Source organism: Scyliorhinus torazame, chromosome 13 (genome assembly GCF_047496885.1).
Source record: "Scyliorhinus torazame isolate Kashiwa2021f chromosome 13, sScyTor2.1, whole genome shotgun sequence".
NCBI lineage: Eukaryota > Metazoa > Chordata > Chondrichthyes > Carcharhiniformes > Scyliorhinidae > Scyliorhinus > Scyliorhinus torazame.
The window spans coordinates 151986061-152058149 of record NC_092719.1 but is presented as its reverse complement, the minus strand read 5'-3'; positions in this window follow the sequence as shown (position 1 = coordinate 152058149).

The following is a 72089-nucleotide window of genomic DNA, read 5'->3' as shown; positions in this document are numbered from 1 at the left end:
CAGGTTCAATTCCCGGCTTGGGTCATTGTCTTGTTTCCTCCAACAGTCCAAAGATGAGCAGGTGATGTGGATTGGCCATACTAAATTGCCCTTAGTGTCCAAAAAGGTTAGATGGGGTTACTGGGTTACAAGGATAGGGTGGAAGTGTGGGTTTGAGTGGACTGCTCTACCTATCATTTTTAAAAATTATTTTATTACAAACATGTATCAAAACAGGTTACAGCAAATAGACACCCCAGGAAACATACTTCCCAACAATCAACTATACAGTCTGTACAGAATTTTCCCCTTTTTCACCCCCCCCTCCCCCCGCCCCCCGCGACGAACAGCCCCTCACACGAACAGCCCCTCACACATGGTCATAACCATCCCCCACCTTTCCTCAAACCCTCCTGAAGAGCCCCTTAACTCATACTTTATCTTCTTTAATCGCAGGAATTCGAACAGGTCACCCAACCAAGCCGCTACCCCCGGTGGCGATGCCAAACGCCACTCCAGCAAAATTCAGCATCGCACTAGGTTTTTCTGTAGCACCAGCAAAACCACCTTGCTCATCTTGGCCAAAAAAGGATAGTTTTTCATATCTCTTCTGAACCACCTTATCAACCTGTCCTGCTGACAGTAGATATCTGAAAGTAGCTGATGATCCCTTTGAATAATGCTGGTGGTGGAGTCCTTCCTGCTGCTGAGTGCAACTGTGCACGTTTCAGACATGGCATTTGCTGGAGAGTAGGTGTCAATTCAGTATTAGATGCTGATTGTCACAATCTGCCCATTCTTTTCACTTCCAATGGATACTCCCTGCACTTGTTGATGCCCTCAACAAAAAGGCATTCTGGTGGCTCGCAAAAAGCCATCGTCAGTGCCAAAAAACAGGCTCCACGCAACCAAATTTTGCAATCTTAGATTTTAACATATATTATTCCAGATGATTTAACTTTAATAGTGAAAAGAAGAAGCTCACTTCAAGATAAAATGCCTGCCCTGGAAAGTTTATCACTTGTTTACATTATCACCCGTCAATGCCCAATTGTGTGACCCAGTCATGATGGTCTATATTTCCAGGTCTAAGATCCTGTATATTGTTTGCAAGAACAGCAGTTCTCTCTGTTGAACAATACTAAAAATTGACTCCAGTGGTGAAGCATTTCAGCTCATACATAGTTATAATTAGGGCTCAGCTTTCCTTTGAGACATACTCACCAATTTTCATGTGGACTTCCAATTAACGTGGGTTTCAATGGAAAACAACTGGAGTAAACCCTCTTAATTAAATTTTATGGAGTCATTAATTAGTGCATTTACCACTAGATTTCAAAGTGAAAAAAACCTTTCATTAAATAAATCATTTTGTATCAACTTACAAAAATATCCGACAAAGGCAACCATTTCTTTCTGAACCATCTCATTAACACTAGTGTGATAACAAATATTAATTAATAATACTTTTTAAATTGAAACATTTGTATTTGTATTTGACAACCATAAATATAAGATGAATGCATTAGTTATTAAAACTAATATTCTATTAAATGAGCAGCATATTATACCTACAGTGGCATCTTCAATTTTGAATATAATCAATTTTGAAATATAGAATTAAATATATCCATCATTGCCATTCAAAATAACTGCTCCAGCTAAACGTTAACTTGTCTTATCCCATTTCGGTATTTTCAAATTCATTCACGAGATATGGGTGTCACTGGCAAGGCCAACATATATTGCCCCAACAAGGTGATGGAAAGTCACTTTTTGAAGCACTGCAGACAATGGAGTGAAGGTTCTTGCACTGACGGTGCAAGAATGGTAAAATCCATCATGATCTATTCTATCATAATCATTTGAAATTAGTGTCCAGTATTAATGCCAAATTGTATTTATTGCTGTTAGGAAATTTATATTCCCAGATTGTTTCTGTGTGTTTTTGACATGGCCCTATCCTAATTAAAGGACTGCAACTGCTTACATGATTGGAGTTTCATTTGAAGCACAGAGTGGCAGGGGGACAGACTGCATATGCTTGGTTGCCAGATTTTTTGACAGGCTACTCAGAGAGGGCGTGAAAATCGAACAATGGGACCAGGGGTTTTGGGCACGAAAAAGAAGCAATGGCACAAGATTAGTCCGGAGCTGAAGGGGTGGCAGCTGAGTTGCTGGCAGTATCTCGGTGCAGCTGGTGCAGAGAAGCCAGGAAGCAATGGTGGCTCCATGCTGCTGAGAGGTTTAGGGCTCAGAGAAGCCAGGGAGCAATGGTAGCTCCATGCTGCTGAGAGGTTTGGGGCTCAGGCAAGCCTTGGTACAGTTGAAAGCCCAGCGAAGCTGAAGTGCACTGTCTGCTCCGTGAAGCTGGCGGTTGGGACAACGAGAAACCCATGGTGAGAATGGTGGCCTGCTCAATGCAACTAGATTGTTGGGCTTGTGCAGCTGGTTAGAAGCTGGTGTGAAGCCTGGCCATGTCAGTGGGACACAGATTCAGATGAAGTGATCGAACGGCTAGGAGGTGAGCAGTCATTGGAGCAGTCTGAGCTGACTCATTTGTAGGGAGAAAAACAAGGAGGCATCTAGGCTCAGTTTGAGCTGCTGTTAAGGGAAATCAGAGGTGGTAACCTTAAAAGAGAGGAGCTGAAATAATTTGTGCGGAAGACAGAGATTTTCAGATTTTTGAGACTGATGTTTGAGTGCGTTTCTGAGAGAATTCAGAGAAACTATTTTGGTTGTGTCTGCCACTTAACACTTCCTATTAATCCTGGATTTTAGAGTAAAAGGTAGATAATATTGACTGTTTGTTTTCTTGACTCTTGTATCGTAAAAATGTTTGTTTAAAAACATGGAATCTTGTAGCGTCATCAGTTGGGAGAGAAAAGAGCTAACGTTTTGAGTCCAGGTGACCCTTGGGGTCATCTGGACTCAAAACATTAGCTCTTTTCTCTCCCTACAGATGCTGCCAGACCTGCTGAGGTTTTCAAACATTTTCTCTTTGGTTTCAGATTCCAGCATCCGCAGTAATTTGCTTTTAATCTTGTAGCATTATTCTCTTAGTAAGTAGCTAGGACTTCAATTTTCAGCTACTGTAAACAGAAGGTTATTGGCCCCCAACCAGATTGTATCATTACTGATCTAATGTATGAAATATATAGTCATGACATCACCCGAGAAAAATGTGAAAATACAACATTAGGCTCAGTGTAGACTTTTTGTAGGTGGCGGAAAACTGGCAGCATCCAATTACCCGGTCATTATATACCCTACCTACTTTTCATCTTCATTTGCTTTAACAACAAAAAAGAAGATAAAAGTTGGAATTAGGTGACTTTTTTATGGCTGTATGGTCACCACAATAGGATATTCTGTGGGAAAAAAGGATGTACTATTTATGATAGGATTTGGCCACAACTCGGGAGACAAAATTGACTTTGGAGTTGCAAGTGTAAATCAATTATATTCAACATTTTGCACCAACAACTTTCAGCTTACTCATGTAATCATATTTTATTTTAAATTCTGAGCATCATATCTATTAGAATGAATAGCAAAGGCGTTTTATTTGGAAAAAAACATGTTAACTATATTTTTGCATCAATGTTCATTCTGCTTCTGTATTACAACATTCAATTACAACAGAATGAGAGAAATATTACAATAAAAATGGAAATGCTGAAAAGACTTGTATGGGTTGTACTTTATGTTTTGCAGTTACCCAGTTCGTATTTTCTTCAAGCTTCACAGGTGACCAACTTTCTCCAATAGGCTTTGTATCCAGCATGATCAATTCAATACTTTTTTTATTTTCATTCATTTTAACAAGGGCAATGGAACAATTTATCAATTCCCTTGTCCAATTAATTCAATAACCTTTTCTCATGATGAAATGCCTGCCTGCCTGCATATGTCTGAGTTTAACAGTTTTTGTCTGTTGTAGGAGAGGACTAATACCAGAATTGTGGAGACTTAGTCACACTTCAATGAATAATTCTAATGCTTTATTGAAAGTTCACGTAGCCATCTTCAGCATCAGTCCACTGATTAATTGGTCTTGCACTATGCATCTGGGAGGATTCGCACTCTGCTGTTTCTCATGTCATAGCACAACAGTGATACAGTTGTGGTACAAAAGGATGTAAAGGTGGTTTGAGTTGTGTCCTATTACGTGACAGAGACTTCAGTATAAAATGCAACTCATATAAACTTAAGATGTAAGATGGCAAGTTCAATCATGATTCGAGTTAAAATAACTTGACATCAAAGTGTTCAATAATAAGACTTAACTGTTATTTGGTACCAATAAGATTGTTGTACAACAGTTTAACGAAGACCAAGACCATGGGCGTCATTCTCCGACCCTCCCGCCGGGTCGGAGAATCGCCGGGGGCTGGCGTGAATCCCGCCCCCGCCGGTTGCCGAAGTCTCCGGCCGGATATTCGGCGGGGGCGGGAATCGGGCCGCGCCAGTTGGCGGGCCCCCCCGCTGGATTCTCCGGCCCGGATGGGCCGAAGTCCCGCTGATAAATTGCCTGTCCCGCCGGCGTGGATTAAACCACCTTTTGAACGGCGGGACAAGGTGGCGTGGGCGGGCTCCGGGGTCCTGGGGGGGCGCGGGGTGATCTGGCCCCGGGGGGTGCCCCCACGATGGCCTGGCCCGCGATCGGGGCCCACCGATCCGCGGGAGGGCCTGTGCCATGGGGGCACTCTTTCCCTTCCACCTCCGCCACGGTCTCCACCATGGCGGAGGTGGAAGAGACTCCCTCCACTGCGCATGCGTGGGAAACTGTCAGCGGCTGCTGACGCTCCCGCGCATGCGCCGCCCGGAGATGTCATTTCCGTGCCAGCTGGCGGGGCAACAAAGGCCGTTTCCGCCAGCTGGCAGGGCGGAAATTCCTCCGGCGCCGGCCTAGCCCCTCAAGGTTGGGGCTCGGCCCCCAAAGATGCGGAGCATTCCGCACCTTTGGGGCGGCGCGATGCCCGTCTGATTGGCGCCGCTTTGGGTGCCAGTTGGCGGACATTGCGCCGTTTCGGGAGAATTTCGCCCATGTTTCTTGAAAACCTGCATTTAAAGACAAAGACTGTAAGTAAAATTGTGTCAAATACCTCGAGCTCTGTCTCAATTATTTTGTTCCTTTATCTAGAAAATGATTCCAGAAAATATTGACCATTCTACAAAGGTCAGCCCCTGCTCTCGCTGACATTTAGAAAAGTCTTGCAGCAGAGGGATGTAAAACACGGCTCAAGCATGGATAATATTCACTTGGACAAAGCATCAAAGGGTGCATGATGCCCAAGGCACCATATTCCAACAGTGTTGGTGTTTTCAGAAGGAGAAAACTAGAGATTATGAAAAGCTAACCAAAGCTGTTAATGTCAATGTCCAAAACTGCTGGGAGGGGAAACTATGAAATATCATTACATTTTCTTTTTAAACCTTCCTGGATTTTACTTTCTGTATTTTGTTGGAAAGTTGGTAATAATTATTGAAATTTATTGGCTTTTTTATTCATGCATATTCACCATAATAGGTTGATCTAAAAAGAGAAAAATATTCCTATCTCAGCTACCATTAACCCCATTGAGTTACTTTTAAATAGCATCCTAATGGTAATGAAGAAATTGGGTTACTTTAGTTGATCTGCTCGACACAAACTAAGACCTCGTAGGTTAATTTGTAGCCTAAGATAACAAATTTAAATCACTGTGGTTTGAGATTGATGCTATGTTAAACGGTTGCAGTATCTTTGTATTAATTTTTACCACCTAAATGTTAAGATTTATTCATAAATAAATCACCAGCATATACATCAGTGTTAATGAAACACCTACAGTCTGATTTATCACACAATTAATTTCTTCACTACTTTTGCAAGAAGGCATGATTTTTTACTTTCATGAATCACATACTGAAGTGTTTGGATTTCTTCTCAATTGTTTTTTTTTTACAAGAGAACAAAATGTTTAACAATTTAAGAAGGTCTTTCGACCATCTCAATTCATCAAGTTGGAATAACCCACATTGCCCCATCTAAGTTATTCAAAGGTATCTAGAACTCTATCTAGAAGTCCAAAAGTATAGGTCATTCTTTCTCTTTGAGGAACTTCTTAATATATAATCCCAAATTTTTATTTTGCTCGTTTAGATTTGTGTCTTGTTGCCTTACTCACATAGTTCAATTTAAAATAATAGCCTAAATCAGTCATTTGCACACACTTCTATCTTAAGAATCTTTATAAAATCACCCCTCAGAAGCCTCCTTTCTGTGCTGTAAAAACATGTCTCTCTAATCTTTACTCAAAAGTCAAAACCGGACACTATACATCAGGATTATTGGCCTCCTCTGCACAGCCTTCAGATCTTAAATATCACAATTGTTCCCCAACAACCACATGCAGGCTGTATTGAACGTATGATCTGACCACAGCATTCCACTGTTTTGGCTGTATAGTTCAATATTTAATTATCGTTGTTGATTGCTGTTCTGCATTGGCTCAGGATGCTGAGCATTAAGCCTATTCTTTCAACCTCATCCAAAACTATATAAATACTATCCATTAAATAAAAATGTTGTCTATTATTCTTTCCTATATCCGATACTTTGGGCGCGATCGAATGGTCTCGTCGCGCTTGATTCAGTGACGAGACGAGGCCATTAAATCTCACGAGAAAAAATTTGTGATGTTCAGAATGCCTCGCGATCTAGATCTGATCCTTGCGGTGTGGGCAGTTAGGCTCAGACATAAAGGCACCGTGGGGGGGGGGGGTCTCCCAGGCCTCCTGAAATGTATCAAATTTGAATTTACTTTCAGAACACCTTGAATGGATGGAAAGGAATGTCAGGTGTTGTGTATAACGGGCAACCAATTAGCTACCACACAGCTTACATCACCACCAAGTAAAAAAATTAGTCCTCAGGTCTTTGATTTATATCCGCAACAGTATTGGTCTTGAACTCAAGGTTGTTAGTCAGTCAGGATCTTCTTCATTGCAATCCATGTCGACCACTGTTTACTAGGTTGTTATTGCAAAGTTAATCATAATTGTACCATTACCTTCAACGGAATTGAAGATCATTAGGTTTGTAGTTACCTGTGTCACTTCCTCCTATCTGCTGGTATTTCCTTAGCATCTATTGATTCCCCTCTAATGGTTATCAGTGCCTCACAAATGTTCTCACAAGTCTCTCTCACCAATGTGGAGTAAGCACCATCTATGTATTCGTCTGGGGCTCAGCTTGTTTCACACTTAATTCTAATTTATATTGACCCCATGAACAATGTCCTTGTTACATATTTTCATCATGGGGTGTGTTGTTCATGTCTTTCTCTGTGAATACTTTGAGGAAGTAATCATTCACAATATTTCATTTCTAATGCTCATCATCCGTTTCAAGCCCATTTGTATTTTGTGATGTTCTCAACTCTTTCCTGATACTTCACTCCCAGTGAAGGAGTTTTTCTTGTTCCTGCAGATATGCTTTATCTAGTTCACTCCTAGCCTCCCCAATCATCCTTTTAACTTGTATCAATAATGCTCCTTTCTTACTGCAGGATTTGCAAAGAGCATTGTTTTTCATTATTTAACTTAACATCCATGCCTTAGATGTCGCACATTATTTTTTTTAAGTGTTCCATTTGCCATCTACTGAAATGTTGGCAAATATTCTCCACCCATTTGTTTCAATTCTCAGCCCTTTAGAAGTTATAAACCTGGCTTTGTTCGGTTTGATGTAGGATCATGTTAAGCTTCATCATCCTGTGGTCACTGTCCCCCAGGAGTACTACCAGTTCTATTTTCTGTACATTGTCTGAGTCATTTATGAATATCTATGAGCACTACCTCATGTGGCTTCCCTTCAGTACTTAGTCAGAACGCAGTCATGCATTATATCTATCAAAGTCCAAAGATGTGCAGGTTAAGTGGATTGGCCAAGCTAAATTGCCCCTTAGTTTTCAACGGTGTGCAGGTTAGGTGGAGTTATGGGGATACAGGGATAGGGTGGGAGAGTGGGCATAGAAGGTCTGTGATGACTCAATGGGCCAAATGGTCTCCTTCTGCACTATAGGAATTCTAGGGTTCTATTCCACCTCTGACAGGTTTTCCCAGTATATATGATTTGATTGAACTGTATTAGAATAACAGTCCTAACTCCATGCACTTTTTAAATCTCTTGATAGAGTAAATTTTCTTTTCCATGTTGACCTGGTGGACTATCTCGAACTCGTGATGCTCATTTGCATAAATTTACATTAAAGATTACTAAACAGAGGATAAAAGCAAATTACTGCAGATGCTGGAATCTGAAACCAAAGTAGAAAATGCTGGAAAATCTCAACAGGTCTGGCAGCATCTGTAGGGAGAGAAAAGAGCTAATGTTTCGAGTCCAGCTCTGACAAAGCTTTGACAAAGGGTCATCAGGACTCGAAACATGAGCTCTTTTCTCTCCCTACAGATGCTGCCAGACCTGCCGAGATTTTACAACATTTTCTCTTTTGGTTACTAAACAGATGATTTTTTTCAGTGGCTTACCACTCCCACAGGATCAATTTTATAACCGCTCAATTGTCCTTAATTGACACATCTAATTACACCGCCTTCTTACCATTCTGGTAATCCTACATCCCTGAATATTACATTTGCTTCTATATTTTGGCATTACCCATGGGCAGGATTTAACTAAATGGGAACAAAGTTCCATAGTGTTTAGCCATGTGTTTCCCGGTACTCGCAACGGCAAGAAACACAACGCTATAAAAGGACTCCCCAGGTAGATAGGGGGCCTCCTCTGGGAATGTTTGGCCAAGGCTGCACACAGCCCGGTTTTTTGCACTGAGGAGCCCCACTTGCTGGAACTCCTCAGTGTAGCAAGAGATAGCTATTTTTAAAGGTGTCCTGATCTCTGGATCCCTCAATGCGATCCCATGCAAGCCCAAATGCACAATGGGAGGGTCCCAAAGACTCCCTCCCCCAACATTCCTGCAGGGCACCTCCAGTCCAATCACCACTGTGCAAAAAATGCCAGTTTGACACCTTGACAGTGCCCCTGACAGTGCTACCTGGGCAACTTGGCACTGCCAGGGGACACCAGTACTGTAAGGGTATCACCCTGTCCATAGGGCATACAACTGGAGACCCCCACATGTGCCATTCCATCTGGTCCCCGTTTGTGGAGATCAATACTGATTGGCACTCGCCCAAGGTCTCCAAGGTGAAGGAGGTACCTCGGGAAACTGCACATTAAAATGAGACTAACTAGGCAGATTTGCCTAAAAGTGGCAACGTGTCATGAGATCGCATTAGATCTTGCAAGGCATTGCGAACCGGGTAGATCCTGGGAGCGGGGTCTCCCAGCTTCTATTGGCCATGCTGTGCCATGTCGCACTGTTTCTCAGGTGCAGCATGGCAGTTCGAACACGCCCCATCTTTTTGAACAGTAGAACAGAAAGCAAGTAAATATGATAATTGAGAAAATATTATGATAAATAATTCATATCTTCTTTATCTAGGCTTTCTGACCATATCAATATTCTGACCCTGCATGCCTGGCATTCTAAAGTTGACAAATACTCTCCTCCAATCCATTGTTTTGATTCTTTGTTATTTCCCTTTTATTGCTTTCCTCTGTGTAACGTTTCAAATTACCGCTAGTCACCTTTCTAGCTTTCTTCAAGTGGCAATATGTTCTGCCGCACACTCGGCAGTCACTGACGCAGCTACTGGGCTATGCATTGACGAGCATGAAATACACATAAATTGGATAACCAGACAGAACACAATGTTTTCTCCATGTGAGGCACCAGAACAAAGCTAATAACTCAACTGAGAATTTTTAAACTCACATGAATAAAAAAGTGGCAGATTTTCTGCCCCCCCCCCCCCTGCCAGGAAATGTACAAGGCTGAACATTAAAGCTGAAAAAAATCTGTGAGGTGTGATCCAAGGGACTACTGGGGTCTGCACCAAGCCGTGCATTCCAGTGCAACCAACCAGAAGTTTGTGAAGCCAGCAGGAAGGCACTCTTTGGCATAGCACTTAGCACTGCCACAAGTGTACCTTTAGCATTAATCTGCCCAATGCAATCATAAAATATGCTATCTGCTCACCATGAGGGGAGGGGTCCCAAAGGCTTCCCCAAAGACCCATCGTATCTCCTTTCCATTTCCTGTGCAAAGAGTTTCTTTTCCCAGATGTTTAAGTTAACTTTTTCTTCAGCATGGTTCCCACTTCTGCCATCTGCAGACTGGGAATGCTTCATCTCACTTGGCATACCAGCCAACAATAATACAGCCTGACAAATGTTGGGGAAGCAGGAGCCCACAGTATAGAGGTATATGTTTCCAGGACTGTCCCCCAACATCATTAGCCTGGTAAAGGGTGACCAGAGGTTACAACGCCTTATAAGAGTGATTGGAAAAACAGATCCCTCTCGTTTTCTGATGAGCTTTCACGTGGTCACAGTAGAGCCCTGCGGAATTTTAACTGGGACACAATAAGACTCCCCAACCCCCCTCCATCCCCCCAGACTTCAAAATCATGACTCACATAATGAGTACAATTAACATCCAAATAGCTTGAGATCACTCACTTCCTAAGTTGATAAATGAGAAATGGGGGGAAGTGACTTGGAGAGGGAAGAATATTAACACACAAACACAATTTTAAAAATCAGCTTCAAAGAAAGAGCAAATTCTTTTTTAAAAAAGAGTAGCAGCATTCATGCTAAGGGTTTTTGTCTCTTTCTGTTTAGAGCTGTTGTTTAGCACTGTTAGTCAATCCACGGTTTAATCATACCATCAGACTGGAAACAATATTGTGCCTGGATTTACTGATGTACCCATGAACAACGAAAATCAAGTCTGCCAATAAAGAATAGGCTTTTCAATTTGGTAGCCATCGATCATTTTTTTATCCTTACATACTTATAAATATGTCAGAAGGTTCCACAACTGAATGAACACCATCACTATTTACTTTTCTGGTCTCTATTTAAGGAAACACTCTTTAACATCTGCTACAACCAAGACCACTGGGACTGCAAAACCAGGATTGCATATCTTTCCCAAGTTAAACAATACTTCAACTCTAATAAATCTGTGCATCAATCAAACAGTCTTCTGACAAAAGGTACCATGAAACCAATTTATAAAATGCTTGAATGTATGTGCATGTAAGTGATTGCAAATATACTTCTGTGGTACCTAAAGTTAAAATCTCATAATTTAGCCACATATAAATTCAGGGCAATGATTTTAAGCTCACATTGGCCATTTGCATAAATGGTGGCGCCGATCCAAAATCTCACAAGAGTTGAGAAACGAGGTTCTCGCTGGTGAGACCTCCTTTCCCATGATGTAACAAGATTAGGGTGGTGTTATATTCTTTGTTGTAGCTGCAAAGAGAAAGAATCAGAGGCGGCACATGTCAGGCTTATTTTACAAGATGCTGCTCAAACAGGGAAACACGGTGAACTCCACAAAAGCCTGCAAAATGCTCCGAAGATGTCATTGAGTAACTCGTGCCGTTACACCAGCAAATGGCGTTACTCTGATCCATAACATTCCTCCCTTTTCACTTCTTTAGTATCCCTGGCATTTTTACTTAATCAAATGCTTCAAAGCAGATCCAACACATTATGCCACAACTAACATTGTTATGTTATGGAATAATATGTACAGTAAGATAGTCTCTTGGGTGGACATCTGCCTCATTTCATTTCCTGTTCAGGAACTTGGCTCTTAGGGGTACGAGATGTACCTTCCTGTACACTGCTCGTTGCTACATCTGGCGAAGCCAAATCAGGCACTGTCTCTGGTTGTGTGGATGATTCTGTCATAAAAGATTTTGTAATTTCGTCAATTGTAGTCCCCAGTCGGTATGTCACCGTCCATACTCTCTGTGGTGAAAATATCTGCTACAGATTCTGTATTCTCACTACGTGCAGACAATAATTGATCTGCCAAATTAATTCATCGTCAGATGGTACAGTCGATGAAATTGTACCCACTTTGGATAATGCAATTGCAGGAGTCCATTTTTCTCCTGAGGTGTTATTTCTCACAAGAACATGTTCCCCACAATCAAAGACTCTACTTTTGGAATGTTGTTCCTTCTAGCCACTTGCATCTGATGTTGTTGCCTGACTACCTCTGAAGTTGAAAGGGGAGTCAAAAGGTCGAACTGTGTGCATAGTTTCTTTTTCAACATCAATATAGCCGGTGAGCTTTGTGTTGCTGAATGCACAGTGTTTTTGTATGTGTTTAGAAAGCCATTTACATGTCTCGGTAGAGAACCTTCATCCCTTGAGCATGCTTGAGCTAAGCCATTGGTGGTTGGATGGTAGAGGGTAGACTTGATTTGGCGGATGCTGCAGCCCTTCAGGTGGTCCTCAAATCTGTCTCAGGTGAACAGAGTAACATTTTCGTTCCCGAGTTGCTCAGGACGCACAAATCTTGAAAATACCTCATGAAGCCTTTCTATGGTCTGTTCTGCAGATGTCAATTTCATGATTCGGACATGAGGGAGGTGCTGGCCAGAGTTGATTGGAAAAGGAGCCTCGCAGGGAAGACAGTGGAACAGCAATGGCAGGAGTTTTGGGGGGTTATTCGGGAGGCACAACAGAAATTCATCCCAAAAAGGAGGAAACATGCTAAGGGGAGGACAAGGCATTCATGGCTGACGAGGGAAGTCAAGGAAAGCATAAAAGCTAAAGAAAAAGCATACAAAGTGGCGAGTATTAGTGGGAAGAAAGAGGATTGGGAAGCCTTTAAAGCGAGCAGAGGACAACTAAAAAATCAATAAGGGGGGAGAAGAATAAATATGAGCGCAAGATAGCTAGGAATATAAAGGAAGATAGGAAGAGGTTTTTTTAATATATAAAAGGTAAGAGAGAGGTAAAAATAGACATTGGGCCACTGGAAAATGTGGCTGGAGAAGTAATAACGGGAAACAAAGAAATGGCAGATGAACTGAATAGTTACTTTGCATCAGTCTTCACGGTGAAAGACACCAGTGAGATGCCAGAGCTCCAGGAGAACCAGGGAGCAGAGGTGAGTGCAGTGGCCATCACTAAGGAGAAGGTTCTGGAGAAACTGAAAGGTCTGAAGGTGGATAAATCCCCTGGACTGGATGGACTACACCCCAGGGTTCTAAAAGAGATAGCTGAGGAAATTGTGGAGGCATTGGTGGTGATCTTTCAGGAATCACTGGAGGCAGGAATGGATCCAGAGGACAGGAAAGTGGCTAATGTAACACCCCTGTTTGAAAAGGGAGGGAGGCAGAAGATGGGAAATTATAGGCCGGTTAGCCCGACTTCGGTCATTGTTAATATTTTAGAATCCATTATTAAAGATCAGGGGCAAAATTCTCCGTTATCGGCGCAAAGTTCGCCGGCCGGCGGCAAAAACGGCGGAAATCCCACCTGCATCACGCCGCCAAAAACGTCGCAAAGTCTCCGGCCCGGAATGGGCTAGCAGCGACGTGACGCTATCCGCGCTGGCTCACGTGGTTCACGGCGTGATGGCTCATTAAGGACGCACTGCTCCCCCACCCGACCAGAACACCCGACCGGATGGCCGCCCGCCGCTCAGCCCCGAGGTTCCAGTCTTGTGACATTGAGGCGCTCCTGGATGCAGTGGAGCAGAGGAGGGAGGCCCTGTATCCCGGGCACGGCCACAGAGTTGCCCCACGCCACAGCCGGCGTCTGTGGAGGGAGGTGGCAGAGGCCGTCACCTCTGTGGCCCTGACACCACGGACAGGCACCCAGTGCCACAACAAGGTGAACGACCTCGTCAGAGCAGCCAGGGTGAGCCTCCCCCCCTGCCCGATATCCATATCCCCATATCCCCCCTCCCCCATATGCCCCCTCCCCCATATCCCCCACATCCCCCTCACCCATATCCCCCATATCCGCCATCCCCCATATCCCCCTCCCCAATATCCCCCCTCTCCCATATCCCCCCTCCCCCATATCCCCCCTCCCCCATATCCCCCATATCCCCCCTCCCCCATATCCCCCATATCCCCCCTCCCCCATATCCCCCATATCCCCCCTCCCCCATATCCCCCATATCCTCCCTCCTCCATATCCCCCATATCCCCCTCTCCCATATTCCCCCCTCCCCACATCTCCCCTCCCCCATATCCCCCATATCCCCCCTCCCCCATATCCCCCCTCCCCATATCCGCCTTCCCCCATTTCCCCAAGTGAACCCAGCCCTAAACTTAACCTCTGCAATACACGCGCAACCGATGGCGTGCATTCATATACCTGTCTAACACTGTTGCCTTTTACCCCTGCCACCACCCCCCACAGGAGAAGCGTGCACACAACACCAGGGAGCATGTGAGGACTGGAGGAGGACCCAGCTGATGAGAGGCCACTGACCGAACATGAGGGAAGGGCCCTGGAACTGGCTGGCGGACCTGGGGACCGGGAGGTTGCTGATGCAGAGGTCGGGGGCCCACCAGCAAGTGAGCCACCGACAGCCCGTCCCCATATCCCCCCCATCCCCATATCCCCCCCTCCCCCATATCCCCCCTCTCCCATATCACCTGATCACTGCCTGCGTGTCTAACCATGCATGCTTCATTGTGAATCGCAGGAGCAAACGTCGAGGCACCCATCCCCCCAGATGCAGACCGCCCGCATGATGTCCCTCGGAGACCACGGGGGACGGAGAGACCCGGACCCTCTGGCATGCGACGCCCGCAGGATGCCCCTCGGAGACCACGGGGGACGGAGAGACCCGGACCCTCTGGCATGCGACGCCCGCAGGATGACCCTTGGAGACCACTGGAGATGGAGAGACCTCCGGACCCTCTGGCATGCGACGCCCGCAGGATGCCATTTTGGAGACCACTGGAGATGGAGAGACCCGGGCCCTCTGGCATGCAACGCCCGCAGGATGCCCCTTGGAGACCACTGGAGATGGAGAGACCCGGACCCTCTGGCATGCGACGCCCGCAGGATGCCATTTTGGAGACCACTGGAGGTGGAGAGACCCGGACCCTCTGGCATGCGACGCCCGCAGGATGCGCCATGGAGACCACTGGAGATGGAGAGACCAGGACCCTCTGGCATGCGACGCCCGCACAATGTCCCTCGGAGACCACTGGAGATGGAGAGACCTGGAGCAACAGGGAGACGACGCCCCCATCTCGTGCGGGTGCGACGACGCAGGCGTGTGCCACCCAGCGACGAGAGGGGCAGCCACAGGCCCCCGTCACAGCCGAGCCACGAAACCACTACCCAGGACACCACTACCCAGGACACCCCTACCCAGGACACCACTACACAGGAAACTGAAATACCGGACAGTGACACAGATTGGATGGGCGGAGACGAACTGCCACCCCAAAGTGCCATGGACTCAGAGTGGGACGATGCGCACGACACAACGCCACTGCTGTCACCAACACCCTCCACCATCGCAGAAACACTCACCATGGTTGGGCACTTTAGTGATGAGGCGTCTGGTACACTCACTGGTGCGCACAACACAGCTGTCCCGGTACAGCAGGTGGAGGTAGGAGCAGCAGAGGGGCCGGGCGGTCGGAGGGCAGCCCAGCCCAAGCGAACATCTGCCGCCCAGATGGATCCTGGGTTCCTGGAGTTACCACACCCACCCATAGATCCGATGCAACCACCGAAACGGAGACGAGCAAAGAGGGTGACGGCCGGCTTGCGGCGGCTGCAGTCGCAGGTGGAGGAGTCCACCCGCGCCCAGGAGCTGGGAGTGGTGCCGGTCATGGGTGCCACCCAGGCCGACACCGCACGGGTGGCGTCCGCGGTGGAGGCAATGGGTGCGACAGTGTCAGACATGGGGAACGGTTTGCGAGGCCTGGGGCTTTCCGTGCAGGCGGCGTCTGTGGCCCAGAACATGGCTGCCCTCTCACAGGAGGCCATGAGCCAGCGCCAGCGGCAGATGGCAGAGGCGCTCAATGCCATGGCCCAGTCTCAACAGTCCATAGCCCAGTCTCTGCAGTCCATAGCCCAGTCTCTGCAGGCCATGGCCCAGTCTCAGCAGGCCATGGCCCACTCTCAGCAGGCCATGGCCCAGTCTCAGCAGGCCATCGCTGAGGGCATCGGCGGCATTGCCCATGTGCGAGCCGGCGTCGCGCAGTCACAGACAGGGTTTGCCAATCCCCTGAGCTCCATGGCTGCAAACCTGCAGACCCCTGTCGATACCAGCACGGGCCTCCAGGACTGGCAGCGCCAGATGTTGGGGGGGCATCGGATGGCCAGTCCGTTCGCATCCCCCACCCATGTAGAGGCCTGGGGGCCATCGGGCACCCCGAGTGAGGAGGAGGTGCTGTGGTCCGTCCCGGGTCCCCCAGTAGGGGAGGTCCCGGAACACCGCGACACCTCGGACTCCCCCCCTTCCGTCCCAGGTGCATTGGGTGGGCAACGGGCAGGACAGGCTGGCAGCTCGCCATCCCAGTCGCCCGGGCCGCAGCCTGGCCCATCTAGGCCAGGACGCCCCAAGAAACGGCCGCCAAAGGGATCCCGTGTTAGAGGGCAGGAATCACAGGAGTCCACCTCCAGTTCTGCTGTACCATCTGGGGAACCGTAAGGCCAAACAATTAGACACTGAGTAAGTTGGCACGGGTGCAGGGCACAGATGAGTTTTAGGGGCTAGGGCACGTGCATGAACTCCTTTCATTATTAAAGTCAATGTTACACCTACAGAAGCTGCCTTTGTGCTCAGTCCAAAGCGTGCGGGGGTGTCATGTACGTTGAGCGCAAGTGTGTGTGTGAGGGGTGGTCTTACCTCAGCCCCAGGTGAGTCTGCCCCCTTCCCCCTGGGCCGCCATCAACATCCCACCGGGCAGAGGACGGGACCGTGCGCTGCAGTGTCACAGCCGTATGCAGGGATGGTCCGGGTGGATGGTGGTACTGTGGCCATGGGTCAGACACAGTCCAACGATGTGGAGCCAGGAGCTCATCGGAGGGCGGGTTGTCATCATCCTCCATGGCCTGCAATAGACACGCGTCCACCGGCAACTGTGTGAGCCCGGCCGTTGTGCCGCAGGTGGATCGGCAATGGGGGGGGTGGTGTGCATGCGGGTGGGGTGGGGGAAGAGAGTGAGGGTGCTGGGTGGGTGGATGGGTGGGGGGTGTGGGTGGTCGGCTGTTGCCATGGTGTGCGGTCTGTGGCGGCTATCAGCCTGTCCCGTGCCCGCTGGCCAGCCGGTAACGGTGGACAGCCACCCGCCCATGTCTAGCCCGTCTGCCCTGACCATTGCCCCCATCCCCCTCATCTGTGGAGGACTGCGCCTCTTCCTGCTGCTCCTCCACTCCGCCCTCCTCTGCCTGCGGCACATTGCCCCTCTGCTGGGCTATATTGTGCAGGACGCAGCACACCACAATGATGCGGCTGACCCTATCTGACCGATACTGGAGGGCGCCCCCAGAGAGGTCCAGGCACCTGAAACGCATCTTCAGCACGCCAAAGCACCTCTCTATCACTCCCCTTGTCGCTACATGGGCATCATTGTAGCGGTTCTCCGCCTCATTGCGTGGCCTCCGATAGGCGTCATCAGCCACGATCGCAATGGGTAGCCCCTGTCGCCCAGCAACCAGCCCCTCAACCGGGGATGGCGTCCCTCGTACATGCCGGTGATGTATGACCGCGACAACACGTATGAGTCGTGTACACTGCCCGGGTAATGGGCGCAGACGTGCAGGATCATCATGCGGTGGTCGCAGACCACCTGTATGTTCATCGAATAGGTCCCCTTCCTATTGGTGAACACGGCCCTGTTAACTGCAGGTGGCCGCACGGCGACGTGCATCCTATCAATCGCGCCCTGGACCATGGGGAACCCGGCCACGGCAGAGAAGCCCACGGTCCGGGCATCTTGGCTGGCCCCACAGGGAAGCGGATGTAGCGGTGCGCCATGGCATATAGGGCATCTGTCACTGCCCGGATGCACCAGTGCACCGATGTCTGCGATATGCCGGACAGGTCCCCACTCGGTGCCTGGAATGACCCCGTTGCATAAAGGTTCAGGGCCACCGTAACCTTGACGGACACGGAGAGAGGATGTCCCCCGCCAGTGCCACGCGGTGACAGGTGCGCCAGCAGGTGGCAGATGTGTGCCACGGTTTCCCGGCTCATCCGGAGTCTCCTCCTGCATTCTCGGCCCGTGAGGTCCTGGTATGACTGCCGGGGCCGGTACACACGGGGCGCCCTCGGGTGCCTCCGTTGCCGTGGGGCCGCGACGTCCTCCTCCCCCTCCTCGTCCTGTCAGACAGGTGTCCCTCCAGCCTGATCGGCTGCCGCCTGCCCCTCTGCGGCAGCCTGCGCCGCCTCTCTGGCACGCTCCTCCTCCTCCTCATCCAGGGCAACATGGACATTAGCGGCTGCCGCCACGGCGGCCAACATCGCTGGCTGATCGGAAAACATGACGGCCTGGGGGGGGGGGGGAATGTCGGCATGTCATCATTGCCCATACCCCCTCCTCCCCCCAGCTAGGTGGCATGTTCCGCATGGGTCCGACTGTTGGAGGCTGGCACCTGGCCAGGTGGACCAACTCACTTGCCCCCCCCTCCCACGTCCCTCCCCGGCACGGACCTCGTCCCCCCATCCCCCTCCCCGGCATGGACCACATCCCCCTCCCCGGCACGGACCCCATCCTCCCCCCCGGCACAGTCCCCATCCCCCTCCCCGGCACAGACCCCATCCCCCTCCCCGGCACGGACCCCCCCCCCCCATCCCCCTCCCCGGCACGGACCCCCCCCCCCCATCCCCCTCCCCGGCACGGACCCCATCCCCCTCCCCGGCACGGACCCCCCCCCCCCCCATCCTCCTCCCCGGCACGGACCCCATCCTCCTCCCCGGCACTCACCCCCCCTCCCGGCACTCCGCCTGAGCCCAGCCCACTCTAACCACCACCCCCCCCCCCCCCCCCCCGCCGCACACACACACACAAAACCCTACACACACCTCTCCCCCACACATTCAGACTGCGGCCACGCCATCGTCTGTCCAGCGGCCAACCCCCCAGGCCGTCACCCACCTCCACGCTGGTCGGCGTAAACCTTGAGCACTGGTTGACGCCGATTGAAAGGTGGTTTGATTTACGCCGACGTGACCCGTCATCACGTCGGCGGGACTTCGGCCCATCCGGACGGGAGGATATCGGCAGCCCCAAAATCCATTGCCTTGCGCCCACCCGTGCCATTCTCCGAGGTGTGCGGCACCATTGACGCCCCGCCGACTTTTCTCCCTTCGGAGACTTCAGCGGGCGGCGGGGGCGGAATTCACGGCAGCCAACGGCCATTCTCCGACCCGCTGGGGGGTCGGAGAACCTCGCCCCAGATCACGGAGTACTTGGAAGTGCATGATAAAATAGGACTGAGTCAGCATGGCCTCGTCAAGGGGAGGTCATGTCTGACAAATCTGTTAGAGTTCTTTGAGGAAGTAACATGGAAGTTAGACGAAGGAGAACCAGTGGATGTGATTTATTTAGATTTCCAGAAGGCCTTTGACAAGGTGCCGCATAGGAGACTGTTAAATAAATTAAGAGCCTATGGTGTTAAGTGTAAGATCCTGGCATGGATAGAGGATTGGCTGACTGGAGAAAGGCAGAAAGTGGGGATAAAGGGGTAATTTTCAGGATGGCAGCCGGTGACTAGTGGTGTGCCTCAGGGGTCGGTGATGAGACCGTAACTTTTCACAATATACATTAATGATCTGGAAGAAAGAACTGAAGGCACTGTTGCTATGTTTGCAGATGATACAAAGATCTGTAGAGAGGCAGGTAGTATTGAGGAAGCAGGGGGCGGGGGGGGTGCTGTCGAAGGACTTGGACATGCTAGGAGAGTGGACAAAGAAGTGGCAGATGGAATACAATGTGAAAAAGTGTGTGATTATGCACTTTGGAAGGAGGAATGGAGGCATAGGCTATTTACTAAATGGGGAAATGCTTGGGAAATCAAAGGACTTGGGAGTCCTTGTTCACGATTCTCTTAAGGTTAATGTGCAGGTTCAGTCAGCAGTTAGAAAGGCACATGAAATGTTAGCATTCATGTCGAGAGGGCTAGAATACAAGACCAGGGATGTACTTCTGAGGCTATATAAGGCTCTGGTCAGACCCCATTTGGAGTATTGTTAGCAGTTTTGGGGCCCCTATCTAAGGAAGGATGTGCTGGCCTTGGAAAGGGTCCAGAGGAGATTCACAAGAATTATTCCTGGAATGAAGAGCTTGTCGTATGAGGAACGGTTGAGCAGTCTGGGTCTGTACTCGTTGGAGTTTAGAAGGTTGAGGGGGGATCTTATTGAAACTTACAGGATACTGCGCAGCCTGGATAGAGTGGACGTGGAGAAGGTGTTACCACTTGTTGAAAAAACTATAAGCAGAGAACACAATCTCAGACTAAAGGGACGATCCTTTAAAATTTCTTCAGCCAGAGAGTGGTGAATCTGTGGAACTCTTTGCTCTTTGATCAATAAGGGGATCAGGAGTTATGGGGAGAAGGCAGGAGAATGGGAAGAGAAAAATATCAGCCATGATTGAATGGCGGAACAAATTTGATGGGCCGAATGGCGTAATTCTGCTCCTTTGTCTTATGGTCTTATGATGGCAACCTCTGGCCACATCGAATGCACATCAACCATAACCAAAAACATGTGTCATTCTACTGGGCTCACATAATCAACATGGATTCTTTGCCATGGCCTGGTAGGCCATTCCCATGGATGCAAAGGTTGTGATGGAATTACATTTCTCAATGCAGCACAGGATTGGCATAACCCCACTTTCTCTTCCATTTGGGCATCCAACCCAAGCCACCAGAACTAGTTTCTTTTCAACTCTTTCATTCTAACCACCCTTGTGCAGTTGTTCCAGGATTCTACTTCGTAGACATGGTGGAATAATTACTCTATACCTTACAACAATACTGCATTTTGTGCTGTCAACTCAAGATGCCTAGTAAGTTAATTCAGTACAAAGTCTTACAACACCAGGTTAAAGTCCAACAGGTTTGTTTCGATGTCACTAGCTTTCGGAGCGCTGCTCCTTCCTCAGGCGAATGAAGTGGTATGTTCCAGAAACACATATATAGACAAATTCAAAGATGCCAGACAATGCTTGGAATGCGACCATTTGCAGGTGATTAAATCTTTACAGATCCAGAGATGGGGTAACCCCAGGTTAAAGAGGTGTGAATTGCATCAAGCCAGGACAGTTGGTAGGATTTCGCAGGCCAGATGGTGGGGGATGAATGTAGTGTGACATGAATCCCAGGTCCCGGTTGAGGCCGCACTCATGTGTGCGGAACTTGGCTATAAGTTTCTGCTCGGCGATTCTGCGTTGTTGCGCGTCCTGAAGGCTGCCTTGGCATCACCCAACGTCACCCAAGCACAACGCAATGCCATCCACGCTCTCAAGACCAACCGCAGCATCGTCATCAAACCAGCAGACAAAGGAGGGGCCACTGTCGTACTGAACAGAACGGACTACTGCAAAGAAGTATACCGACAACTGAACAACCAAACAAGGCGGCCTTCAGGACGCGCAACAACGCAGAATCAACCGCCTCATGGGGAGGTGGTGGTGTAGTGGTATTGTCACTGGACTAGTAATTCAGAAATCCAGGGTAATAGCCTGGGGTCCCAGGTTCGAAATCCACCATGGCAATTGGTGAAATTTGAATTCAACAAAAATTTGCAATAAAAATCTAATGATGTCCATGAAACCATTGATGATTGTCGCAAAAACCCTTCTGGTGAGAAACATAGAAAAAATAGGAGCAGGAGGAGGCCATTCGGCCCTTCATGCTCGCTCCACCATTCATTATGATCATGGCTGATCATCCAACTCAATAGCCTAATCCCATTTTCCCCCATACACTTTGATCCGCTTCACCCTAAGTGCGATATCTAACTGCTTCCTGAAGCCATACAATGTTTTTGACTCAACTACTTCCTGTGGTAATGAATTCCACAGGCTCACCACTCTCTGGGTGAAGAAATTTCGCATCATCTCTGTCCTAAATGGTCTACCCCATATCCTCAGACTGTGCCCCCTGGTTCTAGACACACCCACCATCGGGAATATCCTTCCTGCATCTACCCTGCCCAGTCCTGTTAGAATTTTAGAGGTTTCTGTGAGTTCCCTCCTCACTCTTTTGAACGCCAGCAAATACAATCTCGTTGTACGTCAGTCCTGCCATCCCAGGAATCAGTCTGGTAAACCTTTATTGCACTCCCTCTATCGCTAGAACATCCTTCGTCAAATAAGGAGACCAAAACTGCACACAATATTCCAGGTGTGGCCTCGCCAGGGCCCTGTATAATTGCAGCAAGACATCCCTGCTCCTGTACTCAAATCCTCTCGCAATGAAGGTCAGCATGCCATCTGCCTTCTTTACTGCCTGCTGCACCTGCATACTTACCTTTATTGACTGGTGTACGAGGACACCCAGGTCTCATTGCACATTCCCCTCTCCTAATTTATGGCCATTCAGATAATAGTCTGCCTTCTTGTTTTTGCTACCAAAGTGGATAACCTCACATTTATCCAAATTATACTACATCTGCCATTCATTTGCCCACTCACTCAAGGTGTCCATTGAAGTATCTCTGCAACGTCCTCACAGCTCAACCTCCCACACAGCTTGGTGTCATCTGCAAATTTGGAGATATGACATTTTGTTCCCTCACCTAAATCATTAATATATATTGTGAATAGCTGGGGTCCTAGCATCGATCTAGTCACTGCCGATCACTGCAGTACCCCACTAGTCACATTCATTAATGTCCTTTAGGGAAGGAAATCTGCTGTCCTTACCCCGGTCAGGCCTACATGTGACTCCAGACCCACACAGCAATATGGTTGACTCTTAACTGCCCTCCACTAAAATGGCCTAGCGAGCCACTCATTCAAAGGCAATTAAAAATGGGCAACAAATGCTGGCTCAGCCAGCAACTCCCACATCCCAAGAACGAATAAATATATATATATATTCATACCTCGCCTACTTGACATTTCGCAACAGATTTTTAAGAACTTGAAGCAGTTGAGGGGAACCCGCCAGGGCACCAAGGTAATTATAGCCCCTGGGGGGAGAGGAACATGCCTGGGGAGTGCCAGGCACTCTGAATGCACCAATCTGGCAGTGCCAATGTGGCAGTGGAAGGGGAGGGTCGTCTGGGGAGCTACATTGGGGGGTCCCCCTTATGTGTGGTGGGGTGCGGTGTGTACCCCCGTGCTTGTGGGGTTGGGAGGTGCATGCACCAATGCTTGTCAGGTGGGGGCATGACTTGATGCTTGTGTGCGGGGGAGGGGCTGCCACGATACTTGTTGGTCAGGGAGGGTGTGTATCCCCTCTGTAATGAGGGGAGGCCGAATGCTTTTGGAGGGGGGGGCATTCCCCGATGCTTGTGGGGAGACCCAATGCCTGTGGGGTGCACAATGCTCGTGGGGGTATGCCCCTAAGCCTGTGTGGTGGGGGGAAATCACCTGATGCTGTGTGAGGGTCCCTCGTGTCTGTGGGGGAGAAGGGGAAAGCTGATTTTTCTTGCAAATTGGGGAGCCCTTTAAAGACGGCGCCCCAATCTCTCCTCTCTCAAGCCCGGCCACAGTGACAATGTGGAGCGCACCCCAAGACTTTTTTTGCACAAGATTTTACTAAAACCCAAAGAGCTGCACGCCAGTTTTCTTCCCTAAGCCAGCACTCTGTGCACTGAGAAGAAAATGCCACCCATTGGACGTAGCATTATAAAAAATGATTGGTCATTTTCATATTGTACAGCAAACATTCCTAAATTCTCGTAACCTTATTGAATGTGTGACAAGCGTCTATGTTCTAACTTACACTCTTCTGTTATAATAAGAAAAGGAAAAACTATAGAAATGTACTTTTGTTATGTTATATGAGTCAGGAATTGAAGTAAATTTAAAACCAAAATCATAGAATTCCAATGAGCAAATATTGATTTAAAATGCAGTTCTGAAGATTTTGTTGTCCCCAGAGTAACGAATAGTTCAAGGTTCTGGAAACCAGAATTTGTGAAGTCTAAAGGTTTCCACGATAAAAATATTTATACCATTGTGGGAGTAAAATATTGAACTATAATTTCATACTCAATTGTCTCAAACTGGTATAATTTACTGAACCATTGAAACGGGGATACTTTGCTGAGTTGCATACAATTTCTTGCACAAGTTCACTATGTACTTCCAAATATTAATAAATTGCTATTCCAAATGTGCATCCTGGTAATTATCTAATCCCATAGCTCATAATAAAACTGTTAAGAAAATAGAGTTTGGGAAATTTCAGTTACAGGCAGTTAGTGGCAACACCATATGACAATAAATTTCCCTGTGGTAATCTGTAGGTTGATATGTGGTCATGTATAGATTTAACCTAGCTTTGTGATAAATTATTAGGCGATTAGACAGATATATGTTTATATTGTCAAGCATTTAATCCCTGTTTATGATATGTTCAAACTGGTGGACGATATTTTCTGGGAGAGGGATAACAGAAACTTTACATGTAGTTTCATTCAGTAAACAATACAGTTGTCACATCAACAGTGGGTCAAATTATTGTACGCAGATCCGAGGGCGAGTGTACGAATGACTGAAACGAGCTCGGAGTGCTTTCCACTACAGAGGGGAATGAAACAGGGTGCCCCATGTCCCTTATACTATTTACTTTAGCAATAGAGCCCTTGGCCATTGTGCTGAGGAGCTTGAATAAATGGAAGGGTAGAATGCAGGGGGGGGGGGGGTAGGGGAGAGTGGTTGAGGGGTGGGGGGAGGGCGGATTGGAACACAGGTTATCATAATACGCTAACTATTTACTTTTATATATATTTGACCCGATACCTACGATTGGAGACATTACGGGGCTACTAAAAGGTTTGGAGCCTTCTCAAGCTATAAGTTACATTTCGGAAGAAGTGAGTGCTTTTCAATCTCAACACTGAGGGAGGGACAAAACATGGGAGAGGTGCCATTTTGGGCAGTAACCAATCCCTTTCGGGACTTGGGGGTACAGGTGGCTTGAGACTGGGCTCAGATTTGTAAATTAAATTTTACAAACCTAACAGCAAGTGTTAAAGAAGACTTACACAGATGGGATAGTCTGCCCCTATCGCTTGTCGGCCGAGTGCAAGTGATAAAAATGGACATTCTGCCACGACCTTTGTTTTTATTTCAGTGTCTCCTGGTCTTTTTATCTAAAATGCTTTTTATAGGGGTGGAACAATTGATCTCTTTGTTTATATGGGCTCGGAATGTCCTTAGGATTCATAAATCATTGCTTCAAAGGAGGCGACAACTGGGCAGCCTAGCCCTGCTGAAACTTATGCACTATTATTGGATGGTGAACGCCGAGAAGGTTCAGTGCTGGGGTAGGGAACCGGACACGATGTGGGTGCAGATGGAGGAAGGGCAAGAAATGGATCGGGGCTATGGGTGCTAGCTACATCGCCAATCCTGTTGGTGCCGGTGAAATATTCAAACAGCCCAGTTGTGGTGTCAACACTGAAGATATGGAAGCTGCTTTGCAAACATTTTAAGTTGGGGACAGAATCAAAACTGATGCCAGTCCAAGAAAACCATCTGCTTGAACCTGCAAAAGTAGACGCTGGGTTTCAGGTTTGGGAGGAAAAAGGAGGGATCACATTGAAATACTTTTTTCTGGAAGGTCATTTTGCAACATTTGAAGAATTGAGGGAGAAATACGAGCTCCCAAGGAGGGAGGCTTTTATATCATATCATATAATTTACAGTGCAGATATACACAGATACGGGCTTTCGAAAAGAAGACCTTCCCTACGTTCCCAGTGTTACTCCCTTCTCCGTTGCTGGAAGAGATATTGATGGTGTTGGGGATAGAGGGGGCAGTTACCTTGGTGGTTAATGGGAAAATTATGGAAGCAGGATCAGAATCCCTGGATAGGGTGAAGGCCAAATTGGACGGGGAATTGGAGGAGACGTAGGAGGAAGGTCTTTGGTGCAAAATGTTTTGGAGGGTCAATGCATCGACCTCGTGCGCGAGGTTGGCACTATTACAATTGAAAGTAGTTCACAGAACACATTTGATGAGAGCGAAAATGAGTCGCCTGTTTGAAGGGATTGACTTCATTTGTAAAAGATGCGGGAGGGGGCCGGCCAATCATGTGCACATGTTTTGGTCATGCTTAAAACCGAGGAAGCTCTGGAGCATCTTCTTTAGCACCATATCAACAGTGTTACAGTTGGACCTAGAACCCAGTCCCCTGGGAGCCATATTCAGGTGTCGAAATTGCCAGAGCCTCCAGACAGTTGCAGGGGCAGATGTCTTAACCCTTGCCTCGCTGGTGGCGAGGAGGCGGATTCTATTGGGTTGGAGGTCAGTTTAGCCATCCTGTGCCTAAATATGGCTGGGAGCTTTAATGGAGTTTCTAAGCCCAGAGAAGGTTAAATTTAGTTTAAGAGCAAATGAGGAAGGGTTTCATAAGAGATGGTGTCAGTTCATATTTCACTTTAAGGAATTAACCTCAGTCAGCAGCTAAGAAGGGGGTGGTAGTTAGTTAGTTGATTTATTTATTTTCAGGTTGAGGGAGGGATTGTTCAGTGTTAGTTAAATATGTGTAATGTAAATTATGTTAAACATTTTTGAAAAAGCTAATAAAAATATTTATTTAAAAAAATAATGGGTAAGACATTCTCTAGCCAAGTTTGCAATTTTGTTAGAAAATTCAAAAGATACATTTTCTGCAAAAACATTTAAAATGTGAATATATTTAATGACCAGAAGAAAGAGGCATGCTTATCCCAATTCTTTCTAATATATTAATTCACAGCTCTAGTACAGCAAAATATTCAGTACCAATTCACTGTCTGCAGAATTCATCAGCAGAATCTTCTCATCTCTTTTGCCTGCAGAACTGATAGCTTATTAATTCTCCTTCTGTGAAATGAAAACTGTATTGAAGAGTTTTTCATCAAGTATACTCAAATTGCTTCAAGGTGGCATTCATTTTGTGTTTTGCTTGCAAATTATCGTCGCTCCATAAGTTTGAACATGCATGGTCCCTCAAATATTGTGCAATTGTTTCATAATTCCTCATTATGTGCAGCACGGTTAGCACTGTTGCTTCACAGCATCAGGGACCCAGGTTCAATTCCCAGCTTGGGCCATTGTCTATGTGGAGTCTACACATTCTCCCCGTGTCTGCGTGGGTTTCCTCCGGGTGCTCCGGTTTCCTCCCACAAGTCCCGAAAGACGTGCTTGTTAGGTGAGTTGGACATTCTGAATTCTCCCTCAGTGTACTCGAACAGGCGCCTTAGTGTGACGACTGGGGGATTTTCACAGTAACTTCATTGCAGTGTTAATGTAAGCCTACTTGTGACCCTAATAAAGATAAAGATTAATTTATCAAATCCCCAAATGTGACTATTATCAGTACCATTTCACAAAGAGCCAGTGGCATCTTGACCACTGGTCATCATCAATACAATTGCAATTGATAATAATTGTGTTCTGACATCTTGGCCTTGCACAGATGATTAAGTAAAACCTTCGGCATAGAAATGAAAGCACGTACATGAAAATGACAAAAGAATTATTGGGTAATTCCATTCACCAAAAAAGCAGACAAAATGCAAATAACGAATGAAACTGCAATGTGGCAAGATTACGTTGAAAGGTTTTGTCCAGTAAGATTGCCCGAAATAAGTAGGATAGCAAATCATGGGAGTAGATACCCCACATTAATCTGAAGCTAAAACAAACATCTTACATTTAATTCTATTGAGGAAGTGATATATTTGTTTTTAATATTTCAGTTTGATTTAATTAAAAGGGGCCATGTTAGCAAAGAGGTACAGTCATCCAATGGGAAAAGAAAACAATAATTCATTTTTGAACACTTGATTCCTTTCAATATAAGTCACGGTTAACAATCTCCCCAGTTAATCCTGATATTTTAAGACACCATTCATTATCAATGTAATCTTTAAACTGCATTATGATATATTCTTAGAAGTAACCTTTTATAAAACATAAAAATTAATCAGCCAAAGAGAAAGTTTTAAGCAATATGTAACAAAAAGAGACAATGCAGTTACATTAAAAACACCAATCTTCGGCTTAGTGGTTAGGAGGACAGTAATTTAATCTCTCACCTAAACAATTGATTAATAAAATGTGAGCATGAGTGAAGATGTCACATCATTGAATGCAGTAGAGTTCCCCTGTGGATGAAGTACAGCAGAATTCCCCTGAGGAGCTGCTGTGAAGTTGTTTCTGTGAAGTTCCCACAGTTCCAGATGGAAGCGCAAACAAACTGAACAGCAAGATAGTGGGAACTTTGATAAGCCACAAGTAGGTAGCCATAACAGCCAAGTCTGCAGGTGTGGATGTTTGGATGGTGCAACCATGTAGACGTGCTACATTAGCCACCTAAAATTATAATTAGACAAGCATTCGGAGGCTGCAACTGGTTAGCTATATTCATCTGACATAAATGTAGTATTTAGAACTATTAGCTGTTATTGGATATCAATTACTTCAAACAAAAGTATACTTGTGATTGGTACAAACAAAATACTTGCCTGATAACCAAAGGTATAATTACAGGTGCAATGTATCGCTCAGGGAGTCTGTACGCCATTTTTTGGATACAGCTTCCCTGTATGCTTGAATATGCCAGTGAAGAGGCAGCACGGTGGCGCAGTGGTTAGTATTGCTGTCTCACGGTGCTGACGTCCCAGGTTCGATCCCGGCTCTGGGTCACTGTCCGTGTGGAGTTTGCACATTCTCCCCGTGTCAGCATCGGTTTCACCCCCACAACCCAAAGATGTGCAGGGTAGGTGGATTGGCCATGCTAAATTGCCCCTTAATTGGAAAAAATGAATTGGGTACTCTAAATTTATTTTAAAAAAAGAATATACCAGTGAAAAAAGAATCCTATTTACGTTTGGTCTCTTGCGTTGAGGAACAAGTCGGATAACTGGTAGATCTATAACAAAATGGCGACAAGGATGGGAACTGCCCAGGCCAGTTGTGAAGGCAGAACTAGGGCTTTGTGAGTATTGTCTTTGATTATACTCCCAACCGAGTACTGTGCATAAAAAAAAACAGGCGATTAGAGGGGCGGATCTGAGCTGAAAAGAGACAAGGCAATGGGGATTGTAGGTGAATGCCACGAGAGTCTTCAAAAGAACCACGAGGCTTGGCGTTAGGCATTGATAAGACGCATGCCAAAATGGCGAAACTCAAATTCACTCCAGAATGAGGAGGTGAAGGGACTATATCCCTCCACATGGCAAAATACAAAAACAGGGGTTGATTCCAACAGACACCCTGCTTCCCCAGAAAAAGCAACGAGACAAATGTTCTGACAGGAGTTATCTATCCTTAACAAAAACTGATAAATTGAAAAAATGAGTTTATAAATTACATATAAGCTTGTGTTAAACAATTCTTGAATCCATCTCTGAGTCGATTTGTGACTGGGTCTCTGTCAGTCATAGGAATAATTAAAGATGGAGGACATAGTTTCAATTATTCAGTTAATTAAAGATAAACGTAACAAATGAGTTTGTGTAGAAAGGAAATTTGGAGTCCATTAGAATTCGCATTTGAAATTAAACTGTTCAAGTAATCAATGGCAGAGAGATAAGCTTGGCCGTGATCCAATTTGACCTTCTCAAAATATTGGAGCTAAAAAACAAAAAACTGTTAAGTTTTCTGTCAAACTTGGTTAAGTAACGATCTTCAGAAATTAAAAATTGGTTTAAAGGAGGAAAAGAATAAACAAAAGAGATGAAATGTGGGCAAAGGTGAGGAATAAAACAGAGTTTAATATAGTAAGTTTAAAATTTAGCTTTTGGATTGTTAGAGGAGTGATGCGACCATCAATTCACACGAGACGATTAGTAGAAGTGAACAGTGGTTTTAATAAGCTAGATCTGTGCCTGCCTGCGACTGCTCTGTACTGAGTGCCGCCTACAGGCTGCAGATCTATATACCACTCCCGAGGGGGCGGAGCCCACAAAGGCATCAACATAATACAATACAATAGTGGTGAATTGCAGCAGCAATACGTTCACCACAAGGAGTTTTCTTTCAAATTATGTAAAATGATGCAATTGCGTGCCAAGTTCCGCTGCCCACCTCTCGCCCTTTAGATTCTTTAGAAATGTTAACCCTTTCAGTAGCCAGTTGATTTGTTTTAAATCACATTTGTGTGTCTGTAAATTATGTGTGTCTATGCTAATGTATAATTGTGGATTTATGTAAAGTCAATGACCAATTATGTATGGAAATTTAACATCATCTGGAGGAATTTGGAACATGTGAGAATTTTATTGTGTTATCACATCAAGGAAGTGTTGTTGCAACTATACAAAGCATTGGTAAGACCGCACCTGGAGTATTGTGCACAGTTTTGGTCTTCTTATTTCAGGAAAGATGTAGTAGTGGCTTTGGAGGCAGCTCAGAGGAGGTTCACTAGATTGATTCCAGAGATGAGGGGTTTGTTGTATGAGGAGAGATTGAACAGTTTAGGCCTGTACTCTCTAGAGTTTAGAAGAATGAGGCGAGATCTAATTGAGGTATACAAGATGCTAAAAGGTATGGATAGAGTAGACATGGAACTGATGCTTCCACTTGTGGGGCATTCTAGAGTGAGAGGTCATAATCTTAGAGTAAGAGGTAGCAAATTTAAAACAGATTTGAGGAAAAACTACTTCCCCCAAAGGGTTGTGTAACTGTGAAATTCTCTACCCCAGAGTGCAGTGGATGCAGGGACAGTGAGTAAATTTAAGGCGGAGTTAAACAGATTTTTAATTAGTAATGAGTTGAAGAGTTATGGATAACGGGCAGGATGGTGGAGTTGAAGCCAGGATGGAATTAGTCATGATCACATTGAGGGTGTTCGGCTCGGGAGGCTAAATTGGCTAATCCCGCTCCTAGGTCACGTGTTCTAGGGAGGAGATGCTCTGGCTGATTTCGCAATCCAACTCTTGACCTGTAACATTGTAGGCAGCAGATGAAGAACATATCCGCCATGATAGAATGGCAGAGCAGACTCGATGGGCCGAATTACCTAATTCTGTTCCTATATCTTATGAACTTATCACCCCCAGATAGAAAACAAAGAGTTTGCAGGTGGTAGTGTGTTTGGGTGAGAATGCTTTTGAGATTTGTTGAGAATCAACACAGAATAGGTGATGCCTATAAAATCAAGCATTGGAATTACATGGATCAAAAAATGCAAGTTAAGTTGTAATGAAGGAGAATAGAGCATGGTGTATTTTATTTTAATCAAGAGATTTAGAGTTTGTGGTGCCCTGTCTCTTTAAGAAGCTACAGCTGCAAGAAAATGCTGCGATTAACTGTTTGAAATTATGAGCTGTGAGAATCTTTGAATGTTTGTAGATTTGTTTTAATATCTTTCTGGGGAATTAACCTTATCTTGAGTTTTTAATTACAGGCACTTCGAACATATCTAGCAACTAAAGGTTGGTTATCCATGAGGTGATGTGGGCCGTCAGAAGGAGCAGAATTGAACTCAACTGCAATCTGCAACTTCATGGTCTGACATATTCCCCACTCTACCATTACCACCAAGCCAGGGGATCAACCCTGATACAATGAAGAGTGCAGGAAAGCTTGCCAGAAGCAACATCAGACATACCAAAAAATGAGGTGTCAACCAGGTGAAGCTACAACACAGGAATACTTGTGTGCCAAACAGCATAAGCAGCAAGTAATAGACAGAGCTATTCCACAACAATTGCATCAGAGTTATGGAAGGAGTCAGCAACAGTGCTATCAAGCGGCACTTACTCAGCAATAACATGCTCGCGGACGCTCACTTTGGGTTCCGCCAGGGTCACTCAGCTCCTGACATTAAAGCTTTGGTTCAAGCATGGATAAAAGGGCTGAATGCCAGAGGTGAGGTGAGTGTGACTGCTCTTGACATCAAGGCAGCATTTGACTGTGTATGGCATCAAGGAGCCCCAGCTAAACGGGAGTCAATGGGAATCAGGGGGAAAATTCTCCACTGGTTGGAGCTATACTTGGCACAAAGGAAGATGGTTGTGGTGGTTGTAGGTCAATCATCTCAGCTCCAGGACATCACTGCAGGATTTCCTCAGTGTAGTGTCCTCGGCCCAACCATCTTCAGCTGTTTCATCAATGACCTCCCATCCTTCATAAGCTCAGAATTTATTTTTTGCAGATGACTGCACAATGTTTAGCACTATTCGTGACTCCTCAGATAATGAAGCAGTCCATGTCCAAATGCAACAGGACTTGGATAATATCCAGGCTTGGGCTGACAAGTGGCCAGGTACATTTGTAGTGATCTGCATATCTGTATATACATAAGGGGTTAATATATAATCGTAACAGCTAAGTGCTCACAAGATGGCAGCACTAACAAGGGGTATAAAAGACAGACTCAATCTGAGTTCTCGCCTCTTTGTGTGTATATTGACTAGTGACCAGAGGTATAGAGAGTTTGCTCAGAATGCAAGTTTAGTTAATCATAGTTTAATCTTATTTATTTATTTTTTTTAAATATATTTTATTCAAAATTTTGTGGCCAAACATAACAGTACATAGTTTTTCTTTTGAACAACAACAAAGCAATATAAATAACCGTGGCCAATTTTAAACAAATAAATAAATAATATATAAACAAAAACAAAACTGAGTGGCAACTGCCTTGTCAAAAATAGTTACTCTCCAAAGATACAATCCAACAATCCAATATACATTACCTATAACAAGTGTCTATACATATACAATGACATCCCTGAGAGTCCGTCTGGTTCCTCCCCGCCGCCCCCCCCCCTCCCCCCTGGGTTGCTGCTGTTGTCTTCTTCTTTTCCATTCCCTCTATCTTTCTGTGAGGTAGTCGACGAACGGTTGCCACCGCCTGGTGAACCCTTGAGCCGAAACCCTTAATACGAACTTGATCCGTTCTAACTTTATAAACCCTGCCATGTCGTTTATCCAGGTCTCCACACCCGGGGGTTTGGCTTCCTTCCACATTAACAATATCCTGCACCGGGCTACTAGGGACGCAAAGGCCAAAACATCAGCCTCTCTCGCCTCCTGCACTCCCGGCGCTTCTGCAACCCCAAATATAGCCAACCCCCAGCTTGGTTCGACCCGGACCCCCACCACCTTCGAAAGCACCTTTGCCACCCCCACCCAGAACCCCTGTAGTGCCGGACATGACCAGAACATGTGGGTGTGATTCGCTGGGCTTCTCGAGCACCTCCCACACCTATCCTCTACCCCGAAATATTTACTGAGCCGTGCTCCAGTCAAATACGCCCTGTGTAGAACTTTGAATTGTATCAGGCTTAGCCTGGCACACGAGGACAATGAGTTTACCCTACGCAGGGAGTCAGCCCACAGCCCCTCCTCAATCTCCTCCCCCAGCTCTTCTTCCCATTTCCCTTTCAGCTCATCTACCATGATCTCCCCCTCGTCCCTCATTTCCCTATATATGTCCGACACCTTACCATCCCCCACCCATGTCTCTGAGATCACTCTATCCTGCACCTCCTGCGTCGGGAGCTGCGGGAATTCCCTCACCTGTTGCCTCGCGAAAGCCCTCAGTTGCATATACCGAAATGCATTCCCTTGGGGCAACCCATATTTTTCCGTCAGCGCACCCAGACTCGCAAACGTCCCATCTACAAACAGATCTCTCAATTGTACTACCCCAGCTCTTTGCCATGCTCCAAATCCCCCATCCATTCTCCCCGGAACAAACCTATGGTTATTTCTTATCGGGGAGCGCACCGAGGCTCCCGTCTTTCCCCTATGCCGTCTCCACTGCCCCCAAATTTTCAATGTTGCCACCACCACCGGGCTTGTGGTGTATTTCTTTGGTGAGAACGGCAACGGTGCCGTCACCATTGCTTGTAGGCTAGTCCCCCTGCAGGACGCCCTCTCCAATCTCTTCCACGCCGCTCCCTCCCCTTCTCCCATCCACTTACACACCATTGAAACATTGGCGGCCCAGTAATAGTCATTTAGGCTCGGTAGTGCCAACCCCCCCCCCTGTCCCTACTACGTTGCAAAAATCCCCTCCTCACTCTCGGGGTCTTCCCGGCCCACACAAAACTCATAATACTCTTCTCGATTCTCTTGAAAAAAGCCTTCGTGACCACCACCGGGAGGCACTGAAACACAAAAAGGAATCTCGGGAGGACCACCATTTTAACCGCCTGCACCCTACCTGCCAGTGACAGGGACACCATGTCCCATCTCTTAAAGTCCTCCTCCATCTGTTCCACCAACCGCGTTAAATTAAGCCTGTGTAATGTACCCCAATTCTTGGCTATCTGGGTCCCCAAGTACCGGAAGTCCCTTGTTACCTTCCTCAACGGTAAATCCTCTATTTCCCTGCTCTGCTCCCCTGGATGCACCACGAACAACTCACTTTTCCCCATGTTCAATTTATACCCTGAAAAATCCCCAAACTCCCCAAGTATCCGCATTATCTCTGGCATCCCCTCCGCCGGGTCTGCCACATACAACAACAAATCATCCGCATACAGAGATACCCGGTGTTCTTCTCCTCCCCTGAGTACTCCCCTCCACTTCCTGTAACCCCTCAATGCTATGGCCAGGGGCTCAATCGCCAATGCAAACAATAACGGGGACAGAGGACATCCCTGCCTCGTCCCTCTATGGAGCCGAAAATAATCAGACCCCCGTCCATTCGTGACCACGCTCGCCATCGGGGCCCTATACAGCAACTGTACCCATCTGATATACTCATCTCCAAAGCCAAATCTCCTCAGCACCTCCCACAAATAATCCCACTCCACTCTATCAAATGCTTTCTCGGCATCCATCGCCACCACTATCTCCGCTTCCCCCTCTGGTGGGGGCATCATCATTACCCCTAGCAGCCTCCGTTTTTTTTGTGTTCAGCTGTCTCCCCTTCACAAACCCAGTTTGGTCCTCATGAACCACCCCCGGGACACAATCCTCTATCCTCGTTGCCATTACCTTGGCCAGAATCTTAGCATCCACATTCAGGAGGGAAATGGGCCTATAGGACCCGCATTGCAGCGGGTCTTTTTCCTTCTTGAGGAGGAGCGATATCATTGCCTCTGACATTGTCGGGGGCAGCTGCCCCCTTTCCCTAGCCTCATTAAAGGTTCTCATCAGTAGCCGGGCCAGCAAGTCCATATATTTCCTCTAGAATTCCACTGGGAATCCGTCTGGTCCCAGGGCCTTCCCCGCCTGCATGCTTCCAATCCCTTTCACTACTTCCTCCGTCTCAATCTGTGCTCCCAGTCCCGCCCTCTCCTGCTCCTCCACCTTAGGATATTCCAGCTGATCCAGAAAGCCCATCATTCTCTCCTTCCCTTCCAGGGGCTGAGCTTCATATAATCTTTCATAAAATGCCTTGAACACTCCATTCACTCTCTCCGCTCCCCGCTCCATCTCTCCCTCCTCATCTCTCACCCCCCCTATCTCCCTCGCTGCTCCCCTTTTCCTCAGTTGGTGGGCCAGCAACCTGCTCGCCTTCTCCCCATATTCGTACTGTACACCCTGTGCCTTCCTCCATTGTGCCTCTGCATTACCCGTAGTCAACAAGTCAAATTCTACATGTAGCTTTTGCCTTTCCCTGTACAGTCCCTCCTCCGATGCCTCCGCATATTGCCTGTCCACCCTCAAAAGTTCTTTCAACAACCGCTCCCTTTCCCTACCCTCCTGCTTTCCTTTATGTGCCCTGATAGATATCAGCTCCCCTCTAACCACAGCCTTCAACGCCTCCCAGAACACTCCCACCTGAACCTCCCCATTGTCATTGAGTTCCAAGTACCTTTCAATACACCCCCTCACCCTTAAACACACCCCCTCATCTGCCAATAATCCCATGTCCATTCTCCAGGGTGGGTGCTGTTCTTTTTCCTCCCCTATCTCCAGGTCCACCCAATGTGGAGCGTGGTCCGAAATAGCTATAGCCGTGTACTCCGTCCCCGTCACCTTCGGGATCAGTGCCCTTCCCGAAACAAAAAAGTCTATCCGTGAATAGACTTTGTGGACATAGGAGAAAAATGAAAACTCCTTACTCCTAGGTCTACTAAATCTCCAGGGGTCTACTCCTCCCATCTGCTCCATAAAGTCCTTGAGCACCCTAGCTGCAGCCGGCCTCCTTCCGGTCCTGGACCTCGACCTGTCCAGCCCTGGGTCCAGCACCGTATTAAAATCTCCACCCATTACCAACTTTCCCGCCTCTAGGTCCGGGATGCGTCCCAACATACGCCTCATAAAATTGGCATCATCCCAGTTCGGGGCATATACGTTCACTAAAACCACCGCCTCCCCTTGCAATCTGCCACTCACCATCACGTATCTGCCCCCACTATCCGCCACTATGGTCTTTGCCTCAAACATTACCCGCTTCCCCACTAATATAGCCACCCCCCTGTTTTTTGCGTCTAGCCCCGAATGAAACACCTGCCCCACCCATCCTTTGCGAAGTCTGACCTGGTCTATCAGTTTCAGATGCGTCTCCTGCAGCATAACCACATCTGCCTTAAGTTTTTTTAGGTGTGCGAGTACCCGTGCCCTCTTAATCGGCCCGTTCAGCCCTCTCACATTCCACGTGATCAGCCGGGTTGGGGGGCTCTTTACCCCCCCGCTTGTCGACTAGCCATCTCCTTTTTCGATCCAGCTCCTCTCCCGGTTCCCACGTAGCCGTATCTCCCCCCAACGGCGCCCTCCCGCCCCGACCACCCCACCCCATACCAGCTCCCACTTCTTTCCAGTAGCAGCAACCCAGTTAACCCCCCCCCCCCCCGCTTGATCCCTTTCTAGCGTAATTGCACCCCCCATGTTACTCCCAGAAGTCAGCAAACTCTGGCCGACCTCGGCTTCCCCCCGTGACCTCGGCCCCCACTGTGCGAGGCCCCCTCCTTCCTGCTTCCCTGTTCCCGCCATGATTACCATAGCGCGGGAACAAAGCCCGTGCTTCCCATTTGGCCCCGCCCCCAATGGCCGGCGCCCCCATCTCCCCATCCTCCCTCCCCTCCCTCCCCCACGACATGGGGAAGAGAGAAAAGTTACAGGGTCGCAGGATTAACAACTTGGGAAATCATCTCTTCCCCCATTCCCCCCCCCCTTCACCCCACGTAATCACCCCACCACTTTGTCCCAAACGTTCTTTTTCTAGCCCGCTTATTCCAGTTTCTCCTCGACAATAAATGTCCACGCCTCTTCCGCCGTTTCAAAGTAGTGATGTTTCCCTTGATGTGTGACCCACAGTCTTGCCGGCTGCAGCATTCCAAATTTAACCTTCCTTTTGTGCAGCACCGCCTTGGCCTGATTAAAGCTTGCCCTCCTTCTCGCCACCTCCGCACTCCAATCTTGATATACACGGATCACCGCGTTCTCCCACCTACTGCTCCGGGTTTTCTTTGCCCATCTGAGGACCATCTCTCTGTCCTTATATCGGAGAAATCTCACCACTATGGCTTGAGGAATTTCTCCAGCCCTCGGTCTACGCGCCATAACTCGATAAACTCCCTCCACCTCCAACGGGCCCGTCGGGGCCTCCGATCCCATTAACGAGTGAAGCATCGTGCTCACATATGCCCCGACGTCCACCCCTTCTGCACCTTCGGGACGACCAAGAATCCTTAAATTCTTCCTCCTCGCATTATTCTCCAGCACCTCCAGCCTTTCCACACACCTTTTGTGTTGTGCCTCATGCATCTCTGTCTTCACCACCAGGCCCTGTACTTCGTCCTCATTCTCAGCAGCCTTTGCCTTCACGACCCGAAGCTCCTGCTCCTGGGTCTTTTGCTCCTCCTTTAGCCCTTCAATCGCCTGTAATATCGGGGCCAACAGCTCCTTCTTCATCTCCTTTTTAAGTTCTTCCATGCAGCGCCGCAGGAACTCTTGTTGGCCAGGGCCCCATATTAAACTGCCACCTTCCGACGCCATCTTGCTTTGTGCTTGCCTTCCTGGCCGCTGCTCTAGAGGATCCACCACAATCCGGCCACTTTCCTCTCCTTTTTCCATCCGTGTCCAGGGAGGATTCCCTTCTGGTTTACCGCACAGTGTTTTTAGCCGTTAAAATTGCCGTTGGGGCTCCTATTAAGAGCCCAAAATTCCGTTCCACCGGGAGCTGCCGAAAAGCGCGACTTAGCTGGTCATCGCCGCACCCGGAAGCATTTAATCTTATTTAATCTTGTTTATTTAATATCTAGTAAAAGTATTGGAGATAGAACAAACTCACAATTTATTTGTTTTAGTTACTCAATAAATTATTTGCTTTCATTGGACGACTACGAGTGTTAATCAACATCGAGTTTAAGAGCATCTTGGTATGAAGCAAATGAGTAACATATATTACAGTAAGTAATATAACAATAGTCACACCACGCAAGTGCCAGGCAATGCCTATCTCCTACAAGGGAGGATCTAACTATCGCCCCTTGGCATTCAGTGGCATTACCATCGCTGAATCCCCCACATTCAACATCCTGGGGATTACCATTGATCAGAAACTGAACTGGACTGGCCATATTAATACTGTGGATACCAGGAAAGGTCAAATACTAGGGATCCTACAGCGAATAACTCACCTCCTGACACCCCCCCCCTCCCTCCACAAAGCCTGTCCACTATCTACAAGGCACAGGAGTATAATGGAATACTTTCCACATGCCTGGATGAGTGAAGCTCCAACAACACTCAAGAATCTCAACACCATCCAGGATAAAGCAGCCTGCTTGATTGCTCCCCTTTCCACAAATATTTAAACCCTCCACCACCGATAAACAGTGGCAGTCATGTATCCCATCTAAAAATGTGCTACAGTACCCCGCAAAGAACACCTTCCAAACTCACAACCAGTACCATCTAAAAGGACAAAAGCAGCAGATACCTGGGAACCTCATCACCTGGAGGTTCCCCTCCAAGTCACTTACCACTTGGAAATATATTGATGTTCCTTCATTGCCGTTGGGGCAACATCCTGGAACTGCCACCCTAACAACACAGTGGGTGTACCTAATTCTCAGGGACTACAGGGGTTCAAGAAGGCAACTCACCACCTCCTTCTGAAGGCAACGAGGGCTGGGCAAAAAATGCTGGCCTCACGAGCGACGCTCACATCCCGTAAATTAATCTTTTTAATATTTGGAACTTTAAAACAGAACCAGGAGAATGCTTATGTATCTCATTCTGTTTATTGTTGTTTTAAAGCACATGCTATATTTCTCTGCTTGTGTATAGATGATATTTGTGCATTGTATGATTCAAGCTTTAATGTTTTCCTGCCTAATAATGGGATTATGTGACAGTAGCTTCAGTGATTTCAGTTAAAATCCAACAGGATTGAAGTGTAATCGTTTATTTTTCAGAGTTATAAACCTAGAATCAAGACTACTGGCCGGAATCATAATTCCTGGATATTTTGATAAACCTGCGGGAATTTTAATCCGAATATAAATTCACACAAGTGAGTATGAGATCGTTTCATTTTATGGGGTTGTTGGAATTTGGGATATCTGAAATTTTGATGACAGATAGATCTTGGACTTAAACGTCTTGTCAGGTTTAAAGAATCATTCCCGACATGATTAGCAGAATGAAAAAGGAACACTGAGATTGGATACTGAAAAAAAGTTTAAAAGGAGAGATTGTTAAATACCTTGTCCTTGTTAGATTAAAATAAAAGGGTGGTGATGTAATGACATCCATTTGCAAACTTTTGCTCCACTCCTTTTCAAGTTAGCTGATAATTAACTCTTGTCTACAAACAGCTGAAGATGTATTTATATTTGTACAGGAATTGGGAATTACTAAATTTTAGAAGTTTTTGAATTGTTAGATATGCTCAAGTGAATTAACCCATTTTTCCGCAAACAGAATGGATCCTTTGTGTTTTGCTTTACAGGTAACTGCAAGTGTAACAAGGGTGGGTAATCTCCGGCCTTTACGATTCACTTTTCCCGCCACCAGGAATCCCCCACCTGTGTGTTTTGTGGCAGCGTGAGGTGACTTCAATGGGAAATCAATGATATGTGGAGTGAAAAGCAATAATTTTGAGATCTTTTGGTAAGATCATAAGGAATTCAAGAATGTGTGGCATGACACCTGGGGCACTGCGCCAATTTGCAGATGGCTGTTCAATGTTTTATACGTACTCGAAATAATGTATTGAAGTCTCAGGCATGCACACTATTTGACAAACAAGATGGCATGAAATGGTTAATGGGACCAGCAGAGTGAAACAACACCAGTAAATGATCAAGGCACCTCCACATAATCCATGGAGAAACCTATTTTAAATCAATTGGGATAGAATTAAACACACTAATCACTGTCAAAATGAGCAAAATTTAAGTGAAAAGGTAAATAATTTGCATTGGAACAATTAAGGACCTGGTAGCAAATAAACCTGGTAAGGAGTCCACAAGATGGATACTGATGAATGGAGATTTGGAGAATATTTTCATTCCATGCATGATGTTATTTTGAATGATATTGAGTGAGATGCTGCAGGTGGAGAGTGTCAGAGAGAAAGGAGCATCAGTCTAAATTGACATTATTCAGAGATCACATTCAAATTACAGTAGTTTATGGAATATAATGGAATTTAACACAAATTATGGGAAGAGGAAACTGAAATTGGAAAAAGTGATTACTTGTTGCATGGATCACCCCACTCAAGGGCTAGAGAAAACAAAGAAAGTGATAGAACATAGAACATAGAACAATACAGCGCAGTACAGGCCCTTCGGCCCACGATGTTGCACCGAAACAAAAGCCATCTAACCTACACTATGCCATTATCATCCATATGTTTATCCAATAAACTTTTAAATGCCCTCAATGTTGGCGAGTTCACTACTGTAGCAGGTAGGGCATTCCACGGCCTCACTACTCTTTGCGTAAAGAACCTACCTCTGACCTCTGTCCTATATCTATTACCCCTCAGTTTAAAGTTATGTCCCCTTGTGCCAGCCATTTCCATCCGCGGGAGAAGGCTCTCACTGTCCACCCTATCCAACCCCCTGATCATTTTGTATGCCTCTATTAAGTCTCCTCTTAACCTTCTTCTCTCCAACGAAAACAACCTCAAGTCCATCAGCCTTTCCTCATAAGATTTTCCCTCCATACCAGGCAATATCCTGGTAAATCTCCTCTGCACCCGCTCCAAAGCCTCCACGTCCTTCCTATAATGCGGTGACCAGAACTGTACGCAATACTCCAAATGCGGCCGTACCAGAGTTCTGTACAGCTGCAACATGACCTCCCGACTCCGGAACTCAATCCCTCTACCAATAAAGGCCAACACTCCATAGGCCTTCTTCACAACCCTATCAACCTGGGTGGCAACTTTCAGGGATCTATGTACATGGATACCTAGATCCCTCTGCTCATCCACACTTTCAAGAACTTTACCATTAGCCAAATATTCCGCATTCCTGTTATTCCTTCCAAAGTGAATCACCTCACACTTCTCTACATTAAACTCCATTTGCCACCTCTCAGCCCAGCTCTGCAGCTTATCTATATCCCTCTGTAACCTGCTACATCCTTCCACACTATCGACAACACCACCGACTTTAGTATCGTCTGCAAATTTACTCACCCACCCTTCTGCGCCTTCCTCTAGGTCATTGATAAAAATGACAAACAGCAACGGCCCCAGAACAGATCCTTGTGGTACTCCACTTGTGACTGTACTCCATTCTGAACATTTCCCATCAACCACCACCCGCTGTCTTCTTTCAGCTAGCCAATTTCTGATCCACATCTCTAAATCACCCTCAATCCCCAGCCTCCGTATTTTCTGCAATAGCCTACCGTGGGGAACCTTATCAAACGCTTTGCTGAAATCCATATACACCACATCAACTGCTCTACCCTCATCTACCTGTTCAGTCACCTTCTCAAAGAACTCAATAACGTTTGTGAGGCATGACCTACCCTTCACAAAGCCATGCTGACTATCCCTGATCATATTATAATAATATTAATGAGACAGGGGATGAGGAGTAAGATCTTGCCCTGTGAAAACTGGAACCTTTATATACATGACTCACCAATTGAAGAGATGTTTAATTCACATAGGAATCAATGAATGAAATCAGTAACATAGCAAATGGTCGTATTTCATCTTTTACAAATGGTAGCAGGATTAGTAAATGGTTTGTGAGTTACAATGATACTGGTAAAGCCATGATTAGTCCACTACTCACATGAGAAAACATAATGCGATAACTTTGACACATTGCAGTAGAGTTATTATGTGAGACAACTCAGCCTCAAGGTAGAGAAATTGATATTAATTTATTAATTCCAGTTTAATCGACACACAATCTACCTACGTCACCTCAATATGATTTTGTACTGAATTCTGGGCCACAGGCATCACACTCAAAATTGAAAAGAGATAAAGAGCATTTGGCCTTAAGTCAGTGATGCGAGCATCAAGGTTGAACAATTACTAGTATGAACTATCCAATTCCCTCACAATTAAAATGATCAGTTCAGTTCTCAAAATTCAAAGTCCTCTGTGCAAAGAAAAACAAGTATTAAATCATTCAATTTTGTGCATCAAAGTATGCAGTTTAAATTTTGATGTTCAATAAAAACCATTTTATTTCACATTGTCTAACGATCTTTGATTTTATCAGTTTAGAATTAAGTTCTGTAATTGGCTTTTGTAGCTAAATTTTGGAACTAAGTTAGCTTTTAGTTATTTTAAATTTTAATATCTGTTAGTTGAATATACTGTATGTTTAGCAGACCAATCATAATAATAATCTTTATTATTGTCACAAGTAGGCTTACATTAACACTGCAATGAAGTTACTGTGAAAATCCCCTAGTCGCCACACTCCGGCGCCTGTTCGGGTACACTGAGGGAGAATTCAGAATGTCCAATTCACCTAACAAGCAAATCTTTTGGGACTTGTGGGAGCAAACCGGAGCACCCGGAGGAAACCCACGCAGGCACGGGGAGAATGTGCAGACTCTGCACAAACAGTGACCCAAGCTGAGAATCGAACCTGAGGGAGTGCAGCGATGGTTTACCAGGCTAATTCCTGGGATGGCGGAACTGTCATCTGAGGAGAGACTAAATCAGTTCGGATTATATTCATTGGAATTTAGAAGAGTGAGAGGGGACCTTATAGAGAGTTATAAAATTCTAACAGGGTAAGTTCAGAAAGAATGTTCCTGAAGATGGGGAAGCCCAGAACTAGGGGCCATTGTTTGAGCTTAAAGGGTAAATCTCTTAGGACTGAGGTGAGGAGAAGTTTCTTCACTCAGAGAGTAGTGAATCTGCGGAATTCACTACCACAGAAAGTTGTTGAGGCGAAAACATTGTGTAATTTCAAGAAGGAATTAGAAATAGCCGTTGGGGCTAAAGGGATCAAGGGATATGTGGAGAAGACAGAATCAGGGTATTGAACTTGATGATCAGTCATGATCATAATGAATGGCAGAGCATGCTTGAAGGGCCAAATGGCCTCCCACCAGCTTCTATTTTCTATGTATGTTTCTATGATCACACTGTGGGCTGTGGCTTACAATTAGCTAATGAATAGTAGCTTTCACTGACCAAGGTGTATATTGAGTGTGGAACTGATGTCCATTGTAGTGCCTACTGTTCAGAAGGGAAAGGTTATGGGAGAGGAACTGTCAACTGCTAATTTGGCCTGTTTGGGTAAAGCCAAGGGTCAAAAGGGGGACTGAAGCAGTTAAATTCATTGAATGCAGTTGAGTTCCCCTGTGGATGAACTGCAGCAGAATTCCCATGGTGAGCTGCTGTGAAGTTGTTTCTGGGAGATTCTCACACTTCCAGATGGGCTGCATGAACAAGCTGAGCAAGGGGTAAGATAGTGGGAACTTTGATAATCCACAAGTAGGCAGCCATTGTTTTGTTATGCTCTTGACTTAGCACAAGCTGCTTCCTTGATGTGCACTCTGACAAAGGAAGGTTTAGACTTGGAGTAGCTTTAACACGTTTATTAAACTATTAACAATTCTCCTACTTGGATTCGACTCTACTGTTAATCCTTCTATAGCTACTCAGACTGACGAACCAGTCTGCTACAATCCACGTGGTGGGTGTGATGTTCAATCAACCCCGGGCTGGATTCTCCGACCCCACGCCGGATCGGAGAATCGCCGGGGGCTGGCGTGAATCCCGCCCCCGCCATGTCCCGAAGTCTCCGCCACCAGAGATTCGGCGGGGACGGGAATCGCGCCGCGCCTGTCGGCGGGGGCGGGAATCGCACCGCGCCGGTCGGCGGGCCCACCCCTGCCAATTCTCCAGCCCGCGATGGGCTGAAGTCCCACTACTGGAATGCCTGTCCCACCAGCGTGGATTAAACCACCTTTTGAACCCCGGGACAAGGCGGGGCGATCTGGCCCCGGGGGGTGCCCCCACAGTGGCCTGGCCCGCGATTGAGGCCCGCCGATCCGTGGGCGGGCCTGTGCCGTAGGGGCACTCTTTTTCTTCCGCCTTCACCATGGTCTTCACTATGGCAGAGGCAGAAGAGACCCCCTCCCCTGCGCATGCGCGGGGATGACGTCAGCAGCCGCTGACGCTCCCGCACATGCGCCGATCCGCGTCGCCCGGCGAAGATCTTTTGGCCCCGGCTGGCGTGGTGCCAAAGGCCTTTCTCGCCAGCTGGTGGAGCGCAAACCACTCCGGCGCGGGCCTAGCCCCTCAAGGTGAGGGCTTGGCCCCTAAAAGTGCGAAGGAGATTTGCGCACCTTTGGGGCGGCCCGACGCCAGAGTGGTTCCCGCCACTCCATTACGCCGGAACCCCCCGCCCCGTTGGGTAGGGGAGAATCCCGCCCCCTGGGTCTGTACTCACTGAGTGTCTCCACTGGAAAGCGGAAGACCATATGTGCTGTGTCCTTTTATATGGGTTGGTGTAATGCCATCCTGTGGTAATGTCACCTCTGTGTGTATCGTGACTGCCCATTGGTCGTGTCCTATCTTACTGACCTATTGGTTGACTGTGTGTCATGTCTCCAGTGCTCCCTCTAGTGTCTAGCTAGGGGTAGTGTATGTACATTAACCCTTTGTGTACTTAGTGATGTATATCACCACATCCCCCCTTTTTTCGTGTTACATATTTTCTGTACAGTGTTAAAGAAAATTGAACAAAAACAGGTAGATAAATGATGCTCGGTACAAGTTATGATAACAGTGATCATTAAACAATAAGCCCAAATCATAAGTATGAGTCCAAAGTTCATTAATTATTATGGTCGAGGGCTTTCTTGTTTGGTTGGTGAGTTGCTGATTTTGATGGTGGCATTGCTTTGTAAACGCCATCAGTGTCCCTGTGCTGAAGAAGTGGTCAAATCACTTTGTTGTCTGGTTTGGACTCTTTTTGTTTTCTTTCAATGCTTGTGGTGGTAATTTTTGATGGCATCTGTCCTGAAAGCCAGGTTGCCTGTTGGTAGCGCAGCAAATGTGAAGTGGTAAGATGCATCGTCCTGCCATGGTATGTCATTGTACTGAGCTGAGCAGTAACAGTGTCCCCCATTTGCAGAGTTGTACCATGTCGTACCAGTCGCAGCTCCATAGGTGTTGTTTTTGTTGTGCTTGTTGTCGACGTTGTTGCCTTTGGTACGCTTCTTGCTATTGTCTTTGATGTTGTTGTTGTGTTTGTTGGTTTTGTTGCCGTGTTTGCTGCGCTCAAGGACCACACTCTGTGGATAACACGAGTCCTTCACACAGTTACTTGTGTCAGCGTGCTTTGCGGCATCTGCTGTCTCCTTGAGTGTGCCGTCACTGAGTTCGCGGCGCTCCCCATCTGGAGTCATGTCCGGCTTACTTGAATCAGCTTTGGCTTATCGATGCTGCCCATCTGGAGTCTGGTCTGTTTTACCTGAGTCAGTTTTAGTTTGTCGATGCTCCCCGTCTGGAGTCTGGTCTGTTTCTCCTGAGTCAGTTTTGGCCTCATGATGCTCCCCGTCCGGAGTCATTTCAGGATTCACTTGCATCTTCTGAGGTTTCTTGATGCTCCACGTCCGGAGTCAAAACAGTCAGGAATGCATTTGCTTGTGGAGAGGCTCGAGCGAATGAGGTTTGAAGTAACGTGGTGTCACGGGAGTCACCAGTAGTCTCATTGTGATTGTCGAGTGCCTCGGTACATTCTAGCTGAGGTCTGTCACGTTGCACATCTGGTACGGGAAGTGGGATGCCGTCGTCACTTGTCTCACATACAGTGGGTAGAGCCTCAGTGTCTCCTTGTCGTTCACTTGAGCTGGGTAGACCGTCGGAGTCTTCTTCTGGTGGCTCAAATAATCTGGGTGGACTGTCATAGTCTGCTTGCTGTACACTTGAGCGTGGTAGACTGTCAGAGTCTTCTTGTTCACTGGAGAGTGGTAGACTGTCATAGTCTGCTTGCTGTACACTTGAGCATGGCAGACTGTCATCGTCTTTCTGTTGTTCACTTGGGCGTGGCAGACTTGCATTGTCTGCTGCTGGTTGCTCAGAGGAGTTTGCTCGACTCTCATGGTCTTGCGCATGCAAGGACTGCGCTTCGGAATCTTGTGTTGCTTCTGTCATGGAGGCTGTCCACGAACTTGCTGTGGAGGCTTGTGTCACTGGAGTTACTTCTTGTGTGGAGACGTGCAGTTGTCTCGCTGTGGAGTCTTTCACCGCTTTCTTCGTGGGACCCTTCGTGGTGCGTGGACCACTCTCTGTGTGGAGTCGGGGACTCTCCGTGGTGCGTGGACCACTCTCTGTGTGGCAGCAGGCCGCTCTCTGTGGGCTTGTACCGCTCCCTGTCTCTTGGCGTCAGGCCGCAGCATAATCCTGCACTCACGAGTCGGGATGTCATATGTGCTGGGCTGAAGATCCTCAAATTCGAAGAACACATCCGCGTCTGTGTCGGATTCTTCACTGTAGAACACATCTCGTTGCAGTTCGGATTTGGTACTGGGGTCATCATCTCCAATGATGAAATCATCGTCTGAGTCGTAGTCTTCTAGGACCATATCATCACGTTTTGTGTCGGAGCTGGCATTGGGCTCGCGAAGTCCAAAGAAGAATTGAAGGTCTGAGTCACAGTCTTCAATAACTGTATCATCTCTTTGGGCGGTGCTAACTGCTTGTTGAAGGGTTCTGCTGAGGTTACTTTCAGCTACTGGTCGAATTTCAGGCATTGTGCTGTCGTTCCAGGTGAAAGAATCTTGTTTTGAGGCTTTAAAAAATGTTTTTCTTGTTTTGGGACATTTCCCCATTAAGTGGGCATGGTCCGGGGCCTCTGACGCCACAAAGCGTATGACATAGTGCGCAGGAAGCGTTTGCGCATGCACAGTTCGCTGTTCCTTTACTTTGCGCATTTCTCTCAACTGCGCGTGTGCGGTACCTTTTTCAAGATGGCCACCGATCAAAATTGTCATTCGTTGCTCCGGGACCTCGGCCTCAAGGTGAGTATTGGCGCCTCTCTTACCGTTTTCTGTTGGTTTGTTTGTGTTTTCCTCGCAGTATTGTTCAAATTTGTCCAGGACTGCCTGGAAGTCGCTCCTGTTTTGCCCTTTGGAGAACTTGAATGTTTTGAAGATTTCTTCTGCATTTGCACCCGCAATTGTAAGCAGAAGCTCTGTCTTTTCAGCATTGGCCACATCTTGTAGGTCGGCTGCTCCCAGGAAGATCTCAAACCTTTGCCTGAATGCACACCAGTTTGCACTGAGATTGGCACCTGAGCCGCTGTGGAACCGGAATCTCGATCATCTTGCCTGGGTGTTGTTGCTGGTTGTCACTGTTTGCTGAAGTGAAACTATATGGATTTAAAAAGATACTCACTGGTACCATGTTTTGTTATGCTCTTGACGGAGCATAAGCTGCTTCCTTGCTGTGCACTCTGACAAAAGAAGGTTCAGACTTGGAGATAGCTTTAACACGTTTATTAAACTATTAACAATTCTCCTACTTGGATTTGACTCTATTGTTAATCCTTCTATAGCGACTCAGACTGACGGACCAGTCTGCTACAATCCACGTGGTGAGTGTGATGTTCAATCAACCCTGTGTCTGTACTCACTGAGTGTCTCCACTGGAAAGAGGAAGATCATGTGTGCTGTGTCCTTTTATATGGGTGTAATGCAATCCTGTGGTCGTGTCACCTCTGTGTGTATCGTGACTGCCCATTGGTCGTGTCCTATCTTACTGACCTATTGGTTGACTGTCTGTGTGTCATGTCTCTGGTGCTCCCTCTAGTCTCTAGTTAGATGTAGTGTATGTACATGAACCCTTTCTGTACTTACAGTGATGTATATCACCACAGCCATAACAGCCAAGTCTGCAGGTATGGATGTTTGGATGGTGCAACCATGCGACATGCTCCATTAGCATCTGAATACTCTAATTAGACAACTATTTGGAGGGTGCAACTGTTTAACTATATTCAACGATGTAAATCTATTATTTAGAACTATTAGCTGCAATTGGATATCAATGACTTCAGAACAAATGTATACTTGTGATTGTTTATGCCGATTACTTGTATGATAACCAAAGGTATAATTACTGTTGCCATGTATCGCTCAGGGAGTCTGTACACCATTTTGTGCTTACGGCTCTCCTGCATGCTTGAATAAACCGGTGTAAAAAGAATCCTCTCTGCGTTTGATCTTTTCTGTTGAAGAACAAAACCGATGTGACTGGATTGCCAGTAGTTCTGTAACAATGAGTTTCATATTAATTCCATAAAAATAGAACACGTTTTGATCACGATGTTCCAAAACTGATGTAGAGACTGTGTTGCATAAAACTAATTAAATTATCAACTACAACAGGTCCCTCGATTCAAATATATTGTTACCTCTGCAGCTTGCCAAGTTTTGCTTCATTTGTGAAAAACAAGAAAATGTGATGAGACAGTTGTAAACATATTTCCATGTTGTAGCCTACATCATGTTTATCAATTGGTTGCAGTTACCCTCCATTACTAACAGAACGCCTTCAGTACCAGTGTTAAGTACAATCCTGTCCAATTCTCTCACCTTTTATTTCATGAACCTTGGAAATATCCCACATGTAATCATCTCTGCGACATTTTCTCAAACTGAGGTACACTGAGACCTATGAGACCCTAAAAGACTTTCATGAGGTTCCGTGAAATAATCAAACAGAACTCGAATGAGTGGCAACTGGGTTTTGGCTTGGTGTGACCCAGGAGGTGGGATTGTTTGTAAATGCCACATGTGCAGCACATAGCGGGTTGGCTATTTCATCTGGTAGGGAAGCACACATGGAGCAGCACAGCAAAAGACCCACAGTTATCAAGGTTGGCAGTGGGTGCCAGGTGCACCAAGTATTAGAAATGGTGGCAAAGCATATGGGCTGGATTCTCCGTCCCCGCGTCAGCTGTGATTCTGGCGCGGGGCTGCGGAGAATCCACTTTCACGCCATAATCGGGCCAGCCCCGAAAATCGCCTGACCACGGAGTGCACCGTACCGCCAGGGTGCCATTGCCAGAGGGCCGCCCAGCAATCCTCCTCTCTCGGCCGGTCGAGTTCCCGACAGCATGGAACTAACCACACATGACCGGTCGGGATTCTGGCGCATGCTGCGCCGCCAGGGGGCCATTGCCAGAGGCCCACCCAGCAATCCTCCGCTCCTGACCGGCCGAGTTCCCGACGGGGGGATCAGAGGCCAAAGGGGGCCTTATCGGCAGCTGGGGATTGAATCTGCGTGGTTTCAGGCTCGGGCACTCAGCCGATCGGCGGGGGGGTGTCTCCTTTCTGTGTGTGGCTCCACGGTACGATTCCGCCATTGAGGCTGTGGTGATGTGCATCAATGTAAATACATGTAGGCTAGCTAGACACTAGAGGGAGCACCAGAGACATCACACACACAAACTCACCAATAGATCAGTTCGATAGGACACGACCAATGGACATTCACAATACACACAGAGGTGACACGACCACAGGAGGGCATTACACCAACCCATATATAAAGGACACCACACACATGATCTGCCTCTTTCCAGTGGAGACAGTCAGTGAGTAGAGACACAGGGTTGATTAAATATCACTCCCACCACGTGGATTGCAGCAACTGGTTAGTCAGTCTGGGTAGCTATAGTAGGATTAGCAGTAGTGTCGAACCCGAGTAATAGAAGAGTAAATAGTTTAATAAACGTGTTGAAGTTATCTCCACGTCTGAACCTTCCTTTGTCAAGTGCACCACAAGGAAGCCGTTGATGTTACGCCAACAACATAACAAATCATGGTACCAGCAGTGAACTGTTTCAATCCATATAGCCATACCTCAGCGTACAGTGACAACCAGCAACGATACCCAGGCAAGATGTTCGAGATCCGGGTTCCGCAGCAGCTCCAGTACCACAGCGATCTCCGCGAAAACTGGCGGGTATTCCGGCAAATGTTTGAAATCTTCCTGGTAGTAGCCGACCTGGAAGACGTGGCCAATGCTGAAAAAACAGAGCTTCTGCTCACCATCACCGGTGCCAGAGCAGAAGAAATCTTTTAAAAATTCAGGTTCTCCAAGGGGTAAAACAGGAGCGACTTTCAGGCAGTCCTGGACAAATTCGACAAATACTGTGAGGAAAACACACTCCAACCAGCAAGAAAAGGTAAGAGAAGCGCCAGTACTCACCACGAGGCCGAGATCCCGGAGCAGAGAACAATTTTGATCGGCGGCCATCTCTCTAAAGGGACTGCTCTTGCGCAGTTGTGCAAGAAGCGCACAGAACGGGAAGGTTCGTTTGCGCATGCGCGAGACGCCACGCAGACGCAATCATGAAAACGGCCCCCGGTACAGGAACAGCGATTTGCGCATGCGCAAATGCTTGCTACATATGATGTCACATGCGTCATGACGTTAGAGGCCCTGGACCATGCCCATTTAAAGGGGAAACGTCCCAAATCAAAGAAAAAATCTTTTAAAGCCGTAAAACAACCTTCTTTCACCTGGAATGACAGCACAATGCCTCAAATTGAACCAGGAAATGAAATTAACCTCCGAAGAACCCTGCAACAAGCAGTTACCTACGCCCAAACCGATGATTCTGACCTTGAATACTTCGAAACCGACCTTTACATTTTCTCTGGACCACGTGAGCACAATGCCAGCTCCGACACAAAACGTGATGATGTGGTCTTGGAAGACAATGACTCAGACGAACCTTTCACCTTGGGAGGCTACCCCAGTACCAAATCCAATCCGCAACGAGACGTGTTGCACATTGACGACCCCGACGACAAGTTCTTCGGATTTGAGGATCTTCAGCCCAGCAGATATGACATCCCGACTCGTGAGTGCAGGATTATGCTGCGGCCTGAAACCAAGAGACAGAGAGCGGTACAAGCCCACAGAGAGCAGCCTGCTGCCACACAGAGCGTGGTCCTCGCACAGCTCAGGGTTCCCGACTCTATGAAAGAAGACACACAAGACTCCACACCGCAGTCCTTGCATGAACAAGAAGTGACTCCGGTGTCACAAACCTCCACAGAGAGCTCGTGGACAGACTCCAGAATTGCAGAAAGCAAGACTCCAGAGTGCAGTCCTTGCACACACAAGACGTGACTCCAGTGTCACAAGCCTCCGCAGCGAGCTCGTGGACAACCTCCACGATAGAAGCAACGCAAGACCCCGACGTGCAGTCCTTGCAGGAGCAAGACCATGAGGGTCTAGCAACCTCCTCTGACCAACTAGCGGCAGACGATGCGATTCTGCCATGCTCAAGTAAACAGCAAGAAGACTATGACAGTCTACCACGCTCCAGTGCACAGCAGGACGACCATGACGGTCTATCATGCTACAGTGAAGAACAAAGCGACAATGACAGTCCAAGCTCAAATGAAGGACAACAGCAAGACAATGACAGTCCACCCACATTGTTTGCGCCACCAGATGAAGACTCTGACAATTTACCCAACCCAAGTGAACAACAAGCAGCTACTGAGGCTCTACCCACGGTATGTGAGACGAGTGACGACAGCATCCCACTTCCCATGCAAGGTGTGCAAAGTGACAGACCTCAGCTAGTGTGTACAGAGGCACTTGATGGTCACTGTGAGACCACTGGTGATTCCGGTGACACCATGATACTTCCACCCTCATTCGCTCGAACCTCTCCACAAGTCAATGCATTCCTGCGTGTTCCGACTCCAGACGTGCAGCTTCAAGAAATCTCAGCTGACTCCAGTGAACCTGCTAAGACTCCGGACGGGGAGCATCAACAAACCAACACTGACTCAGTTAAAACAGTCCAGACTCCAGATGGGGAGCAACCAAACGCCGACTCTGATTCATGTAAGCCGGACTTTACTCCAGACAGGGAGTGCCGCAACCTCAGTGATGGCACGCTCAGGGTGACAGCAGATGCCACAACAACAGGAGATGGATCACTTAACAATTACACTGGGTCGGTAATAACAAGCAGCGGCTACAGTCCAAGAGGAATACGCCAATATTCACCACAGCTATATCCACACATTTTTTCCACACCTGCAGTGCAGCCAATGACAGCTCATGCTGGACAAACCCAGTATTCAGGCATGCAGCAGCCAGCAGTCTATGCAGCATATTCTCAAACAGGTGAGCACTATGGATTGCCCACTAATGGAATCAAGACCGAAGAAGGACTATCGCAAGCGCAATCTGCACTACAGACTGGATGCCTTAGTTACAGCCCAGGATTTGCTGCACCCCAGTCTGGCCAGACGGCATATTCCTCTCAGATGCAAGGTTCTAGTTTCACACCATCACCAGGTATTTATGCGAGCAGCAATTCTGTTTCCAATTCGACAAGCTTCAACGGTTCTCAGCAGGATCACCCTTCCTGCAGAGCATGTGGCCAGAACCAGTATGTACAGTCTTATCCAACTTCAACATATGGCACATCCATGACCTCGAATGATACTATTATTGGTACCTCTTCAACGTCAACACCTTATCAGCTACAAGATGCCATCCGTCAGCACCATCACAAACATCGAAAAAAGAAAGGGACTCCAAATCAGACAGCGAAGTGATTTGACCACTTCTTGGTTCCTGGGGCACAGGGACGTTGATGGCGTTCATAACCAAGAGAGACATTTGACCATGATGATTGATGGTTTTTGGACTCACACAAATGATTTGGACTTATTGTTTAATCACTGTTCCCATGACTTGTATATACCTTAACTTATCTACCTGTTTTTTGTTCAATTTTCTTAAAGTGTACAGAAAATATGTAACATATAAAAAAGGGGGTGTGTGGTGATGTGCATCAATGTAAATACATGTAGGCTAGCTAGACACTAGAGGGAGCACCAGAGACATCACACACACACACTCAACCAATAGATCAAGTTGATAGGACACGACCAATGGACATTCACGATACACACAGAGGTGACACGACAACAGGAGGGCATTACACCAACCCATATATAAAGGACACCACACACATGATCTGCCTCTTTCCAGTGGAGCCAGTCAGTGAGTACAGACACAGGGTTGATTCAACATCACTCCCACCACGTGGATTGCAGCAACTGGCTAGTCAGTCTGGGTAGCTATAGTAGGATTAGCAGTAGTGTCGAACCTGAGTAATAGAAGTGTAAATAGCTTAATAAACATGTTGAAGTTATCTCCACGTCTGAACCTTCCTTTGTCAAGTGCCCCACAAGGAAGCCGCTTATGTTACACCTAGAACATAACAAATCAGAGGCCACTGCCGTGCGTACTCCGAACCAGAAGTGCGGGAACCCGTATCTGCAGCTAAAGCTGGGAGATTTACTCCAGGTCCCTGCTAGCCCCTGCAGGGCATTGAATTAGGTAAACTTTTTTCTCGGAATTTCGGGAGTAAAACTCTACCGTTTTTACACCGGCGTGGGGACATAGTCTCATTTTAGGAGAATCCAGCCCAATGTTTACACCAGTGTTATGAGTGATGCATAATAATGTAATTTAGATGGAGGGGACTCTGTGATGACTAATCCATTTGTTAGGAACCTTAAAACAAAAGAATTCGCACCAACATACTGAGGGATAAACTACCAGTTTCTTTCTACTCAACACGTGCACTGCAATGGTACATAAATACAGATTCAGAACCACTCATAATACAGAAATAGGCTGGTGTCTACCATAACTAGGGAATACTTTTTTCAGTGCCAGCATTGAAAATCTGTTCATGTGAAGTAAAATTTCAAAATGTCTGTAAAGCCAATAATGACGGGGTGAGGCCACAAAGTAAGCAGTCAAATAGGTTGTTTCAAAGAAGGAACTTCTTTATATAAATAAGTAATGAAGTTAACAATAACAGTAACTCAGGAGAACAGTAGTAACAATAATAACTGTGAAAACAGGAGCTCTTGTAAAACAGGTCTTGCTTACAGGTCACCTCTTGCAGACTGACAAACCCACCCAAAGTACGCACAAGCCCAGAAACCTCAACAGACACCAGTAAACAATTACATATGAGAAATGCTTATAAGACAATCTGTACTCAAAATGACACTCTGTAACACTTCTCCCTCCTTAGATTTCAATCCCCCATCAAGACAGAAATACAAAGAAAGTAATGTCTTCACTATACATAAGTCTGGCAGGAGCTTTGTGATTGTGTTGCAATCTACCCAATACCAGTGGTGAATGTAATGTTATTGTCGGATGGCCTGATTTATATTTCAAGAACACATGTAGCTAAAGCTAGAAATGATTTATTAACATTAAATGTGGGTAAACGATATACAAAACGGCAGATGAATAACAGTATGATCACGCGCAAGCAACCTCTCTCTCCAGCTCCCTCTAGCCAGTCTGCTGTCACTGTCTCTAACATTCACTTATAGACTAGTGAGACGCTTAGTGGTCAGTTGGTGAATTACAACACAACCACAATATCACTACTTCCCCTTTCCTTTGAAGGAATAAATTAATACATTATCATCAGTATATGTACATGTGATGTCATGAGCCTATGAGTCTAATAGTATTAATTTTTTTTAAAATTTAAAACTGGTTTAACAAATATATCTGTATAAATATATGTATATATACATGCATAGTATGTACAAATAGTCCAAATCTACAAATTGTGTTGATCAGGTTTTCTTCTGACTCTGGTTGATCTTCTTAAAGTTTGACCTTGCTGCTCAGACCTTGTAGATTCAATGTTCTCCATGTCAGTCTCATGCTCAGGTACTGCTGAGCTATCTGACACTGCAGCTGACATTGATTCTGACGTAGATTCATCATCCATCGCGTTGTTGTGAAATCTTCTCTGGTTTTCAAGAGTGCGTGACGATTTCTTCTGAAAACCAACCCATTCTCTGTCTGTACATTGCAGGAACGAGGTGCTACTGCTTCAAGTACAATGGCTTTTCTCAACTGATTGCCTGAAACTTCTACTCCTACAATGTTATCACTACTTAGAGGTGCTAAAGTTCTCGGCACTCTATCATAGAACTGCTTTTGTTTTGCTTTAATGCTTTGCATTTCCTGCAGTACCACTGCATTCTCCTCCTTCTTTTCTAAGTATGGAAGTGTGGCACGCAACCTTCTATTCATGAGTAACTCTTCTGGCGATCTACCATGTGTCAATGGTGACACTCTATAACTCAATAGTGCAAGATATGGATAAAATTGACTGTCCATTGCTTTCTTCAACAATTGCTTAACAATATGTACACCTTTTTCGGCTGTTCCTTTGGCTTGAGCGTACAACGGACTCAACGTGACGTGATTGAAATCATACGTGACTGCGAAGTGTTGCCACTCTTTACAGCTAAAACAAGGACCGTTGTCACTCACGACGACTTGCGGAATTCCGTGTCTAGCAAAAATTGACTTGGTATGCAGTATGCTTGAAGGTAGAGCCAGTTCGGGATAGTTGAAAAAATAGTCTATGATCATTAAATAATCTTTTCCTCGTAGGTGAAAGAGATCCATAGCTACTTTCTGCCATGGTGCCATAGGGTAGCATGGTAGCACAAGGGGCTAGCACTGTGGCTTCACAATGCCAGGGTCCCAGGTTCGATTCCCCACTGGGACACTGTCTGTGCGAAGTCTGCACGTTCTCCCCGTGTCTGCGTGGGTTTCTTCCGGGTGCTCCAGTTTCCTCCCACAATCCAACGACGTGCAGGTTAGATGGATTGGCCATGCTAAATTGCCCTTAGTGTCCAAATAAGGTTGGGAGGGGTTGTTGGGTTGCGGGGTAGGGTGGAAGTAAGGGCTTTGGTGAGTCAGTGCAGACTTGACGGGCCGAATGGCCTCCTTCTGCGCTGTATGTTCTATGTTCTATGTAAATAAGGTATTTGCATAGGTTCTCTTGTTTGCTTTGCAAAAATGCGTCTGGCATGTGCCACAACATTTTTTAATCCCTAGACGTCCTCATATATCCTCTTTAGTACATATGTGCGAAGAGACTGAGGTATAACTATAGTGTTCAAACGGAGCACCACTCCGTTAATGATATTGAGTTCAGACCTTATATTGTAGAACTCCATATATTGACCTCTGGTCCATTGTGAGTTGATGTTCCTCATCATCTCTTGAAGAGTTTGATCCTTCCTGGTTTCTTCTTGGATTTCACGTAGTTTTGTATCTGATACTGGCAGTAGTGTGGAAATAAGATTGACATGCAGATCTACATCTTCGGCAATTTCTCTACTCATACTTTGTATCAGCGCTCTTGATAATACATCTGCTAAGAACAAATATTTGCCTGGCATGTAGATGAGATTGACGTCATAGCATTGTAACTTGATCATGAACCTTTGAATGCGCGGAGACATCTGGTTGAGATTTATTTTGATGATGTTAACCAGAGAAGGATGATCTGCCTCAACTGTGAAAGTCAAAAGCCCATAGACGTAGTCGTGAAATTGCTCCAAGCCTACAACGAAACCCAGGCATTCTTTTTTGATTTGGGCTTACCTCTGCTCTGTTGTCGTCATGGATCGTGATGCATTTCTGTAGATTCATTCATTCAGATTCTCTGCAGTTCCAGAAATATAGCACTCACAACCTTTCTGGAGAAAACATGGAGAGAGAGAGAGAGAGAGTCCTTCCCCCTGTGCTTTCAGGAGTCAAACTGAGCTCCTTGGGACTCTGAAAATGATTCCATTGGGACAGGATCCAGTCACCACCTGCTACCAGGCAGAGTACGGTCTTGTGGACCAATTCATAAAGATACATGTCCATTAATCAGCCATGGATCAAAAATAATAATAATAATAGTAATCGCTTATAGTCACAAGTAGGCTTCAATGAAGATACTGTGAAAAGCCGCCAGTTGCCACATTCCAGCGCCTGTTCGGGGAGGCTGGTACAGGAATTGGATTGGATTGGATTGGATTTATTGTCACGTGTACCGAGGTACAGTGAAAAGTATTTCACTGCGAGCAGCTCAACAGATCATTAAGTACATGGGAAGAAAAGGGAATAAAAGAAAATACATAATAGGGCAACACAACATATACAATGTAACTACATAAGCACCGACATCGGATGAAGCATACAGGGTGTAGTGTTAATGAGGTCAGTCCATAAGAGGGTCCTTTAGGAGTCTGGTAACAGCGGGGAAGAAGCTGTTTTTGAGTCTGTTTGTGCGTGTTCTGAGACTTCTGTATCTGTTGCCCGATGGAAGAAGTTGGAAGAGTGAGTAAGCCGGGTGGGAGGGGTCTTTGAGTATGCTGCCCGCTTTCCCCAGGCAGTGGGAGGTGTAAATGGAGTCAATGGATGAGAGGCAGGTTCGTGTGATGGACTGGGCTGTGTTCACGACTCTCTGAAGTTTCTTGCGGTCCTGGGCCGAGCAGTTGCCATACCAGGCAGCCAGGTAGGATGCTTTCTATGGTGCATCTGTAAATGTTGGTAAAGATTAATGTGGACATGCCGAATTTCCTTAATTTCCTTAATTTCCTGAGGAAGGGGACTTCCGGTGGCGTTCGTGAGCGGAGCGGTCGCAGCAAAAAGGCTCCCGCAGTTCCACAAGGTCGGGGCCTTTTCAGGGGGCCTCCGGATTTAAAAAAAAAGATTTTAATTTTTTTTTTAAAGTTTCCCGCAAAATCGGGAGCAGGGGAACTGGGCCCTCGGGAGAGGAGTGATACGGCGGCACCCCCCCCCCCCCCCCCCCGCAAGGCAGCAGAGCACAGGGCAGGACAAGCGGTGGCCAGGACCGAAGCAGCGGCCAGGACAAGCGGTGGCCAGGACCGAATCGGCGGCCAGGACCGAAGCGGCGGCCAGGACCGAAGCGGGGGGCGAACCTGCAGGGAGGAAGGAACGGAGGAGCGACCGACCCCCCCCCCCCCCCCCCCCAGCAGGAGAGCGCAGGGTGCGACGAGCGGCGGCCCGGACGGAGCAGCGGGGACAGATGCGGGGAACGAAGCTGGTACCGTCCGACCGACCCCCCCACCCCCAGCGGCGACCACCACGAGGCAGGAACAAAGAGGGACTCCGGACCAGAAGCCGCACTCTCTCTCTCTCTCGACCTGGGTGAGTGAGGGAAAAGGAAGGAAAAAAAGAACTTTTGCAAAAACAAAACTCTGAAAAGAAAACTTTAAAACTTTTAAAACTTTAAAAAAGAATTATTTCTGCACTTTTCTTGTTCTCACCCAAAACAAGTTCACCCGAGAAGAATTTTGTAAAAGAGGGAAAAATAAAGTGGTGGAGGGGAGAAGAAAAAGGGAAGGGGGAGAAAATAAATAAATAAATAAGAGGGAGGGGGGGGGGGAGGAAAAAAAAGGGGGAAAAAATGCCAGAAGGGAGCCAAAGAAAGGGAGATGGGGCACCAAAGGCAGACGGGGCAATGGGCGAGCCAGTTCAGACGAGCCAATCAGCGAGCAAAGCAGCAGAACAGAAGTATCACTGCATCAAAAAGAGCTGGGCAGACAGGTGCAGTCTCCCCCGGGGCCAGGGGGGAGCTGGAACTGGAAGGCAGCCTTTGCCGATGCGCTGAGGGAACATCAGCAGGTAAACAAGGCAGAGGCTAGGGCAGACATAGAGGCCGCCATGCAGGCAGCAATGGCCAAGGCCCTGGCAGAGGTGCAGCAGGCCCTGGGCAGAGCAGAGGAGAAATTGGACGCCCAAGGGAAGAAACCGGAAGCCCAAGAGGCGACCATCAAGGAGCTGGAGAAAGCAGCGACTGACGTGAGCAACCTGATCACGGCCCTGGAGAGGGAGGTGGCGAGACTGGACACAACACAGGGGAGCCTGAAGGGCAGAGTGGACGACCAGGAAAACCGCTCGAGGAGGCAAAATGTCAGGATAGTGGGCTTACCAGAGGGAATCGAGAGTAGAAACCGCACGGCATACGTGGCCGAGATGCTGGGCAACTTAGTGGGGAAGAAAACCTTTCCCAGCCCACCAGAAATGGACAGAGCACACCGGTCGCTGCGCCCGAAGCCCAAAGCAGGGGAACACCCGAGAGCAGTAATAGCTAAACTGCACCGGTACCAAGATAGGGAAACAATCCTACACTGGGCCAGGAAAAACAGAACCTGCAAATGGGAAGGACATGCCATTAGAATTTACGAGGACATTGGGGCAGACTTAGCCAGGAGACGGGCCGAGTTTAATAGAGCGAAAGCAGCTCTTCACAAGAGCAACGTGCGTTTTGGTATGCTGTACCCAGCGAAACTCTGGGTCACATACCAAGAAAGAGAATACTTCTTTACAGCCCCTGCCGAAGCAAACAAGTTTGACGACGAACACGGGCTGGAAAACCACCAGCGAAGGTAGAAATGCGGGGCCCCTGGCAGGGGACAACAACACGCCCGGGGGGGAGGGGAGGGGGGGAGGCAACGCCAGGCCTCCCCGCCCCCGCCACAGCGAGCGCACCCTGAACTAAGAACAGACCACTGCCCGAGGGACCGCTACAGGTGGAAGGCCAGGCCCCAGCACGAGGGAACAAGAGTAGTGGAGAAGGGAGAGCAAGCAAGAGGAGTGCAGGGTAGGATAGGGCAAGAGCGGGAAGAAAACCGTAGAGGCCGGGCAGGGGAGAAGCGAAACAGTAACTCCCGAGAGGGGGGCCACCATACTAGCGGGAAAGCTAGCGCGGGCGGCATGCAACAAAGCAGGGCCGCAGCGCGCCCCCAACAGAGGGGGGGGAAGGTGCCAGGCTGGAGGTGGGGGGGAACCACTCAACAGAGACGGGAGAGCAAACTGGGACAGGAACAGGGGAAAGAGGGACAAAGGAGGGGTACAAGGGAGAGGGGGGAAAGGGGAGAGACCGGGAGATGGGGGGGGCGGGGAGACACAGGGAAGGAGAGACCGGGGAGGGGCGACACAGGGAAGGAGGGAGAAACAGGGCTAGAAAAGGAATTGGGCTACAAAGTGCCACAACCAAGGGCTTGAAACAAGGAATCGCTGCAAGCACCTACCCAGTACGGTCTCTGGGCGAAGGGAGACCCCAGAGTGCAGGGGACCACCCGCATGGCGGATGCACAGTGGGCGGCCATGTCAGGTGCCCCCGGGACAAAGGGAAACCCTGGAGCGCAGGGACCCGACCGCATGGAGAGAGCAGTAACAGCAGCCATCCTGGACGGCCCCCTAACAAAGGGAAACCCCGGAGGGCAGGGGCGCGTCCACCAGGTAAGTATGGTTAATCCCACAGGAGCGAGGAGGCAGAAGCCCCCCACCAGGATAGTCACCTGGAACATGAGGGGACTCACCGGCCCAGTGAAGAGATCCAGAGTCCTCACCCACCTAAGAAATATGAGGGCCGACATAGCCTTCCTCCAAGAGACACACCGGAGAAAGCAGGACCGACTGCGGGTAAGAAAGGGCTGGGTGGGACAAACCTACCATTCCTGCTATGGAACAAGAGCCAGGGGGGTGGCGATATTGATCGGCAAGAGGACGATGTTTAGGGCGACAAAGACAGTTACGGACCAGGGGGACGGTATATCATGGTCAGCGGGGCCCTGGATGGTGCACCGGTAGTACTAGTTAACGTGTACGCACCCAACTGGGCTGTTTAGCACAGGGCTAAATCGCTGGTTTTGAAAGCAGACCAAGGCAGGCCAGCAGCACGGTTCAATTCCCGTAACAGCCTCCCCGAAAAGGCTCCGGAATGTGGCGACTAGGGGCTTTTCACAGTAACTTCATTTGAAGCCTACTTGTGACAATAAGCGATTTTCATTTCATTTCACGAGCTTCATCAAGAAGACCATGGCAGAAATCCCTGACATAGCGACGCATCGACTAATCATGGGGGGGGGTGGGGACTTCAACTGTGTACAGGACCCAAAGACAGACAGATCAAAATGGGGAAAACCTCAATCATGGCGAGGGAACTTAGTCACTTTATGGAGCTGATGGGAGCGGTGGACCCCTGGAGGTTCGCCCACCCGGGGGAGAAGGAATTCTCCTTCTTCTCCCCAGTACACAACATATACACCAGAATTGACTTCTTTGTGGTAGGGAAAACGGTGCTTCCGGGGATAGACAAGGTGGAATACTCCGCAATTGTGATATCAGACCACGCTCCACACTACATGGACGTGAGGCTGGAGACGGGCAGGGAGGTTGGACGTCGCCCTACTAGTGGACAAGGCCTTCAACGAAAGGTTATCACGGGCCATTGCAGAGTACACGGAGAACAATCAAAACGGGGAGGTCTCACCCTCCACGTTGTGGGAAGCACGAAAGGCCATACTAAGAGGGGAAATCATCGCTTTCAAAGCGCGAAGAGATAGGGAGGAAAGGGTGGCGACGCAGCAGCTGGTCGACTCCATACTGGAGGTAGACCGTAAATACTCCGAGGTCCTGACCGTAGAGCTCCTGGTGGAGAGGAAAGAGCTACAAAGGAACTTTGACCTGCTCTCTACCAGGAAAGCAGTGCACCAACTCCGCCATGCACCTGGGACCACATACAAACACGGAGACAAAGCCAGCCGCCTGTTGGCACACCAGCTGAGAAAGCAGGCAGCTACCAGAGAAATTGCACAAATCAGGGATACCAGATGCACGCTAGAAACAGAACCAGAAAAGATCAACAAAACCTTCAAGGCCTTCTACCAAGGGCTGTACACCTCAGAGCCCCCAATGGGGGAGTCTGGGATGAAACAGTTCCTTGATGGACTGGACATTCCAGTCGTGGGGGAGGGCAAAAAACAGGGCTTGGAACACCACTAGCACTGGGAGAGATCATGGACAGCATTAGCTCCATGCAGGCGGGGAAGGCGCCGGGACCCGACGGGTTCCCGGCGGACTTCTACAATAAATTTGCGACAGCACTGACCCCGCACCTGCGGGAGATGTTCACAGACTCGCTAGCGAGGGGCACACTGCCGCCCACGCTAGCACAGGCCTCAATCTCGCTGATACCTAAGAAATACAAAGACCCAATGGAATGTGGGTCATACAGACCCATCTCACTGCTGAATGCAGGCGCCAAAATACTGGCCAAAATCCTAGCCAAAAGGTTAGAAGACTGCGTGCCAGAGGTGGTCGCAGAGGACCAGACGGGCTTTGTCAAAGGTAGACAGCTTACCTCGAACATCAGGCGCCTGCTGAACGTGAATATGACCCCCTCCGGGGAGAGAACACCAGAGGTGATCGTCTCCCTAGATGCAGAAAAGGCCTTCGACAGAGTCCAATGGAAATACCTCTTAGAGGTACTGGAGCGATTCGGGCTTGGAACAGGGTTCACCTCCTGGGTAAAGCTCATTTACAACGCTCCCATGGCAAGCGTACGGACCAACAATACCAACTCCTGATACTTCCAGCTTCACAGGGGCACCAGGCAAGGATGCCCACTGTCCCCGCTGCTGTTCGCTCTAGCGATCGAACCACTAGCAATCGCGCTCAGAGCAGCAAAAAGCTGGAGGGGGATCCGAAGGGGAGGGAGAGAGCACAGAGTCTCACTCTATGCAGATGACCTGCTCCTCTACATTTCAGATCTACAGAGCAGCATGGACGGAATCATCGTGCTCCTGAAAGTGTTTGGCGCCTTCTCGGGCTACAAACTCAACATGAGCGAAAGCGAGATCTTCCCGGTACACCCACAAGTAGGTGGGGCAGCCCTAATGGGACTTCCGCTTAAACAAGCCCGACACAAATTCCGCTACCTGGGGATCCAAATAGCCCATGACTGGAAAGGCATCCACAAATGGAACCTCACCAGTCTGACAGAGGAAGTAAAAAAAGGACCTGCAAAGATGGAACACACTCCCACTCTCCCTCGCGGGGAGAGTCCAGATGATCAAAATGAACGTGCTGCCCAGGTACCTCTTCCTATTCAGACCCATCCCGATCTACATCCCCAAGGCCTTTTTCAAAGCACTAGACAAACTAATCATGGCGTTCGTATGGGGGAGGAAGCATGCTCAGATCCCAAAGAAGGTCTTACAAAAAACAAAATCCAGGGGGGGCTTGCCCTCCCAAACCTACAACTTTACCACTGGGCGGCGACGGCCAAGCGAATAAGGGGATGGATCAAGGAGCCAGAAGCCGAGTGGGTGAGCGCGGCAGAGGCCTCCTGCATGGGGACTTCCCTCCGGGCCCTCGCCACGGTGGCGCTCCCATCCCCACCCAAAAAACACTCCAGCAGCCCGGTGGTAATAGCCACCCTCCAGTCCTGGAACCAACTACGGCAACAATTTGGCCTGACCAGAATGACGGGTAAAGCTCCCATCTGCAACAACCATAGGTTCACGCCAGCGCTGACTGACGCCACCTTCAAAACGTGGGGGCAGGACAGAAGGACACTGACAGTCAGGGACCTATACACGGACGGCAGGATGGCAACACTGGGCGAACTGACAGAGAAATTCCAGCTAGCCAGGGGGAACGAGCTAAGGTACCTGCAACTAAAAAACTTCCTATGAAAGGAGACAGGGACATACCCACAACCACCACGACAGATACTACTGGAAGAGTTACTCGACGCAAGTATACTAGATAAAGGAAACTGTAGTGGCATGTATGACTGACTGGTAGAAGGGGCCGACACCGTATTGGACGCAACAAGAATGAAGTGGGAGGAGGACCTGGGGATCGAAATAGGGTGGGGACTCTGGAGCGAAGCATTGCATAGGGTCAACTCCACCTCCACGTGCGCAAGGCTCAGCCTGACGCAACTAAAAGTGGTACATACAGCCCACTGAACAAGAACCCATATGAGTAGGTTCTTCCCGGAGGTGGAGGACAGATGTGAGCGGTGCCAAGGAGGCCCAGCCAACCACGCCCATATGTTCTGGTCCTGCCCAGACCTGTGGAGTACTGGACAGCCTTCTTCGAGGCAATGTCCAAGGTGGTGGGGGTGAGGATGGAGCCATGCCCGAAAGTGGCGGTCTTCAGGGTTTCAGACCAGCCAGATCTATTCCTGGGGAGGAGGGCGGACGCCCTTGCCTTTGCCTCCCTGATCGCCCGCCATAGAATCCTGTTCGGCTGACGGTCAGCAGCACCACACAAAGCTGCAGACTGGCTGTCCGACCTCTCAGAATCTCTCCAAATGGAGAAAATCAAATTCGGCATCCGAGGGTCAGACGACAGCTTCCACAGAACGTGGGAGCCATTCACCCAATTGTTCCGAGACCTGTTTGTGGCCAACAAACAAGCAGAAGAATAGCCAGGTAGCCAAGAAACAGGGGAGAGTAGCCAAAGCATGAGAGGGAGAGATAAACCGGGGGGGGGGGTCGACAGCTAAATCTAAGAGGAAGGAAAGGCGAGCCACGAAGGATGGGGGGGGGGGGGTTAGAGGGAAGAGGCGGAACAATAGAGGAGAGCCAGGGAGGGGGAGGGGGGAGGCAGCGAAACGTTAACAAACTTAACGTCCCCAGGAACAGAGAAAACGGGGAAGACGGGAAGGCCGCAGAAGCGGAACGAGACGACAACGGCAACGAACTCCGTCTGGGAGAAGCAAGGGACGACAACACCACGAACAGATGCCTACTTATGTGTGTGAATAATTTTGCCAAGTGTACAGAGCTGCTGGGGCATAATACCGTCCGATGGCTTCTCAGGGAAAATTAAAACGTCAGCAGCAGCAGCGACCCGTAGGGGAGTGGGGGTGAGTGCTCCATTGGGAGGGTGTGGGAAGACTGAAGCGCGTGGGGTCAAGTCTAGTCAATTGCTATTGTATATTCTCTTTTTGCACTATGTTAATGTTCACTCTATTTTGCTGTGTTCGGATTATTACTATATATTATGAAAAACTTTGCAAAACTTTAATAAAACATTTTTTTTTTTTAAATTTCCTGAGGAAGTATAGGCGCTGTTGTGCTTTCTTGGTGGTAGCATCAACGTGGGTGGACCAGGACAGATTTTTGGAGATGTGCACCCCTAGATGAAACTGCTAATCATCTCCACCTTGGCCCCATTGATGCTGACAGGGGTGTGTACAGTAATTTGCTTCCTGAAGTCAATGACCAGCTCTTTAGTTTTGCTGGCATTGAGGGAGTGATTGTTGTCACTGCACCACCCCACTAGGTTCTCTATCTCCCTCTTGTATTCTGACTCGTCGTTATTCACGATCCGTCCCACTATGGTCGTATCATCAGCAAACTTGTCGATGGAGTTGGAACCAAATTTTGCTACGCAGTCATAGAATCATAGAATCATAGAAGTTTACAGCATGGAAACAGGCCCTTCAGCCCAACCAGTCCATGCCGCCCAGTTTTTACCATTAAGCTAGTCCCAGTTGCCCGCACTTGGCCCATAACCCTCTATACCCATCTTACCCATGTAACTATCTAAATGCTTTTTAAAAGACACAATTGTACCCGCCTCTACTACTACCTCTGGCAGCACATTCCAGACACTCACTACCCTCTGAGTGAAGAAATTGCCCCTCTGGGCCCTTCTGAATCTCTCCCCTCTCACCTTAAATCTATGCCCTCTAGTTTTAGACTCCCCTACCTTTGGGAAAAGATGTTGACGATCTACCTTATCTATGCCCCTCATTATTTTATAGACCTCTATAAGATCACCCCTAAGCCTCCTACGCTCCAGGGAAAAAAGTCCCAGTCTATCCAGCCTCTCCTTATAACTCAAACCATCAAGTCCCGGCAACATCCTAGTAAATCTTTTCTGCACTCTTTCTAGTTTAATAATATCCTTTCTATAATAGGGTGACCAGAACTGCACACAATATTCCAAGTGTGGCCATACCAATGTCTTGTACAACTTCAACAAGACGTCCCAACTCCTGTATTCAATGTTCTGACCAATGAAACCAAGCCTGCCGAATGCCTTCTTCACCACCCTGTCCACCTGCGACTCCACCTTCAAGGAGCTATGAACCTGTACTCCTAGATATCTTTGTTCTATAACTCTCCCCAACGCCATACCATTAACTGAGTAGGTCCTGGCCTGATTCGATCTGCCAAAATGCATCACCTCACATTTATCTAAATTAAACTCCATCTGCCATTCGTCGGCCCACTGGCCTAATTGATCAAGATCCCGTTGCAATCCTAGATAACCTTCTTCACTATCCACTGTGCCACCAATCTTGGTGTCATCTGCAAACTTACTAACCATGCCTCCTCAATTCTCATCCAAATCATTAATATAAATCACAAATAACAGTGGACCCAGCACCGATCCCTGAGGCACACCACTGGTCACAGGCCTCCAGTTTGAAAAACAACCCTCTACAACCACCCTCTGTCTTCTGTCGTCCAGCCAATTTTGAATCCAATTGGCAACCTCACCCTGGATCCCGTGAGCTTTAACCTTCTGCAACAACCTACCATGCGGTACCTTGTCAAAGGCTTTGCTAAAGTCCATGTAGACAACGTCTACTGCACTGCCCTCATCTACCTTCTTGGTCACCCCCTCAAAAAACTCAATCAAATTTGTGAGACATGATTTTCCACGCACAAAGCCATGCTGACTGCCCCGAATCAGTCCTTGCCTCTCTAAATGCTTGTAGATCCTGTCTCTCAGAATACCTTCTAGCAACTTACCTACTACAGACGTTAGGCTCACCGGTCTGTAGTTCCCAGGCTTTTCCCTGCTGCCCTTCTTAAACAAGGGCACAACATTCGCCACTCTCCAATCTTCAGGCACCTCACCTGTGGCTGCCGATGATTCAAATATCTCTGTTAGGGGACCCGCAATTTCCTCCCTAGCCTCCCACAACATCCTGGGATACATTTCATCAGGTCCCGGGGATTTATCTACCTTGATGCACTTTAAGACTTCCAGCACCTCCTCCTCTGTAATATGCACACTTCTCAAGACATCACTATTTATTTCCCTTAGTTTCCTAACCTCCATGCCTTTCTCCACCGTGAATACCGATGAGAAATATTCATTCAGGATCTCACCCAAATCTTGTGGCTCTGCACATAGATGTCCTTGTTGATCCTTAAGAGGCCCTACTCTGTCCCTAGTTACTCTTTTCCCCTTTATGTATCTGTAGAATATCTTTGGATTCTCCTTTGCATTATTTGCCAAAGCAATTTCATGTCCCCTTTTTGCCCTCCTGATTTCCCTCTTAACTCTATTTCGGCAATCTCTATACTCTTCAAGGGATCCACTTGATCCCAGTTGTTTATGTATGTCATATGCCTCCTTCTTCTTTTTGACCAGAGTCTCAATATCTCGAGTCATCCAGGGTTCCCTACTTCTACCAGCCTTGCCCTTCACTCTAAAGGGAATGTGCTTACCCTGCACCCTGGTTAACACATTTTTAAAAGCCTCCCATTTACCAGCCTTCCCTTTGCCTGCCAACAGTCTCCCCCAATCTACCTCTGGAAGTTCCTGTCTGATACCATCAAAATTGGCCTTGCCCCAATTAAGAATTTTAACTCTTGGGCCAGACTTATCATTCTCCATAGCTATCTTAAAACTAATGGAGTTATGGTCACTTGTCCCAAAGTGATCCCTCACTAACACTTCTGTCACTTGCCCTTCATTATTTCCCTAGACAAGGTCAAGTTTTGCCCCTTCTCTAGTCCGTCCATCCACATACTGAATGAGAAATTCCTCCTGAATACACTCAACACATTTCCCTCCATCCAAGCTCCTAATGCTATGGCTGTCCCAGTCAATGTTGGGAAAGTTAAAGTCCCCTACTATTACCACCCTATTATTCTTGCAGCTATCTGTAATCTCCTTACATATTTGCTCCTCAATTTCCTGCTGACTATTTGGGGGCCTGTAGTACAGTCCTATCAAGGTGATCTCTCCCTTCTTATTTTTCAGTTCCACCCATATAGACTCAGTGGGCGAACCCTCGGATATATCCCCTCTAAGTACTACCGTGATGTTCTCCCTAATCAAAAACGCCACTCCCCCTCCTCTCTTACCTCCTGTTCTATCCTTTCTATAGCATCTGTACCCCGGAACATTGAGCTGCCAGTCCTGCCCCTCCCTTAGCCATGTTTCAGTCATAGCTATAATATCCCAGTCCCATGTGCCCATCCATGCCCTGAGTTCATCCGCTTTGCCCGTCAGGCCCCTTGCATTGAAATAAATGCAGTTTAATGTAGACTTTCCTTGCTCTCTGCCCTGCTTTCTCTGGTCATGCTTTACACACTCTCCCTTCCTGCCTTTTGTTTCTGTCCCCGCTGACTTCCTACATCGGTTCCCATCCCCCTGCCACATTAGTTTAAACCCTCCCCAACTGCACTAGCAAACACACCCCCGAGAACATTGGTTCTGGTCCCACCCAGATGCAGACCATCCGATTTGTACAGGTCCCACCTCCCCCAGAACCGGTCCCAATGTCCCAGGAATTTGAAACCCTCCCTCTTGCACCATCTCTCAAGCCACGTATTCATCCTAGCTATCCTGTCATTCCTACTCTGACTATCACGTGGCACTGGTAGCAATCCTGAGATTACTACCTTTGAGGTCCTACTTTTTAGTTTAACTCCTAACTCCCTAAATTCAGCTTGTAGGACCTCATCCCGTTTTGTACCTATATCGTTGGTGCCTATATGCACCACGACAGCTGGCTGTTCACCCTCCCCCTCCAGAATGCCCTGCAGCCGCTCCGAGACATCCTTGACCCTTGCACCAGGGAGGCAACATACCAACCTGGATTCTCGTTTGCGTCCGCAGAAACGCCTGTCTATTCCCCTTACAATTGAATCCCCTATCACAATAGCTCTGCCACTCTTTTTCCCGCCCTTCTGTGCAGCAGAGCCAGCCACGGTGCCATGAACCTGGCTGCTGCCACCTTCCCCTGGTGAGCCATCTCCCCCAACAGTTTCCAAAACGGTAAATCTGTTTTGGAGGGAGATGACCGCAGGGGATCCCTGCACTGCCTTCCTACTCTTCCTCTGTCTGTTGGTCACCCATTCCCTATCTGCCTCAGTAATTTTAATCTGCGGTGTGACCAACTCACTGAATGTGCTATCCACAACTTCCTCAGCATCGCGGATGCTCCAAAGTGAGTCCATCCGCAGCTCCAGAGCCGTCAAGCGGTCTAACAGGAGCTGCAGTTGGACACACTTCTTGCAGATGAAGGAGTCAGGGACACCAGAAGGGTCCCTGACTTGCCACATCTCACAAGAGGAGCATGACACGGGTCTGAGCTCTCCTGCCATGACTTAAACCTGAAGTTAAATTTGAACTACACTACACAGCTAAGAGAAAGTCAAAGAGAGAGAAATCACTTACCAGTCACAAGCCAATCACTTACCTGCTGGCTGTGATGTAATTGCTCCCGAGACTCCCTCACAGGTCTGTTTCTCTGCACCTCCTTAAGATGAGCACCAAATTCCCTTAACTAGTTAATTAATTTACTTAATTAATTGGATTTTAAAAAAATTTTGGGGGGTAAACTCAACCCCAAACACCAAACTCCAAGAAACACAGCCCTCACTCACCTCTTACCCAAACTCAGCCTTACCCAAACTCAGATACACTCTGATGCCTCTAGCACTCTGTATCTAAAGGCACTTCAGCCACACCATTTGTATCCTTCCTGATTTACAGTCAGCCAATAGGCCTGCTCCCGAAACTGATCTCCCGAAACTAACAGCTGACCTGCAAGGTAAGGAAGTTGTTAAGCAGTACTTACCTCACCCAGGCCGCGACCTTTTAAACTGTCCGCTCTGCTTCGCAGCTCCCGCGCTTTTTCAATCTCCCGCGCTGTTTCCAAAGTCCCGGCTCTCTCTCTCCCGAACTAACAGCTGACCTGCAAGGTAAGGAAGTTGTTAAGCAGCCGTGTGTGTACAGGGAGTGGAGTAGAGGGCTAAGTACGCAGCCTTGTGGGATCCCGGTATTGAGGACTATTGTGGAGGAGGTGTTGGTGTTCATTCTTACTGATTGTGGTCTGTTGGTCATAAAATCGAGGATCCAGTTTCAGAGTGGGAACCCAGTCCTAGGTTTTGGAGCTTTGATATGAGCTTGGCTGGGATTGAAGGCAGACCTGTAGTCAATAAATAGGAGTCTGATGTAGGAGTCCTTGTTGTCGAGATGCTCTAGGGATGAGTGTAGGGCCAGGGAAATGGCGTCTGCTGTGGACCGGTTGCGACGGTATGCGAATTGCAGTGGATCAAGATGTTCTGGAAGTATGGAGGTGATGCGCTTCATGATCAACCTCTCGAAGGACTTCATTACGACTGAAGCCAGGACCACCGGACGGTAGTCATTGAGGCACGTTGCCTGGTTCTTCTTTGGTACTGGTATAATGGTGGTCTTCTTGAAGCAGGTGGGGACCTCGGAGTGGAGTAGGAACAGGTTAAAGATGTCCGCGAATACCTCTGACAGCTGGTCCGCGCAGGCTCTGAGTGCACGACCAGGGATCCCATCCGGGCCCATTGCCTTCCAAGGGTTCACTTTCAGGAAAGCCGATCTGACTTTGGAAGCTGTGATGGTGGGTATGGGTGAGTTATGGGCTGCTGGGGCACTCGACAGAGGATTGTTGGTTACCTGCTCAAACCGAGCATAGAATGCATTGAGTTCATCAGGGAGGGGTGCGCTGCTGCCGGAGATACTGCTCGGCGTCGCTTTGTAGCCTGTTATGGTGTTTACTCCTTGCCACAATCGCCGAGAGTCTGTTTGTGACTCTAGCTTGGTCCGATATTCTCTCTTGGCATCTCGGATGGTCGTACCTGGATTTCTTGTATAGGTCAGGGTCATCTGACTTAAAAGCCTCAGACCTGTCCTTCAGGAGGGAATCATTCTCATGATTGAGCCATGGTTGGGGAACGTACGTACTGATTTCTTTGGCACGCAGTCGTCCACACATTTGCTGATGAAGTCTGTGACGGTGGTGGCATACTCATTTAAGTTGGTCACTGAGGTCTTAAATATGGACCAGTTCACTGTCTCTAAGCAGTCACGTCTGTTTCCTCGCACCAGCACTGCACAACTTTCTGAGCTGGATTCTCCCACAAGAACTCGCGCTGCTGTCCTTGTTCTGCATTACAAGCCAGCTGTTTAGCCCACTGTGCTAAACCAGCCCCTGAAAGCAGCAAAATAAAAGAAAGAGGAAATAAAGGAATAAACAGGAAGGGTCCTTGCATACTTCCACACTAAAATAATGAAATGTCAGGGCACGGATGTTTCATTATGAAGTATGCAAGACATAAATCACAAACACACATCCATCCAATCCATCCCCATTGCCTAAATTCCCTTCCCAGCCTCTACATTGGTAACTAATCAGCCCTTAAATGCACGACAAAGCATCCACATTATCCTTTCCTTGAATGTGTACAATTTTAAAATTAAACTTTTGCATGAATAAATTCCAATCGTTCCAGGTTTTAACCTTCTCTAAGAATGCAAGCGATTATGGTCTGTATAAACAAAGCTTTGTTGATTGACATGTCGGACGTGTACTTCAAAGTGCTGAAGGGCTGGTAGCAATGCTAAGGCTTCCTTTTCAATGGTGCAATGTGTTCTTTGGCACTGACTTAGTTTTTTCCAAAACATATCCCACTAGCCTCTCTATTCCTGCATCACTGTTTTGTAGTCGCATTGCCCCTACCCCCAGGTCACTGGAATCCATGGCCATTTTAATTGGTCTGGAAAAGTCCGGTGTGGCCATCCACAAGTTCATCCACTAACATCACCATCAGTCTCTGAAACGCTCTTGGCATTCAGTGAAATCAGTGTTTTTGCTTGTTTCTGCAACATATCCATCAAGCACTGTATTTCAGTCTCTAACTGAGCCAGTCTTTGTGGTTTCAGTCGAGACGGACGTGACTTTTTTGGCTCAGAGTTTCTTATGTCCAC